The sequence below is a fragment of the Bufo bufo genome, chromosome 4 (assembly GCF_905171765.1).
Source record: "Bufo bufo chromosome 4, aBufBuf1.1, whole genome shotgun sequence".
NCBI classification, from domain to species: domain Eukaryota; kingdom Metazoa; phylum Chordata; class Amphibia; order Anura; family Bufonidae; genus Bufo; species Bufo bufo.
In genome coordinates this window covers 573,718,036-573,790,124 of record NC_053392.1, presented here as the reverse complement: position 1 = coordinate 573,790,124, position 72,089 = coordinate 573,718,036, and positions in this window count along the sequence as shown.

Sequence of the window (72,089 nt, the reverse complement as noted above, 5' to 3'; positions counted from 1 at the left end):
ACTCTTCATGCAATCGCATCTGTAAGTAGACATCTGTCTTGGTTTTCGATCACCCGATCCCTTGATTACAACTATTGGTTTTCTTCTATTAGCCACCATGATATGTTCCCTTCATTACTTGTAGCGCTGCTGCGCTTTCCCCGGGTGGTACATTGGTTCCTCTGCTCACCAGCTGACTGGCGATGTCAGAGTTGTGTCTCCCGCCGGGTTGGCTGGGTGAGCGGAGGCACACCCCTGGGGCGGGGTGTCAGCCCTTTAAATCTCGGCACATAGGAGGCCGCTTCGCGGCCGTCATAATGCCGGGGCTCACATCAGAGCCCTTTGTTAGAGGAGCGCGGCTTTAGGCAGGCGATTTAATGTGTGTTTAAGAAGTTTGCTCCTGAGGAAGTGCGCAAATGGGACGCATAGAAACGCGCCGAGCATTTTATCACTCTTGCCAGCTATCACTGATGTTTGGCTGTATATGAGCCATAACAGTGTGTCACCATACTGGTTTTGAGTGAAGCACTAATCACTGGGAGTCCTCGGTTGCTGGCTAAGTGCACGGCCAGCACCTGAGTGACTCTCTTGTATCCATTTGCAACACTGTGGCTCTGACCGAGCCTGTTGTGGATATTTTCGCTGCTGGCACATTGATCTTATTGACTGATAGCTACCAACTGATGCGCAGTGCTAGTCTATGTGACATCTACATAGTCCACTGTGTGCATGGACAGTATCAGTCAATATTTCCAGCAGTGATCTGTGTGTCTGTTTGGGCTTGCAAATAGACACCCAGCAGTTCACGTGACTCACACACATGCCTATGGTGTGCAGTGTTTAACAGAGACACACCTGTGTCCACTTGGCCTATAACACATAACGATTTATTTGGCCTATAACATATAACGATTTGGGTTTTATACCCCTCTTTTTAATGACAATAAACAAATAAACCTTTTTTTTGTTTTTGAGCTTTTAACGTCCTCTATGATATTTGTTTGAGGTACTAATTAAGTTGGACGTATACCTTCATATACCCCCTTCTATATTTGTATGCAATGTGGCCCCCAACCAGAAAACCTTGTGCACCCCTGCTCTATATTCTTTGCTTACACTTGAGCTAAAAAAAAACACTCCAAAAATGAATTGCAAAGATTTTCTCATCGGAGTAATAATATGCATTTTTCTGCAACAAATTAAAAATCTTTTGCCAATTTTCACAACTATTTGATAAGTCAATAAGCCAAAGCATCACAATAAATAAATCCCAAGCTGTCCCAGAGGACAAAACATGATTGGGTCCAGAAGTTTCCCATTGGCAGGACACAAGGCAGTGTTCTTGGAAATGTCATTTATTTCCCAATGAACTTGTTGAGCGTCTGCACAAATGAAAAGGGCGTGATGGGAACGGTTATCGATAAACATTTCCTGTTAAAACATGAAGTAATTACATTAGGATATAGGGTTATTATGGATCGGTTCTTCCAAATCACTCGTTTGTGAACTATGACATACATATTTTAAGCATAGCCATTCCAAAAATGCAGGATGATCTAATAAATGACCTTCTCTGTTATACTGAGATATTCCCATTTCTAGACTGTTTTCTTAGTTCTTTTATTACTAGAAAATTCCTTAAAGGAGTTGTCCAGGATTTTTTACAACTCTACCCTCAGCCATCGAGAAATCCATACTCACCTGGGTACTGCCACTAGTTTTAGGCACTCCTTTCTCTTTTCATTGGACTTCCAGTCCTAGTCTGTCATCTTCCTGCACAGAACTGTAAGGTGTCCCCAAGCATCTCGTCACACAGCACTTGGGGCCATGTCACCACCATGAAGTTGACAGACAGGGACTGAAAGAACAGTGTAGACAAACCGTGGGACAGGAAGCCAGAGCCCAGCTTCGGGAAGTTCGGGAACCAGGTGAGTACTGATTTCTCCCGGGTTGGACTGACCCTTAAAAGTAGGAGGATTCGCCGTTGGAACCAGGCTCAGATACCAAAGGTCCAGCAGAAAGAAAATGTGACTGCCTTTGGAGCTAATCACTTGCTACTTGGGTCTATTTCTTCAATTTAAAACCTATGAGACTTTACTGATGATACAAGGGTTGGGCTTCAAGAATAATTTCCTCTGGTGGGCCCAAGGAATCCCAGTCCAACACTAGATTTCTCCACAGGTCCTGGTGGCTGGGGGGCAAACTAAAAAAAAAAAAAAATCTGGGCATCTCGTTTAAAGGGACTCTCTTGGTAAAATTTAACACTGTTATACCTAGGCAGGGCCGGCCTTAGGTGTCCAGGCGCCCTGTGCGAGCTAACCTTGTGGCGCCCCGCCCCCCCCCAAAAAAAAAAAAAACACTGCTTGTTGCTGGCATCATGGCATAGGCTGGCTGACTATCCAACCAAGTAGTTACCAGCCCACACATCCCAAAGGCCGGTGTAATGTTATACTTCCCTACTTTGTGAGATTTCCCTACCCTCGTCACTTCCGGTCGCACCGGACATGACGTGAGGAGGTGTGCAGCGCATAACGTCAGGTTAGGGAAGTTTCACAGCAGAGTGCGCATGCGCCAGGAGTCTCGCCGGCGGTTAGGGTAGGGAAAAACTATGGGCCAGTGCGCAGGCGCAGTGATCGGATGGATGTTCTCAGCTGAACACCGGCCGACACTGCGCATGCACCGGGAGCCTCACCAGCGGTTAGGGAAGGGAAAAATTACGTACGGGCCAGTGCTTTTTCCCTACCCTAACCGCTGGTGAGGCTCCCAGCGCATGCGCAGTGTCGGCCGGTGTCCTGCTGAGAACATCCATCCGATCACCGCACCTGCGCACTGGCCCATAATTTTTCCCTACCCTAACCGCCGGCGAGGCTCCCAGCGCATGCGCACTCTGCTGTGAAATTTCCCTAACCCATCGTTGTGCGCAGTGCGCCCCCCCAATATAATAAACATTGGTGGCACAGTGCGCCCCCCCCCCAACACCACAGTATAATAAACATTGGTGGCGCAGTGCGCCCCCCCAACACCCAGTATAATAAACATTGGTGGCGCAGTGCGCCCCCCCAACACCCCAGTATAATAAACATTGGTGGCGCAGTGCGCCCCCCCAACACCCCAGTATAATAAACATTGGTGGCGCAGTGCGCCCCCCCAACACCCCAGTATAATAAACATTGGTGGCGCAGTGCGCCCCCCCCAACACCCCAGTATAATAAACATTGGTGGCGCAGTGCGCCCCCCCAACACCCCAGTATAATAAACATTGGCGCAGTGCGCCCCCCCTCAATATAATAAACATTGGTGGCGCAGTGCGCCCCCCCTCAATATAATAAACATTGGTGGCGCAGTGCGCCCCCCCCTCAATATAATAAACATTGGTGGCGCAGTGCGCCCCTCCTCAATATAATAAACATTGGTGGCGCAGTGCGCCCCCCCCCTCAATATAATAAACATTGGTGGCGCAGTGCGCCCCCCCTCAATATAATAAACATTGGTGGCGCAGTGCGCCCCCCCTCAATATAATAAACATTGGTGGCGCAGTGGGCAGTGCCAATGAGGGTTAAAAAATAAAAAAATTATTAACTCACCTCCTCCAATTGATCGTCTTCTGTTCTTTCTTCATGACCTGTCAAAGGACCTGTGGTGACATCACTGTGCTCATCACATGATACATCACATGATCCATCACCATGGTAATGGGTCATGTGATGAGCTCAGTGACGTCACCACAGGTCCTGAAGAAAGACCGGCAGCTACGCGATCAACTGGAGGAGGTGAGTTAATTTTTTAAAATTATTTTTTAACCCTCATTGGCACTTCCCACTGAGCCACCAATGTTTCTTATACTGGGGGGGGGGGCGCACTGTGCCACCAACGTTTCTTATACAAATACAGGAGGCGGGTGCTGGAATCAAATAGCCGGCACCCGACCTCTATGACAGGGAGCTGCGATCAGCGGCAGTTAACCCCTCAGGTACCGTACCTGAAGGGTTAACTCAACTGCAGCTGATCGCAGCTCCCTGTCACAGACGTTGGGTGCCGGCTATTTGATTCCGGCACCCGCCTCCTGTATTTGTATTCAGGTCAGTTTTCTTCATTGGTGGCGCAGTGGCCACAGCCCCTCCCCTCCTCCTCCTCCTGTCTCTCTTCTTATTGGCAGCGGCAGGGGCAGCAGGCAGGTCAGACAGGGGAGGGGGAGATGGAGAACACAAGTACAGCCTCGCCTGCCGCAGATTACATTGCGAGCTGTCGGCCGCCCAGCGCCCCTGTTACTATGGCGCCCTGTGCGGCCGCACAGCCCGCACACCCCAAAGGCCGGCCCTGTACCTAGGGTAGGGCAGTAGGGGTTGAGCAGAACACAAGTATACAGAGAAAAGATCCTGGAGTCATGCTCCACCGCCAGTGCCCTGAACGAAGCATAACACAGTGTGCAAGTTTTGATTGCAGTGTTCCTTTAGGCCCAAGGAGCAAATAAATAAATCGAATTATATACTGTATAATTCCAAAGATTGTAAGTAAGGCTACTTTCACACTTGAGCTTTCCCTTTCCGCTATTGAGATCCATCATAGGATCTCAATAGTGGGGGAAAACGCTTCCGTTTTGTCATTGTCAATGGGGACAAAACTGAACTGAACTAAACGGAGTGCGCCATCGCGGACAGAATAATGCAGCAGCAACATTTCTGAGTGCGTCCTGGGACTCACAATGTAAGTTAATGTGGACGGATCTGTTTTCTCGAACACAATAGAAAACGGAACCGTCCCCCAGTGACTTTCAGTGGTGTTCATGACGGATCCGTCTTTGCTATTTTAAAGATAATACAACCGGATCCGTTCATAAGGGATACAGACGGTTGTATTATTATGACGGAAGTGTTTTTGCCGAACCCTGCCAGATCCAGCAAAAATTCTGGTGCTAAAGTAGCCTAATAAAACGAGTGATAATATATCACGTATAGAGTTAAGTGGTCAGGAACACAGCTATAGTGGGCAGATGTATAAGTCATATTTGGACTCTGGTGCCTGAGGGGGTTCGAAAGTTCCTCTGCCACATAAAAGACACCAGTATTAAAATGGCACATGATAGATAGGAAGGGGCGTGTTACTAATTTTGGATTGGGGTCCAGGACTTTCATCTCTGTATGTAGTACTTACGTCACATTGGATAAGTGCAATATCAACAGAGTGAAAGCCACTGTTTGTGAGTAGTGTCTTATTCTGACCATAGAGAAGGGGCCCCTGCGTGCCATCGATAAACCATAATGTTGTCAGCGATCAGATGAAAAATGTGGAAAACCTTGTTTGGTGGCTGATCATATCTTTTCTCAGGGCCAAAAAATCATCGGCAGTATGTCTCCCAGTAAAATGCATGGGGCCCAAATGACAATGCTGGAAACTACGTAGGGTACCAAGCCTTCTGCTTTTGCTGATCTGGTGCCTGGTGTCGTCGTAACATCACCGGACTGATCAGCGGACTATTCTGAGGATAGATTATCAATATCTGTAGCCCAGAGAAACCCTCAAGTTGAAATATTTCTACAATTGTGAGTAGAGATGAGCGGAGCAAGCTTCAGATGTTATATCTGAAGTCGCTTCGTTCATAACTGTGGGGATCGGTCTTCGTACAGTATTACAATGTATGGCTCCAATGAGCCGAAGTTAGTTATTAGTGAAGTCATGCATGACTTCGTTAAATAACTTCAGTAATTGATTTTTAAAGTGCAAACTGCTTTAAAACTTGGAACCGAACTCGACTTCAGTTCCAAGGTTACCAGTCAAAACCGAAGCCAAGTTCAGTTTCAATTTTTTTAAGCGGTTTTCCACTTAAAAAAATCAATTACCGAAGTTATTCAATGAAGTCAGGTGCGACTTCGCGATTAACTAACTGTGGCCCATACATTCTAATACTGTACGGAGACGGATCTCCGTACAGTATTATTCCGAAGTTATGAACAAAGCTCCCTTCATTCATCACTAAGGGCTCATGCCCACGACCGTTGCCCCGCATACAGCGGGTCCGCAATACATGGGGCACCGGCCATGTGCATTCCGCATAACGGATGCGGACCCATTCACTTAAATGTGTCTGCAAATCCAGAGATGCGGTGCAGAACGGAAGCACTACGGAGTGCTTCCGCAGGGTACCGTTCCGAGGTTCCGTTCCAAAAAAAAGTAGTGCATGCACTACTTGTTTGCTGTGCGGACCGTCGGATGCGGATTGCAGACCCCATACTAGTGAATGGGTCCACGATCCGCATGCGGCTGCCCCGCGGTCTGCAGCACGGGCACTAAGCGCTTACGCTCGTGGGCAAGAGCCCTAATTGTGAGTACACCAGCTCCATTGGCATGCTAAGAAAACAATATGGAGTCAACTGTCTGTAGTGTTCCTGGAAATCGCCATAAAATAGATGCATTCTGACTACAGAAGGAATGAATGCTGCTTGGTATTTTCAAGACTGAAGGCTGAACTTGCCAAAGGCCATTGTAACACGAACACAGTACAGAGATTTTTTTTTCTAGCTTTGGGTCAGCATGTCAGTCATTTGACCTCTATGACTGCAAGTCCTTTTGATGTAAGGCTTAATTGTCATTTAATGCTGTGTCACGCCATCCAGTGCCATCGCTTTCCAGTCTCCTCAAGAGCGCCCTACTCTCCCAGATAGACAACACCATCTCAAAACATCTCAGTATAACGGCTCATACACACGACCGTATGTATTTTGCTGTCTGCAAAAAAACGGATCCGCAATAAATACGGATGACATCCGTGTGCATTCTGTATTTTGGGGAACGGAACAGCTGGCCCTTCAGAGAAGAGTACTATCCTTGTCCAAAATGCGGACAATAATAGGACATGTTCTATTTTTTGGCGGAACGGAAATACGGACATACAGAAACGGAATGCACACGGGGTAACTTCCGTTTTTTTGGCGGACCCATTTAAGTGAATGGTTCCGCATACGGTCCGCAAAAAAAAAACGGAGCGCACACGGAAAGAAAATACGTTCATGTGCATGTGGCCTAAGTCACATAAAGGGAAGTATGCTCCAGACTGAAAAGTACATATTACAAGACTACATTCACATTGACTAATAATTAAAAGGAGTCCGTCACTAGAAAATTCCCTGTTATACCAGGCACAATGTCTGGTAGGGCTAGGTTAGCTGAATGTGATGATACCTTTAACTTAGTGATCCATTGATTTATTCTGGAAGAAAAGTACTTTTAATCTGTATGCAAATGAGCAGTTAAGGGCACTGAAGGCGGGCCCAAGCCCCTCTGTGCACTCTTGCTCCTCCTCCTTTCTTTGCCAGCCCTTTCTTCTCCTTCTTTCTAGCTATGTAAAAGCCTGGCCCTGTAAATCAAGAAGGAGATGGAAGGGCTGGTAGAGGAAGCAGGAGGAGCAAGTTTGCACAGAGTGGCTTGGGCCCACCCAGGGGTGGATTGGCCATAGTCCTTACAGGGAAATTTCCCGGTGGGCCGATGCCCCAGGGGGTCGCCCAAGTCCTCCTCTCTGCTGCTGGCCAGGTACATAATGAGCTCTCAGCGGTAATTAACTCAAGTACTCGGCCAGCGACTTCAAATGCCCTCCTGATTTCAACTGCTGTGGCTGCATCTCACCTCCTAAGCCCCCTAATCAGGGACAAATGGGGGAGGAGGACAGAAAATGGAATCCAGCAATGGCCACCACAGAAGGACAGCTTTTAGGGCAATGTGCTGCACTGTAGTATATCGTTCTGCAGGCACTATGATATTTCTGACCCAGCCTACTTTTGTTGCCCCGCCTTCTGTCAATTTGGACCCCCTTAAAACATGGGGCCACTTTAAGTTCTCACTCATAGTGCCCTCAACTGCTCATTTGCATATGGGTTAAAAGGACTTCTCCAAAATGAAGTAGCGGATCACTAAGGGTAATTTCACACTACCGTTATTCTTTTCCGGTATTGAAATCTGGTAAAGGGTGTCAATAATGAAAAAAAAAACGCATCAGTTTTGTCCCAATGCATTCTGAATGGAAAGCAATCCATTCAGTATGCATCAGGATGTCTTCCGTCCCTTGTACTGTATTTGATCGGACAAAATACCGCAGCATGCTGTATGGCACAGCTATGGCACAGAGATGGTTTATAATACTGCAGATGCGGCTATTATGGGTGGTCTTATCAGTGGAGTATAGCTGCACCTTCCCTCAAAAGAGGAGTGTTAAGGGGGTTGTCTTAGAAAACAATCTTTTTCACATTGCCTATTAGGGCATCATATTGGAAGGTCCACTGCTTGGGATTCCATCTGTGAGCTAAGATGGACACAGGCCATTCATGTATTACATTGGCAGCCATTTAATAGACTGACCCTCCATGTATATTTCCCCAGGGCAAATGAATGGTTGATGTAACATTGCCCAGTCATACCAGCTGATTGTTGGAAGTTTCATAAGTTGGACTCATGTTGATTAGCTAGCTGCTTGCTTAAAGTGGTCTTCCAACATCTTAAAGCTAAAGGGGGAAATGCCAGAAAATAACAAAATAACCAATACTTACCTCAAATCCCCCATTGTTCTTGTTTACCCTGTAGCAACAATGGTGGTTGTAGTTGTTACTCACCCTGACACTCCCCTGGGCCTAGCAGTGATGGGAAGGGCAGACCTTTCTTCCCTTATGGCCACACCCTGGTTCTGGAGTTTCTCCTGCCTGGTGGTGTTTCCGGCTGCCCTAGATGGTGATGAGTTGTGAGGTGCAAGGCAGGGTCCCTGGTAACAGATGGATGCTGATGGTGTCAGTGCAAACAAGGATGACACTAGGTTAACAGTTGAATACTTCTTTATTGATAAATAAAGTTCTGATACAGCAGTCCAGCTCTCAGACTTTACATGGACAGGCAAATCTTCCACAACTTTGAAATGTCACGGCACTTATGGGTTTCAAGGCTGCTGAGGTAGTTTATAGGCCTGGTTCTTTCTCAAAAGAATTTTCCTCACACTGCACTTTTTCTTCCCACACGTAAGCATCCAGAAATAGGGACACAATATTTCCCTCACTCCCTACATGCAATGCAACCTTGGGGTACCACCCTCTATATGACAAACTAAGTTCTGCTCCTTATTGCAGGTTGCTGTCCTCACAATAAATGGTTCCACAATGTCCTCAGCTGGAAGTGGGCCATTAGAAAACTTCCACAATCAGCCATTAAAGTATGTCCAGGTACCATAAAACTTAAAGTTCACTGGGGAGCCTCTAAGTCTCTTTTTAGACAAGTTATCTCCACAGAGCTTCTGTAAGCACCTCCTGGTAACACTGGAATGCTCATCAAATGTATATTTTTCCTTTTTCCTCTCTCAGAAGGTTTTTTTAAGCTTTTTCTAGTGCTGTTCCTGTAATCCAGGGCTGTTCTCAGTTGTCTCTCTCCTCATCATTGTCTGGACACTGACTCCGCTACACGAGTTCTAACTACTCCAAATGGGGAAGGTGGAAACAGCCCACCTAGTGACAGTATCTAAGGCCTATAAGCCCCTTACAGAGGTTACATACATAAAGTGCACGTCACATATAAAAGCACATTTTAACCCTTTGCAGTAAAGACCTGACGTGCCGTGGTACACGCAATAAAAAAAACTCCTCTAACCATATGAGCAATGAAAGTGGCAAAAGCCTTTTTAATTTTTACGACAATGTCATCTGTTCCAGTGGACTAACTAGAAATGACTGGGCCACGCAGCAAATTTTTGAACGGGACCAGGAACTTCTCTGCAACCCCCCTCCTCCTGTGCAAACCCCAGTCCTTTGGCTAGTCAAAATCGCTCTCTCAGACGAGGCCCAACAGCCGCTGTCTGTCTGTTTCCTCAGTGCCTTTGTATATAATGTCATTCTATAATACTGTTGAGGGGGCCCTGACAATACAATCTTTGAGTTCGGGCCCCAAAGTGGCCGCTTTCCCTGCTTCCCCTATAGCTACGCCCCTGATCTATTCCCTATATATAACACTAGTAAGCATATATACGACATGTAACATATTACTACTAATAATATACTGGACAAATTAGGCTACTGTCACGGTGGGGAGTGGGGGAAACCCCCCACCATGCGGTGTCAAAGGGTAAAGGGGATCAGCCTGGCCAAAAAGGAGTAATAAGGGAGCAGGTCACCTCCTACCGCGTCCCTAATCCTCTCTCTGACTCCTCACCATATGAGCGGACCCCGATGGTGGGACGGCTCATACACTGGATACCTAATATCCTGAGTCGCCCTGGAAATCCCTCATTTAGGAGCAGGGCAGAGACTACCTGTTCATCCACAACACGGAGGAACAGGAGTCTCTAACTAAGGCCAGGCTGCAAGGAGGGGAAACACATACAGCTAAAGGAGATGGCAGGTAAGTGAAACCAGTAACACACTTACCTGCCACAGACACACTGACTGGAACCCGTGCACAAGTGCTAGTGTCCACACCAACATTAAAGGACACAGCGCACACCACAAACCACACAGGAACCCAGGATACCATAGCTGCAATAACTTGAGACAGGGGAATGTCTAGTAAACATGACACCAAACACAACCAGACATGTAACACCAAACTAGACATTCAAACACCCTGCACATAACCCACTCCATACAAATAGGGACAGGAAGTGAAGGAGACACCGGGATAACATTGAGTGTGGCAACAGTGTCACAGCGCAAAACAAAGGCCGTGACAGCTACTTTCACACTGGCATTACTCCTTCCGACAGGCTGTGCTGGACAGATCTGTAAATACAGTGTACATCCGTGAGCTGCCTGAAGTCCGTCTGGCCCCATTCACTATAATGCGGAGCGGCGTAGATCTGGCCGCAGCACAGCAAATATTCCAAGAGGCGACCAGACAAAAAAACGCAGGCTGTTCCCCTGCCGGGACGAATAAACGCCAGTGTGAAACAGGCCTTATACAGTCAAGTCACTTGCTTGTGTTCGATATATATCACACTTTGCTTAATTGTTGCAAATATCGCAATTATAGAAAACATTTTTGGCGCTTTCCCGCTTCAATGAGACTCTGCATAACAAAAGTTATGTTATTCTTTGTTGGCCAAGACCACAATGCATGCCATTGTCTATGAGTAGCTTGTGCTGACAAAGAATATGGCCAGTGGCTATGCAGTCCATCTGTCAGAGATCATAGGAACAATTTTGGGTTTGTAAGAGAACCAAACAATGCTGTACTGGAAATGAACCCAGCGAGGGGACATTCATATTGATTTTCAATGCATGGAGGCTAGATGAGGATGAATCATAATAAGCACAAGCCTCAGTAGTCAAGTGTTTACGATAAAAGGTGTCCTTTGGCCGGAATGACTAGTCAAATGATGATTTTGGAAGGATGAACGTATTGCAAGAGTATGACAAGGCAACAGACTATGCAAACACTGGGATAAGAAGCAAAGTTTATTCACACAATGTACTTGAAAGAGGAATAACTGCAGTTCGGATACAAAAAACTGAATTCGCAATACAATTAGACACTGTATATGACAAACTATTAGGTATTTGTTTAGCTTTTATATACTTTTAGACCTTTAAAGCATCAGAAATCTTGTTTTTGGCCAGGGGATCCACTGTAGATCTGGGACTTGTTCCTCTGTCCATGGCATCTAGGATTGCTCCAAACAACATTTCATTGTATTGTACATTGTATTACATTGTATTGTACAGTGACAATAAAGGCATCTTATCTTATCTTACTTTGGTCTAGACCTGATGGCGTTATTCTTGTGATTCCCTGGTATTCTCACTTTAACCCCTATATAGGGCTTTGGTCTTCAATACAGGGGAGCCACCAGGCAGCTACTTCTTGGAATAGTCCCGGTGTGGTTGTCTGCTGACCAACAGGGATGAGAGAAACCGACACTTAGCACCGAAAAAACGGGCAAATTTTTATTCAGGAAATAGGCAGAGGTCAGGACTGGTAGTATTTATTGTGAATCCATGGAACAGTCCAAAGGTCAGGGCATGCAGCACTGGAAACATGTCGGGGGACAGAGTTTGAGCACATTGCATTTTAATACTGTGTATTAGAGATATGTACTAGGAAACAATAGATCAAAGATAATATCAGCTAAATTGTAGTAGCAGCGCCAGTGGCGGCGCGCAGCCACCGACACTGCAGCAAGTGGAGTGTCACCACATTTTATTGTTAGAGGCTAGATAAAAATAGCGATATCTTCAGATAGTCATCAACTACCTGCACCTCTACTGAGACTTTTAAAATGTATGCTCACCACCTCTATATTATTTTAAGGCAATAAATAAAGTAAAGTTTTAACTTCTGCAGTGACACAGGTGCTAATAGTGCGTATATAGTCTTCTTGTGAATTCAGTATGGTTAACAGGCACAGGTCGGGACAGGCAGCAGATAATAGGGATACCAGGCAGAGGTCGGTACCCAGACAGAAAAATGGATTATAGCTCTTTATAGGCTCCAGCCTGATAGAGAGACCTAGCAAGATCTGTAGAGACCTATTTGCACAGGCAAGGAAGTGTGGTCAGCAGCACAACATATGGAAGGGCTGATGAGCTCTGGAGCTGTGGCAGAAAAAAGAGAAACGCATCATGGGTTTGGTTAGATACTGCAACAGGAAGTGATACAGTTTTTTTTTGCCTTCCTCTGCATCAAATTGCAGGATAACAGGCCAAATTCAATGGACAAATGTATTTTTTCAGCCTTATATACTATGTTACTATGTTTCTATGTTACATACAAGAGTGATTGGTTTACATGGTGAAAACAGGACAGAAGATTCCAAATTGGAAAAAAAATGCATGGGGAACATGCAGTTGAGGAAAGCAACTACATGGGCCTATCTGTTAAAAACCATAGTAATCCTGGGAAATCCCTTTAAGGCCTATTTGCACAAAAATCAGAGGCTTTTTGCACTTTCAGTGCTCTTGACACTTTCCTAAAAAAATAGATGGGGGTTAATGGGAGAAGAAGGGACAATCTGCAGCCCATACACTTATTATTATTTACAGCAGCAATTGCTGTAAACCATAGCAGAAATATTGCTCATGGACAGCCCAAAGATGCATCAAATGTTTAAGAGGCATGCACATAAATTAGGCACATCTTACTCCAGTGGCTTCACATTAAGACCTGATTATGAAGTGTCAATCTTAGTAAATCCCTCCTATGTGTATTCGTCATTCTATACACATAACGCACAGATATAATAGCCAAAGTAAGTAATAATTTATAGTGTGCTCAGAACAAACTGGCATCATCCTGCATTGGGCTACCCTCTTCCAAACTCTACAATATTAACAATAAAGAAGGATAGGAAACCAGTCAAGGGTCTTGCTATTCATGGGACAGATGGGCAGCACCAACACCATGAGGTGGCCCATTTTGATTTTTATCACCTGGTGACTTTTCTCTATGTACATGTTGGATAGCACACTTGTTGACTTGCTTCCCCTTGTAAATTTATAGCTGTGCTTGCAAAACTTCAAACTGCTATAAAAAACATTCACATTTTTCATAACCTAATTCACATTTCTATGCTCATTTCCTTAATGTGGTCCCATTGTGAATACAGAGAGGTCACTGGGTCATGCAATGACCTCTATGATTCTCAACACAACTCATTGACCTCTATATTTAACTGAGGACATGCTCTCAATCAAGAAATCTCACCCCCGCATGTATTAGCGGACCAAGCAGAAGGAGGGTGGGGGTGACAGGAAACAGAGACATGACCTTTGTCAAAATAGTACAAGAGCCACTCTGTTGGGTAACCTCATCACAAATAAGACTACTTGTGTGCGCTCACAACAGGCGTATCTAACAATGGCTGCAATAGAAAAATCTTACAATGCGTAAAAATCCAAATTATCAACACCTCAGCAATCAGAGTATAATTTAGACTTCAAAATCACAGACCCTGAACTGTCTTGAAGACAAGAAGTGAAAGTTTTAAATTAAGAAGTCATTTTGGAAGTTAGATACGGTAAGTTGGGATGACGTACATTCTACGTAAAGTCTTACAAGACAATGTCTGGCATTGATGAAATGCTCCTTTATTGGGATAAGAAGGAGGCCCTCTGATTCCCAAATATGATCAATATAAAGTACAGTAACCTGATCCAGGTATGTTATAAATGAACAATATTTGTGGTAATTATGGACCAGAATGTGTAGAAAGCTAACTTCACCTTCTATAGGGGGAGTTTAGGTAGATTTCCACCATTTATGACATTCAAAGAGGAGTCGGATATGCTTTTCCAGGTCTTCATCTGTTATGGAAACTATTTGGAAGTCTAGTACATGAGGTGGCCATAGACAGTAGGTGAATGCTAACCAGGAACAGGAGTCTCTAACTAAGGCCAGGCTGCAAGGAGGGGAAACACATACAGCTAAAGGAGATGGCAGGTAAGTGAAACCAGTAACACACTTACCTGCCACAGACACACTGACTGGAACCTGTGCACAAGTGCTAGTGTCCACACCAACATTAAAGGACACAGCGCACACCACAAACCACACAGGAACCCAGGACACCATAGCTGCAATAACTTGAGACAGGGGAATGTCTAGTAAACATGACACCAAACACAACCAGACATGTAACACCAAACTAGACATTCAAACACCCTGCACATAACCCACTCCATACAAATAGGGACAGGAAGTGAAGGAGACACCGGGATAACATTGAACAACTATGACCACAAGGGTGTCCCTCACTGGACAGATGGAATATGAAGACCAGGAGCATAGCTCCAGCACACACCATGGCTGGAGTACCACAGCTACAGGCTTCCAGCAGAGACTAAATAGCCCAAGCAGCCACACACACACACACACACACATAAACCCAGTGTTCACAAAACACTAGGAAGGGAGTTAACCCTTCCAACACCAGACAGAGAAAGGAAGCCACATAAAGGAGACGTGCACACACAAGCAAACTAAGCCACACGTTACCACCGGCAACAGCATGCGTGGCAACCATGTCACGGCAATAACCCAGAAGGCCGAGACACTGCCACTGCATGCTCTCACAACAACACGTTGCCGCGGGCAACCGCAAGTGTGGCAACAGTGTCACAGCGCAAAACAAAGGCCGTGACAGCTACTTTGACACTGGCATTACTCCTTCCGACAGGCTGTGCTGGACAGATCTGTAAATACAGTGTACATCCGTGAGCTGCCTGAAGTCCGTCTGGCCCCATTCACTATAATGCGGAGCGGCGTATATCTGGCCGCAGCACAGCAAATATGCCAAGAGGCGACCAGACAAAAAAACGCAGGCTGTTCCCCTGCCGGGACGAATAAACGCCAGTGTGAAACAGGCCTTATACAGTCAAGTCACTTGCTTGTGTTCGATATATATCACACTTTGCTTAATTGTTGCAAATATCGCAATTATAGAAAACATTTTTGGCGCATGTATTAGCGGACCAAGCAGAAGGAGGGTGGGGGTGACAGGAAACAGAGACATGACCTTTGTCAAAATAGTACAAGAGCCACTCTGTTGGGTAACCTCATCACAAATAAGACTACTTGTGTGCGCTCACAACAGGCGTATCTAACAATGGCTGCAATAGAAAAATCTTACAATGTGTAAAAATCCAAATTATCAACACCTCAGCAGCCAGAGTATAATTTAGACTTCAAAATCACAGACCCTGAACTGTCTTGAAGACAAGAAGTGAAAGTTTAAATTAAGAAGTCATTTTGGAAGTTAGATACGGTAAGTTGGGATGACGTACATTCTACGTAAAGTCTTACAAGACAATGTCTGGCATTGATGAAATGCTCCTTTATTGGGATAAGAAGGAGGCCCTCTGATTCCCAAATATGATCAATATAAAGTACAGTAACCTGATCCAGGTATGTTATAAATGAACAATATTTGTGGTAATTATGGACCAGAATGTGTAGAAAGCTAACTTCACCTTCTATAGGGGGAGTTTAGGTAGATTTCCACCATTTATGACATTCAAAGAGGAGTCTGATATGCTTTTCGAGGTCTTCATCTGTTATGGAAACTATTTGGAAGTCTAGTACATGAGGTGGCCATAGACAGTAGGTGAATGCTAACCAAACTCACCTAGAGAGGTGAAGGGAAAAGAGGTTCGGACTTTTAACTTGCCTGATCCTTTTGTTCTTAGGGAAGATAAACAACACTCTGTGGCCTACTCCCCTCATAATCCCCTAAATAGCTATATAAAGTATATAGCAAGCTTTAGGAGCTGGCTATCTTCACATTCTATAGAGAGAATTTTGGTAGTTTTCCACCATTTATGAGATTCAAAGAGGAGACTAATTTTCTGTTCCGGCTCTTCTTCTGACATGGGAAACCATTTGAAAGTCAAGCACATGAGCTGGCCATAGACATAAGGTGAAGGTCAGCCAAACCCACCTACAGAGGTGGAGGGAAAAGAGGGTCAGGCTTTCAACTGACCCGATCCTTTTGTTCTTAAGGAAGATAAACAATCCCCTGTGACATACTCCCCTCATAATCCCCTGAACAGCAGTACAACCTCAATTCCCCAAAAAATTGGGAGCCTGTATAAAATGTAAATAAATGTAATTAAAAGCAGAATGCAATGATTTGCAAATCTGAATGACCCATATTTTATTCACAATAGATCATATATCAGATATTGAAAGTGAGACATTTTACTATTTCATGAACAAAATGTTATTTAGAACTTGATAGTAGCAACGCATCTCAAAAAAGGACAGGGACAGGGCCATGTCTACCATTGTGTAGCATTCTCTATTATTTTAACAACAGTCTGTAAATGTCTGGGAAGTGAGGAGACCAATTGCTGGAGATTTGGGAGAGGAATGTTGTTTCCTTCTTGTCTGGTGCAGGATTCCGGCTGCTTGACAGTCCTGGTATCACATCTGATATGGCAGGTAACAGACGTGCGGCACAGAGAGGAGGGAAGGAGGGTACCCTTTCACTAGGGAGAGGGAGGAGTGGTGACCCCTAACTCACCTAGCACTGGCACCTAGCTGCCCTGACGTCCCTAGATGGGCTGCTCACCCGTACACCGATCACGTGCCTCGTCCCTGGCTTACCCTCAAAGAAACCCTAGGTAGTGAGTAGGGTGATGGGAGCACTAGTCCTCACCACTGCCACCTAGGATAACAACAGGGAAAGGACAAACAACACTAACACCACATACAATCCCAGAAGGGAGACAACAAACATGAGATAACCGAGATCCGACAGCACCAGTTCCAACTGTTACAACAGCTCCACAGCAACTCCAACTCCACCAGAGGTCAGCATAAAAAATCTGGAAAGAAGGTCTATATCTGGCAACTAGGGAAGTAGAAAGGGAGAATATATAGTAGCTGGGAGTGGCTGACAGAGAACAGCTAAAAGGAAAATCTACCGATTCCTAAATGGGACAAAAAGGAAACCTAAGCAGGAAAACCTGGACCGGAATACATTCCCACAACTAGGTCATGGAGCGATCCCTTGAAACCGCTGCGACCTTCTAACTCCAGGCACAACAGGGTCAGCGATAGGTCGTGACACCCTCATGACACCTGGGTCTTCTTTGCCGTATTTTTCGCTTCATGATGTGCCAAATGTTTTCTTTTGGTGAACCATCTGGACTATAGACGGCCAATTCAGCACCCAGACTCTTCACCTGTGAAGCCATGCTGTTGTAATGGAAGCAGTATGTTTAGCATTGTCTAGTATGCAAGGGCTTCCATGAAGGAGATGTTGTCTGGATGGGGGCATATGTTGTTCTAAAACATCTATATCAGTGGTGGCGAACCTATGGCACAGGTGCCAGAGGCGGCAATCAGAGCCCTCTCTGTGGGCAACTGAGCCCTGAAAAAAGTCTACCAATATGCCTTAGACCTTTCCTGCCATTCATCAGCGCAGGGCGCACTATGAACAGCACAGGCAGTGCACTGAATATAGTCAGGCTATTATACCTAAATGATAAAGTACGTGGAACAGGGCCATTTTTAACACGGGGCAAAAAAGCCATCTAGGCTGACATCTATAGCCCGGTACTGCCGTCATGCCCTGAAGTATTTGTGGGTGGAGGAATATCGGCTGTTCCACCTACTCTTTACATGACCTACCCTGAGATCATCTACATAGATCCTGATTCTCTGTCCCCTGATGATTATTGATGCAAATATGAAACCTGCATGTCGGGAATAGAGTAGAGAAATATAGGGCTTTGAGCTAGGGACAGGTTCCAGACAGGGTCGCCCTTATAAGGACGAGTGCCCTGTGGTGAGGCTGCTCTGATTATCTAGGCTAGGGCCACCACAGGGGCTCATATAGGGGCGAATAGGTGTTGTCTAACTACCCCGACCACGAATGGTTATTTTAGCCCATGGAAAGAAATGATCCGTCTTTAATTGGACCCGGGCTGCCATATCAAGGGACCTGTCACCAGAGTGGTAGGACCACGGTTTATTTATATCAGTGCCGCCGTGCACTGTGTGTTCCTATTTCACTGTGATTCTTTTTGAATTTATTTATATCTTGGTCTATCTAAGGGTAATTTATTTTAGATAATAGATTTTAATAACTACAATTGATCACTCCCTTAATATTAACCACTTGTTACTGGCACATGATTGGGGGCATCTATGGGGGCACTTGTTATTGGCACATGATTGGGGGGCATCTATGGGGTTACTTGTTACTGGCACATGATTGGGGGGCATCTATGGGGGTACTTGTTACTGGCACATGATTGATGGGCATCTATGGAGGTACTTGTTACTGGCACATGATTGGGGGTATCTATGGGGGCACTTGTTACTGGCAAATGATTGGGGGGCATCTATGGGGGCATTTGTTACTGGCACATGATTGGGGAGCATCTATGGGGGCACTTGTTACTCGCACATTATTGAGGGGCATCTATGGGGCACATCTTACTGACACATTATTGGGGGGCACTGTGGGGGCATCTATGGAGCCACTTCTTACTGGCACATTATTGGAGGCACTATGGGGCATCTACTGGGGCCACAAAGAAGGGGTATTTTATATGGGGGAAGGGGGGAGAGGAACACTATGCAGGCTTCTACTGAGGCCACAAAGTAGGGGTATTTTGTATGGGGGGCTCTGTATAGGGGTATTTTATATTGGGGCACATTATGGTGGGTACTATGGGGAAGGGGAGAGAGGAGTACTATGGGCTCATCTATGGGGGGCACTAAGAAGGGGTATTTTATACTTCCAAATTATGGGGGACACTGAGGGCATCTACTAGGGCACTATATATGGGACATTTTATACTGGTACATTATGGGGGGCACTAGGAAGAAGGGGGAGAGGAGCACTATGGGGAATTTACTGGGGGCACTATATAGGGGTATTTTATACTGGCACATTATAGGGGCATTAAAAGGGGTATTTTTTTTTAGCACTGACACAATATAAAGAGAATTAATACTACTAAGGGACATTATGATGGGCTTTATTACTACTGGGGGTCTATGGGGAACATGATTACTAGTATGGTCACTATGGGAGCATTATTACTTCTGGGGTACAGTGGGGACATCTTGGGGGCACTGTAGGAGCACTATTACTACCATGTGTGCTTTAGCAGAGAATTATTCCTATTGGTGAGACTTTTGGGAGCACTATTACTGTGGGGGCACCTTGGCACAGTATATATCAGCTTACCACAATTATTTTTGGGGGACGTTATGTTTACACTATTAGTGTCAGGGGCAGGGGCGGACATACCGCCTGTGCAGCCGGTTCAGCTGCACAGGGGCAAAGCGTGGGAGGGGGCCCTCCACAGGACGCACAGACAGCTGATTATTTTAATGGTGAAGCAGAGAGCCTCTCGCTCCCAGCTTCACCATTCATAACTCCATCCAGCATGTAGAAGGGGCCCCCCCTGGCAAACTGCGGCTCACTGTCTGGGCAGCCCGTCCTGAGCTGTATCTGTGATCGCCCTGCCTCCTGTGGCAGGCCTGTGCTGCTGAGCCACTTCACTGTGTCAGTAGCTCCGCCCCCGTCTAGTGATGGCGGTAGCCCGCCCCCGTCTAGTGATAGTGGTAGCTCCGCCCCCATGAAGTGATGGTGGTAGCCCCCATCGGTAGCTTCACCCACATCTGGTCCTCTCCTAGCTTTTCAGCACCTCAGAGTTGGTGCTTAATGTGTGAGGCCTGCAGCAAACCAGCAACTCAGGAGAAAGTGAGTAAGGACTGGAGGTGGCCCCTGTGCCCACTGTCCCTGCCAGACACTGAACTTGACACTTGGTATGTTATTTTTTTTACTCCACCCATCACCCCTGCCCCCCTCTGGCCCTCTTGTGACTGGCCCTGGCCCACACGCGGTCCGTGGATCGGCAAGATATGGATGTGGTCCATGTGCGATCCGCATATTTTTGCAGACCCATTGACTTAAATGGGTCTGCAGTCCGCATTTTGTAGAGAAGTATAGGACGTGTCACATTTTCTGTTTTGTGCAGAACGGACATACGGATATGGAAAGCACATAGAAGTAATTTGGTTTCTGCATCCGTATGTCTGTTCCCCAAAGGATAGAAAATGTGACATGTCCTATACTGGTCCCCAACATGCAGGCTAGTTAATGGATCTGCAAAAAAAAGGTAGATCGCACATGGACGTCATCCGTAATTTGCAGATCACAAAATGCATATGGTTTGTGTCGTGTAAATAGGTTAAAAGTGTTGCTCAGACACTCAGGGGGTCATTTATTAAGACCAGCGTTTTAGACCCCGATCTTAATAACCCCTATATCTGGCGGTGCTTCCGCTGAAGTTATGGAGAGGCGCCGGCCTCTCCATAACCCTTGGTGGATCCTCCGACAGTTTTACATGTTCTAGATGTCCCAGTTCTAGATGTAGATCATTTTCTACCCCTAAACCAGGCATAGAAAATGGTGAATGAGACGGACCTGTCGGCCCCTCCCCTTCCATGTCTACTCATTTAGACATGGCGTGAGCGGGGCAAAGTCGCAGATTGCGGCGACTGCACCTGAAATATAGGTGTATTTCGGGATAATAAATGACCCCCTCAGGTTCTTCTGATCAGACACGGATAAAGAGCAAAAACATTTCCGACACCCAACAATTCTCAAATCAGAAGGGTCCACGTACGATACTTGCTGAGCGTCGCATGGTTGCTTTGTCTGGTGTTGGCAAATGGCATGCACCGGTGTCTCTCCACGTGTGATGTCAGATTAAATCATCTTTCAATAGCGAATTTTGCTACTGGATGCAGCAAATGCATATCATCCAGACTGAATCCAGACCCATTCATTTCAATGGGTCTGTGTGAGGGGGCACATATCAGGGCATAGTACTGTGAGGGGCACATATCTGGCATAACTACTGTGACAGGGCACAATGTGGGTATTACTACTGTGTGCTGGCACAAATGGGCAATAATTACTGTGTGAGGGCATTAAGGGGGCATTAATATGGACCACAGGATCTGAACGGTCTCCACCATCTTTGATGCCCTTGATCACCCCTTCCTCCCCTGAAGGATCGGGAGGAGCTGACAATCTGGTGTGCCTTCTGCTGTCACACGTCACTATGTATTAATCTTTGCCTATGGCCTATGTTTATTTCTGTATGTGTGGTTGCGGGGGGGCTAGGGGAAGGGGGGGGCAGGCCCTAGTGGGCACATATCTAGATATAAGTACTGTGAGGGGCACATATCTGGGCATAGCTACTGTGAAGGGCACATATCTGGTATAACTACTGGGAGGGGCACATATCTGGTATAACTACTGTGTGGGGCACATATCTGGCATAGCTACTGTGAGGGGCACATATCTGGTATAACTACTGGGAGGGGCACATATCTGGTATAACTACTGTGAGGGGCACATATCTGGCATAGCTACTGTGAGGGGCACATATCTGGTATAACTACTGGGAGGGGCACATATCTGGCATAGCTACTGTGAGGGGCACATATCTGGCATAGCTACTGTGAGGGGCACATATCTGCCATAGCTACTGTGAAGGGGCACATATCGGGGCATAACTACTGTGAGGGGCACATATCTTGATATAACTACTGTGAAAGGGGGCACATATCTGGGCATAAGTGCTGTAAAGGGGGCATAGTGTGGGCGTTACTACTATGTGCTGGCCTTGGGAGGAGTTAGAGGCGTGACCTAGTATGAAAAAAATATATAAACATATTGACCCATATTATCAAGATTTATTTTTATTTTGCATGTATATATTTATATCTGTATGGTTTGTTTTTTTTGGGGGGGAGGGGGGCCCAGGTACATACTTTGCACAGGGGTCCTCTGCTGTCTGTGTCCGCCCCTGGTCAGGGGCATTATTTGCTGGGTGCAGTTATTTTAGGGCACTGTCTTCCAATAATTATTGAAGGGCACTATCTGCATGGTACTACTATTATCAGGGGGTTTATCTGTTTCTGCAGTATAGTATTGGGGAGCACAGCGGCACAGTATTGGGGGTGGTAGGATGATTTGTCCATAAGATGGGAGAATGATGGAAAAGTAGATTTTGTTTCTCAAACTGCAGAGACGATTAATGGCTGAAAAATGGTGGTCTGGTCTAAAGGTCTGAAAGAAGAAGATGAGGAAAGAGAACATCTACATCAAAGAGATGTCACTGGAGGTATGTGGCGCTGTATTACCCTGTATGTAGGGGTGGATGGAGGGGTTAGTAGTACAGTACTATCTGCACATTGTAAAAAAAAAAAGTAATCTGCAAAATACTATATATTTGTGTCAGAAGTTGTGCTTTTTTAATTTTTAGAATAATGATACAGTCATTTTATTTGATACGGTACTTTTGTGCTGATTCTTTTTTCCCCCTCTATATTAAGGGACACTATAGTCACCAGAACCACAACAGCTATACATAGTAGTTCTGGTGTCTATAGCATGTCTCTGCAAGCTTTTTAATGTAAACACTGCCTTTTCAGAAAAATAGGCAGTATTTACATTACTGCCAAGGAACACCTCTAGTGGCCACTCATCATTATCAAAGTTTACTACTCTACGAGGTGTGTGGATTTTTCTTTTGTGTGTGTGTGTTATGGTGGAGGGCGTGATTGCATGCTAGGGTGTGGGAAGGTGGGATCCAGGGGGCCCAAGTAAATTCTTGCCCAGGGTCCAATCAATATTAAAGACGGCCCTGACGTGGAAGATATACTATATTGGTATTCAGGTTAAATTGCCATGTTGGCACTTTGCAATAACCTCATATCATTAGAGTAACCTTGTGAACTGTGTTCTGATAAGCTGGATGGTCCCTCTCCTCTTGAGTCTGCAGAACACAATGTCTGTGGTTTCCAAAAAATAATTTCTGGAATGTGCTGACATATGGCTTCTTCTTTGCATGATGCAGCATTACCTTGCATTTGTGGATTGTGCTTCAAACTGTGTTCACAGTGTTCCTAAACCCATGCTGTATTTTCCAGTACAGAATCATACATTTTCTTAATGAAGTGCTGGCTGAGGGCTGTAGATCACAAGCATCCATATTCAGCATCGGTCTTGTCCCTGGCACACGTGGATTTCTCCAGATTCTCTGATTTGTTTGATGATATAATGCACTGTAGATGTGGGATTTTCAAAGTTTCAGCAATTTCACATTGTTCCACAATTTCCAGATGAAGTTTTTTGTGCAGATTGGTGAACCTCTGCCCATCTTTGACTCTGCCTCTATCATTTGACTTGGAAATTTCTGCCCCAGCTGTATTTTTTATTAGTACCACTTACTTTTTCAGCCTTTTTTTGCCCCTTTTTTACGATGCGTTGCTCCCGTCAAGTTTTAAATGAGTAAATTGTTTTGATGAAATGGTAAAATGTCTCACTTTCAACATCTGATATGTGTTCTATGATCTATTGTGAATAAAATATGGGTCTATGAAATTAGCAAATCATGGCATTTTGTTTTTATTCACCATTATTTACCTTTTACAAAGCGTCCCAACTTATTTAAAATTGGGGTTGTATATAGCCTGCTTTAAGGGCTCTATACTAATGGAAAGTGATTAAATAAAAAAGTTGAGCTCATGAGTGTCAAAACTGGATCCTTATTTGGCAAGATAATTCATTAAAACTGCTAGATCAAGAAACATCGAAAAGGCTTATCTTATCTTATTGCTTAGATCAAGTTCACTCTTAAGCTTTGTATTTTGAATATTTGTCCATTGGCATCAGTACTTGCTTAGCAATAGGAAAGGGTAACAACCAAGGGAAGAACGAGAAGATAGGGATCTAGAGGAGAACTTTTCCATTGGAGTCATGTTCCCTGATGAAGATGGTCAGATCCTTCAGCCACAACACAATGAGCCTCACCAAACATGCATCCTTTTTCTTCTGGCAAAGGGAAGGATCATTACAGCACTGCCCTTTCCTTTACTGTGTGGCCCAATTATTGGTTTCGGCCAGAAATATCTGGTTGTCTATGAGCAGATCACATGAGAACATGATTGCATGTAACAAGGACAATATTGATATATGGAAAGAAGAGGGATGGATACAAATGGTGGACCATTCAGATATTGGAATATTCCATCAGAAATGAGCATTGATGTGAGAATCCTTTCACATCTTATTTAGGATGAATGAATAAGGATAAGCAAATTTTACATAACATCTCTCACTATCTACATCCAGAATGTATGAAATAAATGTTACGATACTTATAACTTTCAGAAGATAAAACACATGTCTTGTGATTTAGTATTTCTATTTTTCTTTTGCTCATAAAAATCAGATATCTGCACAATCGTTGCTTTGTTGGTGCCAAGTAAAACACTGTAATCTAGTATATTTTAATGTGAACTTTCACTGCAACTTTTAGTAAACAAGAACCTAACTGTCTGCAAAAAGATCATAAGACAACTACACGCTGTCTAAAAGTAAATGTAGTGATTTCATTTATTGTTCAAAATCAGTAAGAAGACTGTGCACAAAGAAGGCTGACTAGGTACAGGATGTATTATTTGTTTGGTCTTGAAGGTTTGGTCTGTTATAGAATAAACCCTAAGCAATGCTCCCCTTAAAATAAGCTGATCATGGTTAACCTTTTGCTGGAACCCCCAGAGATCATCTATAATCTGCAGGAGAACCTGGCAGCGAGGGTGTAGCACCATGACAGGAGAAATAAAGCACTACATGATGCTCATTGAATCCAATGGTTTGTCCATATAATGCTAAGATTAATGTAAAAAATGAAAATCAGACACACTAAACTACTTGACAATCTGTTTTGAACCAGCCCTGTACCTCCAACTGATCCAGAGATCTCCCCATTTATTGCTCTAATTGGTCTTCTATATTTATTTCAGGGGGTGTGGTCTTCTTCAGAGGGCATGTCCTTTCTGTTGCAGCTCTTTCCCTGTAACTGTCACAGCTTTTAGCAGTAGATCTGGCTGGTGGCAGTTGAAGGATGGAACTGAGCATGTACGGCCAATTCACTGAGGTGGACAAAGATATAACGAAAAGAACAAACATTGGGTGGCAATATACGTAGTGCCCCAGAGGATGACTTCAAATTGTTAATTAGTCAAAAGGGTTAATTAGTTAAAAGGGTTAAGTTAGTGTTTCTGAGTTAAATATTGGGATTTGTTGTTAAAGCACTTATTTCTTTATCCACTTGCAGCGTACTCAAGTTGTGTGCAGTAGGTGTTTCTGGGTGATGTAGTGCAATATACACTAACCTGGTACAGCTGACTCTCTGCAAGGGCAGGTATAGGTAAAGATAGTTTGTGACGCCAGTGCCAAGTAAACGGTGGCACGCCGTTTGCGGATGCAGGAATAAATTGAGGAAACGTAGTATTAAAACAGCACTCCAACTTTAGTAGTTTTGCAAGCAGAGACAATATAGGAAATGCAGTTCCTTAGCATACAGTCGATTTTGCAATTCGGTCGATGCAGGCAATTCAGTTATAGCAGGGTAATTACAGAGTGTTGAACACAGGACTTGCAGCACAGGAGCTTGCACTCTAATTCTGTCTGATCCTGGAATACAGCAATTCTTCACCAAGGCCCATTAACCTAATTCTGGCTTTATATCCTTGGCTATGGCTTCTATAAGTACCTCCTCTGTCTTTCTGAGTACCTCTGGCTTTCCTGATCTTTGCCTCTGTCTCTCTCAGCTTCTGGACACTTCCTCAGGTTCTTGATCTAACATATTCCTGTTTCTGCATATGGGAATTCAGGAGGGAATCTTCTCCTGGACAGCAGGCTTCAGGCCTGGACTTGTCTCAGACATTGTCTAATCTCCAACTGTAGATTACAGACACTAGACTCCGTCTGCCTTGCACTTCCCTGTCTGGGCCTTATATAAACTAGGGCTCCCTAGCTCCCTCTAGCGACTAGAAGCTGGAATGACACCCCTGCAGGCCTGTACATGCAAGTTTCACAGTAACAGGGAAATACATAACATTACATTACATGACATTTTATAAAACTGACATTTAACAACTTTACCATAATTAGGAGGGACGACAGCACACCAAGTGACACTTTGGTAGTGACGGGTATTACAGTTCCCGTACACTACATACCCCACTGCTTTAAGCTGAGTACGACCTCGTACTCCATCATGGGTCGCCCAACTGGAATCTCTACCTGAAATAGAAAACAGAGACATGCAGGCATACATACATGTAATTCATCTGCATTTACATTTACATCAGGTCCAATTGGCAAAGGTGAAGGGTAGTGACAAGGGGCGTCGTTCTCTTCTCTCAGGATAATGAATGGAACGGGGGCGCTGACCTGGCACAGCGTAACATTATAACCAGGATAGTCCATGACAATGAATAGGTCCATGATAGAACAGTAGAAAACGGTATAAAAGTTCTTGGAGGCTCAAAGAACAAACATGAGTCCGTACCCAGGTTATTTCTTATTAAATCACAGAGGCTCTCATGCGGTGGAGTCCATCTCTGGGCACAATACTTTTAAAAGAATAAGAATCTCAGAGGCTCAGGTACTTTTGAGTCTGTCTCCGGGCACGGTTCCTTAGTATGAAGTTGCACAATAAAAGGACAGCAAAGACAAGTGCTGTAATACCCCTGATCAACCTGAAAAGGGGGTGAAGGGTAAAAGGTGCAACAAAGGAACAGGCCCAACTTGGCGTGGGGTAACAAAAGCAGGCAGGAGATCCTGGAAACAAACGTGGCCTTGCTGACTTTGTGATTTCAGTGGTCAACACCTACCACTGAGCCGTGGACAAACTGGCAGCCGCAACAAAGGACCAGAAACATAGGACTCCTGTCCTGGAAGGGTTAATACCCTCATTCATGGAGGAAATAAATCAAAGGCCTAGCAGGCTGATTACAGTGGCATATCATAACCACTTGGCTCCGCTGGCAGGTATCGTCTGTAGTATTCTTCTACAGGAGGGTGTGCCCACATAACTGTATTGGGGGGCAGCTGTAGGGTAAACGGGCCCCTAATAGGTATTGGCCCATTAGGCCTAGGGGTGAACCCTCTGGTGGACCGTGCCGGTCCTTGCATGATCACTGCAGGGTGTAATGTGCTTGGCACCGCCGCAGCAAGCGGTCCGGTGCTCTGGGTGCAGCAGTTTACGGCAATCGCGGGTCCGGTCTGGGGCACTGACGGAGCGGTGGCAACAGAAGGCGGTTTACGGGTGGTGACAGGCACCCTTACCTCATCCTTCCTCGGCGGTGTCTGGATCCTGGCGGTGTATGTCTTGCGCAACTCCCGCAACTTCTCCTCCAGCCGGACGATCTGCTCACCGATGCTCTCTGTGTCGGAGTCGCTGTCCTCTGCTGGCGCCGCCGGCGCAGGTACAGTCACCGATGACGCGGACTCGGCCTCTGCAGGTTCTGGCAATGCGTCTGGTCTCCGTCCCATCCGGATGTTCTGAAAGGTAGCACTAAGTCCTTTTAACTGCTCCAGCTCCGATATTGTCTTCTCCCGACGAGGCAGCTCGGGGGAAGGATAGGGGCTCACCCATTTCTCCAACACGGTTGGCTGCCAGAAGACATTAGGCCCAATGAAGGAGCTCCGCTCCTGAAAGGCGTGATGGGCCGGCTCTGGAGAGCGTTCCGGTTCCCGCTCGCAGCCAGAGTAGTCTTCTCCTTCTTCTGCCTCCCAGTCCTCAGGAGCTCGCTTGGGACGGGTCACGGCAGTTGCATAAGGGCCTCGTAGGCTCTCGGCAGGGGTGTACTCCACTTCCTCTCCCTCGCGGAGGCTGTGCTGGTACGAAGGGAGGTAGTCTCTTTTGACAGACCTTCGATTAACATAGAGGTCTCTGCCAGTTAGATAGTCCTGAATAAACCCGTAGCCGCGGGGTTTGTCAAATGACAGCACCACTCCCTTTCTCCTTTCCAGGCGGGGTTGGGTGTGCGTATGCTTCTCATGTATGGTCTTGGTTAGTTCCTCATAGATGATTTTGGTCTTTGTATTCCGCTTTATAGCGGCCTCTCGGATCTCCGCCATCAGGGAGGACCATTTAAAAGATGGTTGGAAAAAGTCCCTCCACAAGCCATAGCAGGGCTCGGGTTCTTTCTCCCTTGGGCGGCAGGCGGGTTGCTCCGGTCCCGGAGAGTAGGCTGGTGGAGCCTCTTCTGGCTCTACACCGATGTCAGTCATCTTTAGCTTTTTCAGGTGCGGACGCTGCAGTAACACCCTGCTCACTTTCCAACATGCTCGATCCTTCTGAGGAGAGCGATAGGGTCGCGTCAATCAGAGAAGCCAGCTCCTCCCACTGCACTGGGGAGCCGCCCCCCAGGTATTCCAGTATATGGAAGGCGGTGTCCATGCTGGCAGACATGCAAATGTCCAGATAAGCCGTGGCGCCTGCCCTTGACCTTCTTCCCGCTTTTTCCTCAGAAAGGCGCCAATTTTTCCCGCCTTTTCGGGATGAAGGTGACGCAGCAGTAAATTCAGCAAGCCCAGCAGCCATCCTTGGGTACAAACGCTGTCTATTCACTGACAGCAAGCAGGAATGCAAAAAGTCCACAAAACCACATTCCAATGCGGCGGTTTTCTTTCTCTGTGTAGCGCAATACTGCACAGCGCTTTTTAGAAGTTTTTGGTACACTTTGGGTATGATTTTCAGTCCACAAAGTCCACTTGAATAAAACAGGAAAATTGTCACTTTGGTCACAGGGCAACTGTATAAGGCACAAAGTTCACGCTTCTTGCACTGGAAAGCGTGCGTATCCTGTTCGTGACGCCAAAAGAGAAGTGCAGCGTACTCAAGTTGTGTGCAGTAGGTGTTTCTGGGTGATGTAGTGCAATATACACTAACCTGGTACAGCTGACTCTCTGCAAGGGCAGGTATAGGTAAAGATAGTTCGTGACGCCAGTGCCAAGTAAACGGTGGCACGCCGTTTGCGGATGCAGGAATAAATTGAGGAAACGTAGTCTTAAAACAGAACTCCAACTTTAGTAGTTTTGCAAGCAGAGACAATATAGGAAATGCAGTTCCTAAGCATACAGTCGATTTTGCAATTCGGTCGATGCAGGCAATTCAGTTATAGCAGGGTAATTACAGAGTGTTGAACACAGGACTTGCAGCACAGGAGCTTGCACTCTAATTCTGTCTGATCCTGGAATACAGCAATTCTTCACCAAGGCCCATTAACCTAATTCTGGCTTTATATCCTTGGCTATGGCTTCTATAAGTACCTCCTCTGTCTTTCTGAGTACCTTTGGCTTTCCTGATCTTTGCCTCTGTCTCTCTCAGCTTCTGGACACTTCCTCAGGTTCTTGATCTAGTATATTCCTGTTTCTGCATATGGGAATTCAGGAGGGAATCTTCTCCTGGACAGCAGGCTTCAGGCCTGGACTTGTCTCAGACATTGTCTAATCTCCAACTGTAGATTACAGACACTAGACTCCGTCTGCCTTGCACTTCCCTGTCTGGGCCTTATATAAACTAGGGCTCCCTAGCTCCCTCTAGCGACTAGAAGCTGGAATGACACCCCTGCAGGCCTGTACATGCAAGTTTCACAGTAACAGGGAAATACATAACATTACATTACATGACATTTTATAAAACTGACATTTAACAACTTCCCCATAATTAGGAGGGACGACAGCACACCAAGTGACACTTTGGTAGTGACGGGTATTACAGTTCCCGTACACTACACACTGTGTTTACTTAATAGCAATGTGTGGGTAATATATGGTTATATGGCAGACTGGTAACCAGGGTGGTGGACTTAGCCGAGCAGAGCTAGAGACGCATGTAGGCCCATGTACAAGCTCCTGCAGACTAGGCCCAAGTCCAGGGAACCTTTCTCCCCTTGACCATAGTTGCCAAACAAGCAATGTTGAAAGAAATAGACCAGCCATCTTAGAAGGCCCATAAACAATAAGGTCATGCAAGATAAAGACAAAAAGGTATTTGCTCATTTATGGCAAAATACTTTACTGCTGTGGAAAAGGTTCATTGCCTCTAGTACCTACCACACTGTGAGATGGACTAGCCATTCGGATCTAAATCTTGTAACCCACAGCCCGGGAACTGCAGAAAGGGTTAACTACTTAGTGACCACCAATATGCCTTTTTACTGACGTAAACAAAGGGGCCTTAGGCTAGACTGCTGGATTTAATTTATGATTATATGTACCTAAAATGGTGCATTAAAAACTACAGCTTGTCCTGCAAAAATTAAGCCCTCATAGAGATACATAGATGGAAAAACAAAAAAGTTATAGCTCTTGGAAAGTGGTGATGAAAAAATGTACGGGGTCACTAAGGGGTTAACAGGTTCAGAATAGCATACCTGTGATTATCCAGGAAAGTTGCAAAGTGTATATAGAGTGGGATTCATGGACTACTACTGCCATCATTGCCACTGAGCTCTGTGATATACTTCAGGACTGTACCAATTGCTGCTGCTTGCACTGCTACTCTCATCATCAATTCAGAAAATATACATTTTATTTATCGTAAACAACAGGCCGAAGATTGCCTTCACCCTTTGCCAGCCCCCACATCTGCCCTCCTGCCTTGCACTCTGCCAACTGTTCACCAGCAAAGGCACCCCAACTACCACCAGGCAGGAGACCCAGAAAGTAATTGTATGCCCCGAAAGAAGAAAGGGTGCCCCCTCCATTCACTGGGCATGGGCCAGGGAGAACCAGGGTAAAGATTGCAAACATGAACTGTGAGTACTGCTATTACCATTATAGACACTACCACTCTTCCCATCCTTACCTCCCCTCTGGGTCTCTGCATATACAGATTTTTTTAATAACTCAATGGCTATACCAAATTTTTAATTACATGAAATTGCAAAAACATTCAGTTTCAGGTGCTGGTTTGGAAAATGTAGAATATTTTTGTGGGACAACCCCTTTAATGGAGATCCTAAATGAGAAACAGAATAGACCATTATTTGCCTGGTATCATCTTTCAGACTACACAGACACCTGTATTGTTTGTCAGCCAGGAGGAATTATCCAAAATGGCTGTGCAGAGGTCATTGGATGGAACTGAGCATGTGTGACCACCTTAGCCAGGTTGACAGAGAAATAAAGAAAAGAATAAACAGTAGGTGGCGCTATACAGATACATTTTATTGAATAACTTAGTCGCTATACTATATTTTTAATGACTAGCAATTACAAAAGCAGTCAGATCCAGATGCTGGTTTGAAAAATGTCGACTATTTTTCCTGACAACTCCTTGAAGTCATCTTTTTTTAGCATAGACATAATAATTTCATGCCACAAAATCTAATATTTATTCAATATTAAAATATCCCTTAACCAGCCTCAGGGTCGAACCATCTAAGGACATTGAACACATAAAAAGAATGTTTTAAAACGAGGTCTCCACGCACTATTTTACCCAGAGGTCAATAAATTGCTCACAGTAATGGTTCTTGCTAGGAGAACAGCATGAGATGAATATGTGGTCAGCTTAACCCCAAACTCCATGTGTACTCATGTAGTGCAGCTAACCTGGTACATCAAAATTAGATTGAAATCTCTAACCCGAAAGCAATCGTTCATGGTGCTTACGTGCATGCATATTATTTTGCAAGCAACATGAATAACACAGATAAGTCATTGCTCCACTTTTCATTATAAATAAAACCACTTGCAAAGCGATTGCACAATATTCTAACTTTCTACAGTCAGCACAAATGTCACCATACAAGATATATAAAGTAATAGAAAAAGGACACAGCAGAAAGGTTCTTATTTTTAACAGGAAAATATACTAAAATGTTCTATTCTATTCTGCTAGAATAAATAATTGGCAGAAGATCAAATCTGTAGAATTTGCAACCTCCACCAATTGCTAAAAATATACTGTGTCCAACCTATTTGGTGCTGCTCAGAGATTTTCATCACTGAAAAATTCCTGACACAAAATGTTAAGGTTGCTCATTCACATTTACTTCTGATACCGCCATAATAAACAAGCGTGCTTGGCTCGGACAAGTGGGCATGTTTATTTCATTAGGAGGAGGGGAAAACCCAAGGCCAGGCATTTTATCTCTTGTGGGAAACAAAGGATCGGCAATGTTGACATACAATATGCTCAACCCTTTTCTCTTCTCTTCTGTCGGCGTGGGCGACTGTATTTTGTGCTGCACTGTGGTATATGGTGTCACGAACCAGCGGGTGGCAACCCACCATGCCGCACGTTCTACCTCCTCTAAGTGAATTGTGTAAGTTAACCCCTCGATCTTCATAGTACCCCTGATGGTGGGGATAGACTTTCCCAAGGGGAACACCAGGTCGTTACCTCTTGAAGAGGATAGGCACACGAGGCAGCTGGTCCAGGCGGACCAGGAGGTACCAGAGCAAGGTGCCAGAGGTACAGATGTAGTCAGAAGGCCGAGTGGTAACCAGGAGCAACAGTGCAGGACCAAAGGATGAGGCAGAGGCGAAGTCAAAAAAGCAATAGGTCAGGGCAGGCGGCACAGGTACAGGGTCGGCAACAGGAGAGTCAAGGCAAGCAGGCAGGGATCAAACAGGTAGCGGAGTCCAGAAACACAAGCACAGGTCAGGTAAACAGTAACACAAGCAGAGATAACAGCAACTTAGCAGGACACAAGGACCTTGACGCTGAGGCATCTGTGAAGGCGGCTGATCCCCTTATATATGTGCAGGAGGGCTAGGATTGGTCAGCAAGGTCACATGGTCTAACCCATAAAGCACAGGAAGTGACGCGAGCCGGCCATTAAGGAAGTGCTGCAGGGAACAAGCAGCAAGCATGCGGCCAGGGCTGAAAGAAAACTGTGGAGCGGTTCCCATAACAACAGTACCTACACAGACATAGCCCAGGACTGTAGCGGTGAATAGGGAAGCACTGGCAGCAGATCACCGCTGAACACAGCGTCTGGTACCGCGGCGGTAAGCAGGCTAACAGCGGTGCACAGTATCCGCTGTTACATTTGGTTCTGCTGGGGCAGTATTATGTGTTGCAATACAGAATTGCTGGCCCAGCCTAATTCTATTATGCTGGCTCTATCTGCTTGTGTTGACCAACCTTTTGTCTATTTGGACCCTCCTACAACATGGGGCCACTTTTAGGTTTATTTCCAATGCCACTGGGTTGATCTAACCATAATTGGTCAGCTCCAATGGCTTCTACCTTGCGTGAATGGTTATCTTAACACATTGCCATTCAAATCACGGGTGACAGATCCTCCTATTCAATTCCAGGGAACTCAAATTTCATCTGTTCTGTCATGATCACTTTTCATATGGTCGAAAGGACTGAAAAAATTCTGGAAACTGATGCACTCTGTAGCTACAGAAGATGGAAAAGTAGAAGTCTCATCAGGGACCTGGTCGATGGGGGCTCTGTTCCAGTTTAGATTGGTTGCAGTCCTAGAGCCTCTTCAGTCTGGAAACTGCTATCGACCTCAGCTCATAAAGCCAATCAATACGATCTTCTGACCCATTTCTTTGTCATGGCAGCAGATCATTTTTGGTTGGGTGACCCTTTAAATAAATAAAATGTATCTTATAACAACAGTCACTTCCCAAATAATTTCAGGGAAGAACAGAAAACAGGTAGACATGATTGCAGCAGTAGCCATGTCTACGTACATTTTATTTCCACACATTATTTTACTTGGTAGCCGACAGCTAGAGATAAGCGAATCGAAGTTGACGAAGTGGAATTCGATCCGAATTTCAGGAAAAATTTGATTTGCACCGATTCGCGATAACGAATCGCATTTTATCCCAAAATGGCTGCTGCACGTGTTAGGACATGGAGCAAGGAACTCTGGGAACGAGGGATCACCCACAATGCCATGCATGCAGCCAATCAGCAGCCAGCCAGCCCTGTGATGTCACAGCCCTATAAATAGCCTCAGCCATCTTGGATTCAGCCATTTTCCAGTGTACTTAGTGCAGGGAGAGACGTCAGCAGGCGCTAGGGACAGTGCTAGGAAAGACTTTAAAACTTTTATTTTGCTGTATAGAAGTTCAGGGAAAGTATAGGGAGGAATCATTCTACAGTATTGAAGCAGAACAGGGTTCAGTAGGGGAGTTTACAGCCTGGGTAATAGGAACAATCCTATTACACCTTGCTGCACTGAGTGCGGATCCAAATTGCCATTATACATCTCTGTAATTCCAGCAAACCGTTCTTGTTATTGGGGTGCAAGTGCTGTTTGATACAGCCATTTACAGGGTTTATTACAAGGGAATATTTCTACGTCTTATTTGCCCTTGTGCGGTGCAGTTATATGTTCTAAGCCCTTTTTGGCGTGTATTAGTGGGAAAAAAAGGGCTTATTAGACGTTGTGTGGTGAAGTGAGAAAATTACAGCCCTTTTTGGTCTGTATTAGAGGCAAAAAAATATATATTTGCAGTTCAGCGGTGCAGTTATATGTTGTAAAGCACTTTTTTGCGTGTATTATTGGCTAGTGTTGAGCGAACCTGAACTGTAAAGTTTGCGAGTTCGGGTACCCGGACCCGAACCCGAACTTTGCTGGAAAGATTTGGGTTCGAGTTCAGTGTTCGGGCATTTAATAAAGCTTTTGAAAGGCTGCAGGGCAGGCAATCAACAAGCTTTTAAGCTGTGGGCACTTAGAAGCCATCACAGCCATGCCTAGTAATGGCATGGCTGTGATTGGCTGGTGCATCATGTGACCCAGCCTCTATACAAGCTGGATCACGTGTAGCACCGCCCATGAGCTCTGAGTAGTGCAGGGACAGGAAGCAGGCAGCTGAAGCGAGGGAGAGTGTTAGGAATATGGCTATTTGTTTTGTGGGTGACCTATATTTTTTGTGGGTGCAATATACCAGCTTTGCACCCCTGACACAGAAATATAATAATAAATCTGGTTGTTAATTCTGTGGGTGACCTATAATGATTTTTTGTGGGTGCAATGCACCATCTTTGTACCCCTGATGCAGAAATATAATAATTAATCTGGCTGTTAATTCTGTGAGTGACCTATAGTGATTTTTTGTGAGTGCAATGCACCATTTTGTACCCCTGACACAAAAATATAATAGTTAATCCGTCTGTTACTTCAATGGGTGACCTATACCCATTTTCGGTTTGAGATACACATGCACTTTATACGTAACAGGGAAATTAATATTCTTTGCCCTATAAGACGCACCGTCCCATAAGACGCACCTAGGTTTTAGAGGAGGAAAATAAGAAAAAAATATTTTTCATTAGACCTCAGATCAGCAATCAGACCCCCAATGTTAATCAGACCTCAGCTCACAGCCACAATCAGATCACCAATGTTAATAAGATCTCAGATCAGACCCCAATGTGAATGACCCCCAATCAGACCTCAGATCAGAGGCCAATATAAAGAAGACCCCTAATCAGACCTCAGATGAGACCCCCATGCCTCATATCAGCCCCCACCATATGTGATCAGCCCCCAGTCATATAATTAGCCCCCAGTCATATAATCAGCCCCCACCTCTCCTGCTCCTGGACACCGCCGCTCCTCACATCGCGATCCTCCTCCGCCTGCTGTCGGCTTTGCTGTGAACTGGTGCGCACAGCGTGAGGTCTCAGAGCGCCCTCACGTTGTGCTGAGCCTTCACAGCTGACAGCCGAGGACCAGGAAGCGGTGAGAACAGAGCCTTCACCGCTTCCTGGTCCTCCGGTACTAATGAGCGCTTCCATAATAGAAGCGCTCATTAGTATTCGCCCCATAAGACGCAGGGGCATTTCCCTCCACTTTGGGGGGGGGGGGGGAGTGCGTCTTATGGGGCGAAAAATACGGTAGTTAATCTGACTGTTTAGTTTGGTGGGTGACATATCCCATTTTTGGTGTGAGGTACACCTGCACTGTATACGTGACAGGGAAATTAATATAGTTAATCCATCTGTTAGTTCGGTGGGTGACATATATAGTGATGAGCGGCAGGGGTCATGTTCGAATTTGTGATAGTTCACGAATATTTCGTTGAATATTCGTCATATATTTGCGAATTCGTATATTTGTTATATTCTACATTCTTTTTTTATAGGCGTGGGTCAAAAACGAATATATAGCACTATAGAATATAGTTCTATATATTAGTTTTTAGAATATTCGTCTTTTTTTCCTTCTGACCACATGATTCCTCCCTGCTTCTTGCTTGTGGGCCAATAAGTCATTGGCCCACAAGCAACTTTAGGTGGAAGGTGGAAAATTCACTGTTTGTCTTACGTATTTAATTAAACCTGACGAATTGGCCTATTCGGTATCGAAATGCATTGTTCTTACTTCGATAAACCTGCTTGATATGCTCCTTTTGAGAGGCTGATACAAGCAGCGCCACTGTACTTCCTTTATCCTCCCAAACCTACTCTGTGGTCTACTATAACATTTACTTTTCATTCTCAAGTCTTAATTTATTTCATCTCTCTTCTACTCCAGGTTCTGTTATCTGCTCATGTCCAAATCGGAATGCCTGCAGATGTACACATATCTGTATGCATTTTGTATACACCTATCATACTGTATATCATTGTGATTTAGAGCCACCTAAACATGGACAGAACGTATGCAAGAAGCTATTGCCAAGAGCACCTGACAGTAGTGCAGCCTCGAGCATCATGTTAGCTGTTGGCTGAATGTTCATCATACAACCAACAACTATTACTCCCAACCTCCCGCCCCCCACCTGACCCCAAGCTATTCCTCTCAGCCTTCTCAGTTCTGCAATCTGGCAGTGGCTTATGTTCACATATGCGCCCATAGTACCACAATCATCAGATTCGACACCGCTGGCAGATCCTAGTCACTCTAATGGGGTCCATCAGGTTTCCAGCATGAATACTGACATTCTGCCAGACTAAATACCACTGCATGCAGTAGCATTTCATCTTTTCTTATGATGGAATCTGCAACGGAGGATCCTGTCGCAACCTGCGCCACACATGTGAACCTAGCCTATTGAGAACACATGCATGCTTCCACATGTTCTCACCTTTACCTGGCGGCATTTCATCACAGCTTGCCCAAACATATCGTTGTGTTATCTATGACCAAGCAGATGACATTGCTTCATTGTTTTCATAATTTACAAACCTTCTCCAACTTTTTGTACAGATGTCAACGTCTCCTATTTAACCTCTTTTGCATTCTTACAATTTCTTTGACACCCGGTCTTTGTTTGTAATGTTATAACAAAAAGATAAGCGAAAAGAAAGACAACAGATTGGATTGGACGAGAACAAAAGAATCAGGCATGTTGATATCCAACAACTTGATCCTTATTTTCTCCGGGATGCGCCCTGCCACCAGGGGACAGTCGGGACAGACCTTTGGCCGGTTTCACCAAAATCGGCATGGTTGACCATCAATGTATGGCCAGCTGAACTTCAAGTGCCGACAACTTATAGCTCTAAGCTACTGAAATGTTTTTTTGTTTTTTTATATATATATATATATTATGTATTTATTTCTTCTAGAATATTTAATCCTCTTTTTGAAGTGAAAAAAGTGATTTGGTATCATTATGTGTATCTGTATCGACCAAATAGTATAAAGAACAACATCTTCCTACAACTTGATAGTGCCCCTCAAATGACCACCCCAAAAAATAAGAAACCATTTCAGCAAGTTTTGTGCCGATACGTACCTAGTCTTTCCTTTAAAGGGGCAAGATTTAATTTACTGCCCTCGCCCTGTAACAAAATGCCATTGGCAAGGCACAGCAGCTTGTTGGTGCCACCCCAATGGCATCCAGCAGCCAAGGGATATGCTTCAACACCTCCCATGGCCACATTTACGATCATTTCAATGAGGGGACTGGTACAGGCCCGAAATGCGTTGCAGAAATACTAATAAAGGATCACATCACCGGCACAACGTGCCAGCTGATGGCGGTAGCACCACTTTGAGATTCCCCGCTCTCTTATCCCTTTCTTTAAGGCCTCTTGCACATGAACGTATTTTGTTTCTGTGTCCGTTCCTTTATTTTGTGGAGAGGATGCGGACCCGTTCATTTCAATGGGACCGCAAAAAATGCGGACAGTATACCATGTGCTGTCCGCATCCGTATGTCCGTTCCGTAGCTCCGCAAAAGCATGTTCTATTCTTGTCCTTTTCGCGGACAATAGGCATTGTTACAATGGATCCGCGGAAAAAAATGGATGCAATATGGATGCCAAATGGACGCTGTCCGCGTTTTGTGGACCGAAAACACGGTCGTGTGAGTGTAGCCTAAACCAGAGATGGGGCAGACAATTGCTTCTTTTGGTTGCATGTCACCAATCCAAAGTACCAAATGCTATCAATGAAAAAAAACGGATACGCACCAAAGAACCATCCCATGAAAATACATGCAACTTGTATGTACAGTACACGCACTTGAACCCAACTGAGTCGTGGTCTGTTTGAGTGAAGGCGAAGGAATTTTTTTTACATTTCATGCCAATGGTCTAAATCCATGGTGTCGTGAAGCAAATAGAGCATATGAAACACAGCGACTTCAGCCAGGTTCTTGAGTACAGCACTGCCTGGTACAGCGAGCACGGCACGTGACGCAGGGCGTAGCAAGCCACATCATGAGACTCCCTTTTATTCATGTCATTTACATTATGGGTCATCTGTTTGGGAAATTGTAGCAGGCTCCGTGAGAATCATTGTCTTTCTCTTAATTAGACAGGGAGTGCTGCTCTATTTTCCAGGTCGGCCCTGCCCAATTAACATGTCTGCCAAATTAATTCATACAAGAAATTAATTCACAAAGGAGAAAGGGAAGACTGTGTCCAACACTGGAGCTGCAAGTAAATTGCAAATGTAATATTGTACGTTATTAGGGACGTTTCATTTATCGTTTATATGTCACCGGCGTATTTTGCAGCGCTGTACAGACATCGTTCTTGCTGACGTCAGTCCCCATTGGGGCTCACAATCTAAATTCCAAACCAACCTGCATGTGGGAGAAAATGTTGATATAATGCACGGTATGCACAAGATGGAGATCTATCAATACCTCAAAGGGGTTTTCCAAGACTCCTCCATTGATGGCCTATGTTCAAAATAGGTCATCAATATCTCATCAGTGGGGGTCCGACACCAGACACCCCTGCAATGAGCTGTTTGAAGAGGCTGCGGCACTCTGGCGAGCGCTGCGGCCTCCTCACAGCAAACCAATTACAGCGCCGTACATTGTATAGTCGCTGTGCTTGGTATTGCAGCCCAGGTTGATTCTCTAGGCCACGTGAGCCGTGAATGCAACATCACACGGCCATAGGTAATCAATATATGAATCCTAGAAAACGCCTTTAAAAAGTCGCCAATATGTAGCACTCCATATTTGCACTGTAAAGCGCGAGTTTTAGGGTCGTTGTGACAGCTGTCGCGGCTAGGATCACAGAGTAGCGGTTATCAAATAGAAAGGAATGGGATCACCGGGCCAGTCGCAAGAAATCCAGCACTGTGCTGCGATACTATTCATTTCTATGGGATCACCGCCACTTTGCGATCCTGGCCGCGTCGATGTGTAGCCGGACCCTAAAAGTCGCAAATTACAGTGCAAACATGGCGTGCTCCATAATTTGCGTCTATTTAACTCCACAAAAGTGGCATTAAAGGGGTTTTCTAGGATTCATATATTGATGACCTATGCTCAGAATATCAATATCTGATCAGTGGGGTCTGACTCGTACCCTTAGCAGGAGCTTGCGGAGTTTAGCAGGAGGGGTGGAGCCTTCTGTTGCGGAACCTTTTACTTCAATGGGGCTGCAAAAAAACGAAAATTACTCTGTGTGCATCCTTGTACATATGTCCGCATGGCTGTTCCGCAAAACAATAGAGCATGTCCTATTATTGTCTGTCTGCATTACAGACAAGGATTGGACTGTCCTACAAGGGGGCCGGCCGTTCCGCAAAATGCAGAATGCAGGCGGACAGTATCCATATTTTGCTGATCCGCAATTTGCACAACCCCTAAGTTATAGCTCAAGTCTATGCCAGCCCCTAGCTGGAGTAGATTTCAGTTCCTGATGCATGGAGGGCCAGAGACGCGAATAATTTATTGCGAGGCATGTGCGTTTTCATTTTTCAAAAGCACTATAACCTGGGCTGTGATTGGCTGCTACTGGCAACAAATAGTTTTTCATTTAGACAGTTTCATGAATCTCCCCCGTTATGTCCATTGCTCAGAACGCAAAAGGATGAAAATAGGCAAAAGCAAAAAGGGATAGAAACAAATAGGACGAATATAAGTAATTTTGCCTTATAGTCACACAGATTGCAATTACTAAATAGTAGAGACACATACCGGTAAATATATTATAGTCTATAGGCAGAGAGCCAGATTGTAAATACATAACTATACGATAACCAGACATAATTACAGTAATCAAGACTTAAAGGCCATAAAAACTAGTGAACATATCAGAATGTCCCAGCTATTATCTCATCTGGGCACTTAAAGCCTCGTCATGTTTGCTCCGACCAACTAGAAATGTCTAACTATCCTGGGTAGAAGCAAGTTTGGCTCTTTGAGGCCTTGTTTCTTTATGCATCATGGCAGCAACATAAGATTTTACGCCCTTGACTGAACAAAACTTCCCCATAGGTGTATGGAGGCCTCATTGGCCATACAGCAAAACCCCTTTAAGACTAGCCTGCATTGAAAAGTGATCTTCTAAGAGGTGGTCTTCTCAAAGGAAATGGCCAGTATGCGTAATATATGGTGGAACAGAAAGAGGTGGAATTTTAGAGAGCTTTCGCTCTCTAATGGAGGTGAAAAAAAAGAATGTTTTGGAGGTATCACAACAACCATGCTCCACAATTCCAACCATCCCTCAATAAGGTTCAATTATCCTCAATAATCATACCAAACTCCACATACTATCACCATAGCAATTGACTTCCTCTCTGCTGTCCTACATAGTACTTCTGCTCAGCCTCCTGTGTCCCCATCTGCTCTCACTTAAGATGGCCATACTCCTTTAATATTGTCCAACCAACAGCTATTCCTCCGGCCTGCCCCATACATGTCTGGATTGGCTGCATGCAGATGTTCTCATTTGGGAGAGAGGAATACTTCATTGCCAGACATCTCTCTCTGGTGGTGACTTATTAGGACAAAGAATCAGGCATGTTAAATTTCATCATGCAGGGGAGATACACATAAGATAATATGTCCGATCTTGCGAAATCGACCGGTTTGCCCAACTTTACTCTTATGTGTGTGACACCTCTGTAGTAAAAATAGGAAATTGGCTACCAGTAGATACCAGTTGTGGAGCTTGAAGCAGTTTTCCACAAAAGAACCTCTATGTCATATCCACTACATATATATTATAATTATCAGATCAATGGAGTTTCAACCTCTGGAATCTCCACCTATGAAAAAAAATTCACACAGCGTCTAGGATCCCACCAATCGCAAGTAAGTCCACTCAACCTATGGTACCCCACCAATCCTAAGTAAGTCCACTCAGTCTCCGGGACCCCACCAATCCTAAGTGAGTCCATTCAGTCTCCGGGACCCCACCAATCTCAAGTAAGTTCACTCAGTATCTAAGATCCGACCAATCTTGAGTGAGTCCACTCAGCCTCTGGGACCCCACAAATGCCAAGTGACTTCCCTCAGCGTCTAGGTCCACACTGATTACAACTGAGTCCATTGAGCCTGTATCAATCCTAAGTAAGTCCACTCAGCCTGTGGGACCCCACCAATCCCAAGCGAGTCCATTCAGCCTTGGGTTCCCCATCAATTCCAAGTGAGTCCACCCAACCTATGGGATACTACCAATGTCAAATAAGCCAATTCATCTGGTATCTCAGGTCTCAGTGGGGTTTTCAAGAATTTGGACACCCACCTGTCCAACTTTGCTGGAAAAGCTCTTTAAGACTAGACGCAGGAGATTGACTTTGGTAACCACCAACAAAGGGAATTCACTACCAAGTCTGCATTGAAATTAGCTTTAGCTATGCTTCGGAAACTTGTGCCCATCGCCTGCTCTGTGACACTGACGCCATCTGTATATGAAAATATGGTACCATCTACTATAAATACCATGGATTAATGAAATCTCGGGTCATGGTACTTACATACACAATCTTTGTTTAAAAGCCCAGCATTACCTAAACCCCCTCAGAGAGTTATACAGCAAACTCTCCAGGCATGACATCATGACATCATTGAATTACATCATCGTACATGTTGACATAGAAACAGATACATTCTGTAACTGGAATGTAAACACTGGATACATTTATTGAACATCCAACGCCGGGAAATGTTTCTCTCTTGCATTTCCATTTGGTGATCAAACGTCGAAACGCTCAATTGGAAACAATAAAACCGACAACTGACAAATCTGTGAATAAATTATCGTAATAAAACCCACAGGAGCAGGCGACCCAGCAGGATTTGTAATGGAGAAATCACCACAATATTACACGTCCTCTTAATTAAATGATTCATGTTGAGCAGCCACCCAACAACGTAACCTCACCATCATCCTGACACTCCCAGAATGCACTGGAGAAATGACAGCAGACTTATCTGTCTGGCTGAGCTGTGCATCATGTGTGTGTATTAATCCGCATTGGCAGCAACCAGTGATAGGAAAATACAGGATGTGACTGAGGACAGGCAGAGGAGGTCAGGTTAATGGTTTGGATCATGTTCTTTATCCCCTTCTGCAGAGGAACGACAGAACAACCATATGCTGCTACAATGGAGACGTCAAGTATAAGGAACGTCATGTCCATCTTTCAACACCATTTTACAGTTTATATATAGTATGAATCTTCATAAAAAATAAATAACTTTACATTTTCACTCAATTACTCGTCCTATACAGATCCTGAGTTGCAGCCTGCGTTATCGTCATGAGCTGCATTTACAATTCTGCAGGCTTCAGCGCTTAAAGAGGACCTTTCACCTCTCCTGACATCCCTGTTTTAATAGCTCCATGCATTCCCCATGTAATAACAATTCTGGAGCATCTATTCTTATGGCTGTATGTTGTGCCATTCCTTTATTATTTCTACTAGAAGTTATGAATGAGTTGCTAGCAGTCTGCAGTAAGGGTACAGAGGGGAGGTAACCAGTTGGGGGCGTGTACCTGCACAGACTCACGCTATCCAATCAGTGCTGCCATTTTCAGCCTGTGCAGGAACACACTCCCAGCTTGTTAGCACCCCTCTGTACCATTAGGGTTATTGCACACGAACGTGTGCGCTCCGTGGCAGTATGTGCGGATCCGCAATACACGGGCACTGTTCGCAGCACGGCAACGGGGTGCACACGTTCGTGTTCAAGAGGCCTTACTGCAGACTGCTAGCAATTCATTCATAACTTCGAGTAGAAATAATAGAGGAATGACACAGCATACAGCCATAAGAATAGATGCTCCAGAATTGTTATTACATGGGGAATGCATGGAGCTATTAAAACAGACATGTCAGGAGCGGTAAAAGGTCCACTTTAAATCTCCTTACTGGCTAATTGTCCACACAGGTTTAAATATCCTAATAGTGGGCTGCAGGGCCAGAGAGAAGTACGCTAGTTGAGCCACCTACTGGAATACTGAAGAGGTAGCGTATTATAAAGGTTTTGTGTCACAAAACATATTCTACATTTTACAACCCAGCACCTGGATCTGAATACTTTTATAATTGCATGTAATAAAAAATGTAGTACAGCCAGAGAGCTATTCAATAAAATGTATTTGTATAGCGCCACCTGCTGTTTGTTCTTTTCCTTATTTCTTGTCTGTCTCTCTGAGCTGGTCGAACTTGCTCAGTTTAAATCTTCAACTGCCACCAGCTGTATCCACTGTTAGAAGCTGTGACGGTTACAGGGAGAGAGCTGTAGCAGGAAGGACACGTCCCCAGGTTGAAGCTAATTTAGCAGAGCGATTTGGGGCAGTGAATGTGAGATCTCTGGACCCATGTGCAGTACAGGGCTCGTTCTAGCTTTGTTTTTTACTATATGGTGTCTCATTTTAATTTTTTACATCAATCATGGCCTTTTAAAGAGAACCTCTAACCTCTCCTGACAAGTCTGTTTTAGTAATTACTTACATTCTTCGTGTAATAACAATTCTTGAGCATCTGCTCTTATGACTCTATAATGCATCTTTTCCTGCTAGAAGTTATGAATTAATTACTAGCAATTGTCAATGAGGGGGCTGTCCCTGCACAATCTGACACTGGCAGCACTGATTGGATAGTGTCCCACTGTACAGGGACACACCCACAACTGGTAACATCCATCTGGACCTTCATGAAAAATTGCTTGTAATGAATTCTTATCTTCTACCAGGAATAATAAAGGAACGGCATAACATAGAGTCAAAAGGAGATGCTCGAGAATTAAAAAATGGAATAAAAAGTCATATGTACCCCCAGAATTGTTCTAATGAAAACAATAGCTGGTCCCACAAACAATAAGCCATCACACAACTCGGTCAATGGACAAATTAAAAATGTATGCAGACACAAAAACTCATTATTTTGTATAAAAGAAAAAGAGGTTTTCATTGTGCATAAGCGGAAAAACATAAAAACCTTATAAAAATGTGGTATCGCTGTAATCGTACTGACCCACAGAATAAGGCTACATGCACACGGCCATATGTGTTTTGTGGTGTGCAAATTGCGGATCCGCAAAAAAATAGTCCTATACTGATTCATTTTACAGACATGGATAGGACTGTTCTCTAGCTGGCAGGACGTTCCGTAAAAATGCAGAATGATCACAGCCAGTATCCGTGTGTTGCGCATCCGCAATTTGTGGACCACAAAACCAGCAACAGCCGTGTGCATGAGCCCTTATGCCTTATTCACACGTCATCAGTGATTGTGAGGCAAAACCAGGATTGGAGCAACACAGAGATTAAGTATAAGGGAAAGACCTCCACCTGTTCTGTGTTTAGAGCCGCACCTGCTTTTGGATCACAATCACAGATGGAAATCACTGACCGAACACTGACGTGTGAATGAGGCATTCATTTCGGAGTCAGTGGCTGCTCCAAACAGTTGACTGGCAGGAGTGTTGGGTGTCGAACCCCAAAAGATCAGATCGTTATGACTAGGGATGAGCGAACCCAAACCTCACCGGGTTTGGGTTGGCGTAGTGAAGGGATTCCATTATGGATTTCGATGAAACAGAATATAACGGAATTCGTAGACGGAATGCAAAATAGAAGCCTTTAAGGGGCATTCCGTTTTGATCGGTCATAATAGAAGTCTATGGCCAAGCAGAATGGATCCGTCTGGTTTCCGTTATGCAGGACGGAAAACAGTCCCGACAGATCCATTATGTTTGCCCATAGACTTCTATTATGACCGATCAAAACGGAATGCCCCTTAAAGGCTTCCATTTTGCATTCCGTCTACGAATTCCATTATATTTTGTTATAATGGAATCCATCATGGAATTTCTTCACCGGGTTCAGGTTCGCTCACCCCTAGTTATGATCTATCCTGAGAACAGGTTATCATTATCAGGAGCCCAGAAAAGCCCTTTAATAAAATATAGTCAAAAAGTTATATGCACCCCAAAATGGCGCCGCTTAAAAATATAAATCATCCCGCAAAAAACATATCCTCAAAGTTATGGTTTGAAGAATGTGACAATGAAAAAAAATAAAGAAATCATCCTTAAATCTGAAATAGGGTGACAATAAGCAGAAAGAATCGGAAAATGAGTTGTTGTTAATCACAGATCAGCTCGGCACTGCACAGAATTAGAGAAGGGTAGAGTAGAGAAGAGTAACACCCATTATTTTCTGGCCCGTTAAATTTAATGTAAGGAGTCACAAGACCCAGCAGCCGATTCCCAACATAACTGCAATTCTGTCCCCGGAAGAAACAATTTGCCTTAGGTACCTCACACCTAGCTTGGCCGAGCAATAGGACAATTAAGGACATAATTAAAGTGCCTCTGCAAGAGGAAATCTGGCCTTTTGACCCGGGAACCGAGTGGCCGGATCCTTGACCAATTTGGTCAGACACTTGTGAGGCCAAATTAGACTGATCCAGCTGTTCAAGCCAAGACCCAATTAGTGGTGCCACTTATAGTACTGGGGTCCTTTATGGCCTCTGGGCCCCCATCAAGCACCAGGGCACCGTATATAAATAATATAATTCAGTATTCTTGGATATTGCACCACTTCTGGTTCACATTCGACAGATCAGGATAATTCGGAGAATTATGACTGATGATTCTTTAGTCTTAAGTGATATAACTGATTAGGAGAATAGTAAAGCAAATGTATTCCCCATGGGCTTATTATAGTCATTCCTTACCCACCAGTTTAGTCACTCTTCATCAATGCAGTTCAATTGTCCAAAATCGAGGTGGACTGGCAATAGACCTGACAGGGAATTTTCCCGGTGGGCCAAAGTCCTTGGAGCCACCGAGCCACTGCCACTGGCCAAACTTTAGAGGTCATTATTAGAGGAAGTCAAGGCAGCATGCTGAAGGTAGGGCTGGCTTAGTGTTGTGGCCCACATCTCACCTCCTAAACTCCCTTATCCATATTAGACACAATTGGATGAGGAGGACATACCATGGCAGCTATTGATGGCCACCACAGAGGGACAGCCTCTAAGGAGGTATTTTGTGCTGCAATGTGGTATTTTGTTCTGTGGGATGGTAATCTGGTCTGCACTATGGTATTACCAGGGGCGGACTGTGTACTTAAAGCGGCCCCGGGAAAAAAAACTTAAAGCGGCCCCATGTTGGTAGACGGGAAACCAGTCTAAACATTTGATATGCCTGTGTCCTTTTTGATCTTGTGAGTATAATAAAAGCTGATTTTAAAATATCTACTGCGGTGCTTCACTATCCTTTGCTCCTTTGATTTGGCCATGTATAGGAGAGACAATTAAGTGTGCGGTGTAAAGTGCTATAGAAACAGTGATTGGTGCATTTTGAATATTGACATATACTGAAGTGGTTGGATTGGCACCTGTTGGAGAGCAGCGCGGTTTTAAATTTTGAAAAGCTTCTGAGGAGGTATTTTGTGCTGCAATGTGGTATTTTGATCTGTGGGATGGTAATTTGGGCTGCACTATGGTATTACAAGGGGCGGACTGGGTACTTAAAGGGGTTATCCGAGTTATTTTTTTGTTCTTTCTATGTTCCTAACTAAGCAAATGTAACAGCTTTCCAATTCACTCACTTTATCTCCAGTGGCTGGTTTCTCAGATTTCACTGAGGGTCACATGACCTGTGATGTCAGCTTCTCTCCCTGCTCTGATAAACTTAGTTTACAAGCCTGTAAACGAGACGTCACTGTGCTGCCCACGCCCCCCTTCACTGCCATCTGCCTCTCTCCTAAGATTCTTAACCCCTTCAGCTGCACAGCTCTGCAGACAGTGAGGAGACAATGCTGGGCACTGGAGCTGATATACTAGAGAGAGCATTGCACAAGAAGGTAGGGGGAAGATCCTGTGTGTATTAGCAGTGTCATTATACAGGTGGGACATGTAGTTCTACACTTACAAGCTGCTGTTGATTCTCCCAGCACTCCGGCAGCTCTTGTATCCACTCACTTAGCAGTGTCATTATACAGCTGGGACTTGTAGTCCTACACATACAACATGCTGCAGAGTCTCCCAGCAGGCAGACATGTCACTCAGGGAAGCTCTTGTATCCACTCCCTTAGCAGAGCAGGGGAAGGGGCAGACATGTCACTCAGGGCAGCTCTTGTATCCACTCCCTTAGCAAAACAGGGGGAGGGCAGAGATTGTTTTTATTGCATGTAAACAAAGGGCCAGAAAAGAACCAGGGAAATGAGAAGAAATATATTTTTTTTTTTGCATAAAACTTGCTTAGCTCAGTTATATATCAGATTTTCAGTGCTATATTATTTTTTTTCATAACTCGGACAACCCCTTTAAAGCAGCCCTGGGGAAAAAAAACCTTAAAGTGGCTCCATGTTGTGGAGTGGTCCAAATTGACAGAGGCCGTGGCAACACAAGTAGGCAGAGCCAGAAGTACTATAGCACAAAATACTGTCCCAGCAGAATCATATACCACAGTGCAGCATAATATATTGCCGTATAAGATGTCCCTTTGTGGTGGCCATCGATAGCTGATATTTTCTTTCTTCCTTCTCCAGTTGTCTCTGATTAAGATATGGAGAGGGGGCTTAGGAGATGAGATGTGGGTCACAGCAGTTGAATTCAGGAGGACATGTGCGGCCACTGGCCACGTACATGAGTACCTGATTCTTACACCATTAATTACCGCTGAGAGCTCTTTGTGTACCTGGCCAGCGGCATAGAAGAAGGCTTGGGCAGTCCCCTGGGCATCGGCCCACCAGGAAATTTCTCTGTACAGTCTATGGCCAATCCGCCTCTAGGTAGTACTGACCCTGCCGACTTGTATTGGCCCCATCTACTTGTGCTGTCCCACCTTTTGTCAATTTGGACCCACCTACAACAGTTCTCTTGCTATGAGCTACCATTGATACTGTTGCAATGGCAATGCCACCTAAGTTGAACTGTCATGTGACTGCTGCTCAGAACACGTGAGCACACGAGTGTGCCATGTAATCAGTGGAATGTTTGATGTGCGATGCAATATGTCAAGTACTGTGCCTTTAAGCTGCCGTAAGATGCCAGCAAGATAACCAGATATTATGGGCACCAATGTTAATGAAAGACCTGTGAGTAATGGACATGTTAGAGGGTGTATTTGTGACACCACAGCTAGCTTATGGTGGCGTACCAACACTTTGGAGGTCTTATACCTTAGGCAGGATGTTAATGGGCATTGCAATTGAAATGTATAGTTTAGGTGGTGAACTGCACTGTGGGGTCTGTGCCATGCCATGTATATGGAAGCCACATTGGAGAGGACTACTACCTAGAACACAGTAAAAGGTTCAGAGTCACTTTCCCCAGAGACAATATATAACAGTGCAGGTAGACCTTATGGTAAGAGCGAGCTGGGAAGCCTTGCAGATTCCTGCGTGTAGCTAGCTGGCAGTAGAGGTTAGTGGCACTAACCATAAACATGCACCACCTCACCAGGGCAAAAATGCAGCTGAATACTGCAAAGAGGGTGAAGCTAGAGCTAGAGGTAGTCTGAAGCCGTCTATAACCTGCATCCTGATAGCAGCCTGGGCCTGCATACAAGTGGGGGCCTATCACCATAAAAAAACATCCACTGCTGGTTACACCATGCAGTGGCCCCTGTATCATATATTGCCCTGATTTTAAAAAAAACTTTGTTGCAAGAGAGAAGAGATAAAGCCTGTCTTGTTCTGTACATATTGTGTGGAACCACACCATGTGGAGTCAAAGCCGCGATGTAATAGCTAACATCTTTATTGCTGCCAACCCGAGAGGGCTCTTGCCATTGTCGGCACCATGCGGTAGGAGTTGGGTGCAACAAGAACCAAGAGAATGAGCATGGTATCACATTACTAAGCCTGTGCCCTCTTTAAGAGACTGTAACCATACCCTTGTTTCATATGACTGTAACCATAAAGCCTGTTGTCTCTAGTAAGAACTTAGTAACTGCAAAACTTGTGGCCTCTAGTCTGAACAGTAAAAGCCGTTGCTCCTGATAAATCTGTGTCGGCCTGTTTCCTAATGCCATCCTAAAATGTGCCCAAAAGTACCTTTCTGTAAGGTCTGACACTGATGTTTTGGAGCAGTGGCCTCCAACCTGCGGCTCTGTAACTGGTCCAAGACTAGTACTCCCACCATACAACTGTCAAAAATCCTAGGGTCTTAGGTGGAGTTGCAACCTATACAATCCCTATTGTCACGTCCATAGATTACCTGTTAAGTTTTATTATACTGTAAGACAATAAAGTAAATTTTTACTTAAGGGCTATGGAAGATGTCGTCTTGTATCTTTAATTAACAGTCCCACAGAAGATGTCCACAAACACAGAGGTGCGCATAGTAATCATAGATGTACAATGCTAACAGTCAGCAATGTTTGTGATACACAGGAATATATGTACAGTATGTAGTATTGTTTATATAGAATACGGTATATAGAATATATAAAACATTTATCTGATAGAGATGGATAGACAGATAGACAGGAGATAGATAGAGAAATAGATAGATAGATATGAGATAGATATAGAAATAGATAGATAGATAGATAGATAGATAGATAGATAGATAGATAGATAGATAGATAGATATGAGATAGATAGATAGATAGTATATAGGAATGACATACAGATGGACAGACAGACGGACAGATAGAGAGATAGATGGAACATTCAGGTCTCTATCCTCTATTTCTGGCATAGACTTAAAGGGTCTTTTGTTCCGTATATGAGAAGCTTCATACAATAATGTTCATCATTGATAGCATGTGAAGACTGCTCTGAGGACACTGCTGAAGACGCCACTTGTGAGGGGAACTGTAGACGTCCTCATTCATTTATGACATTAATATAACATTTTATATACTAAACTGGACTTTGTCTCCTTATCAATAGACTTCCTGAGCAGTGAGGAGAGCCCTCCGGGAGACAGAAGGGCGCTCTATTGATGCCAGCCTGGAACTGCTTCAGGGAATGTATGGAGTTACGCTTTTAATATTCAAGGCAAATAATCCCAAACCATTTCATGCTCACTGTACATGTATGAAATTCATTTTATATGCCAGAATTAAGATGTTCTAAACTCACAGTTGTTCTTCTACATATGTCACAACCCAAGACCCAAGCAGCAGCCTAATTAACTCTAGTAACGCATTGCAGGCATATTTGTATGCAGGTCCCATTACTCGGGATCAGACCATGTCTGTAAGGATGTCTGCCTTTACATTATTTCATTTCTCTGATCAAATAACAGTGCCATATGGTGCCACCACCCATATGCACAGGAATATTAGTATGCTGTACACATACTTGCCAACACTCCCATAAAAAAAAGGGAGACCTCCTGGACTGGCAAATCTCCCGGGATGAGCATGGAGGGCTTCTTACTCCCCGACAGCACACGTACCTGAATTACTGACGTGTGAAAGAGGCCTTAAAGGGGTGGTGCACCCCCCAGTCCCCCATACACTTGGCCAGGTCTGTAAAGGAAAGATATAATATAAATCCACGGCACACTCATATAGCATATAGTAGAATAGAATTTATTGTGTTGTAAACACCAACTTAGTATTTGTGTAACAGAAAAGTAGGGCCTACGTTTCGGTCCAACCTGGACCTTGATCACGGCCTGTAGGCAAAAAATATATATATATACTTTTATTATTTTACAACAGTCTAATGTTGGTTAACATAAGATATACAAATTATATAATTTATAATTTGTATATCTTATGTTAACCAACATTAGACTGTTGTAAAATAATAAAAGTATATATATATATTTTTTGTCTACAGGCCGTGATCAAGGTCCAGGTTGGACCGAAACGTAGGCCCTACTTTTCTGTTACACAAATACTAAGTTGGTGTTTACAACACAATAAATTCTATTCTACTATATGCTATATGAGTGTGCCGTGGATTTATATTATATTGATATAGTGACGTGACTGTCCCTCCATTGAGCACCTCCATTTGGGGTTATTACATTCCCCTTCAAATAACAGAGTGCCTTCCAAAAATTTTTCAATTACATTTTTCAATGTAAAGGAAAGATGACTTACCTACCTCACAGCGCTGGCTCCCCGCTCCTTCTTCTCTCTGCCTGCGATGCTCCGCTGTCCTCCCTCGCTGTAAACATCTGGCTTGACGCCGCCTGCAGCCAATCACTGACCATGGCGGTTACCGGCTCCATTTGTCATGACTAGAGATGAGCGAATTTATTCAACATTCAATTTGGCCGCTTCAACAAATTTTACAAAAAAATTTGCTTAGTGACCAATTACTTGGCCACAAAGCGCTTTTTTTTTTGTAAGTAGTGGGTGCAATGACAGGGAGCTGCTCCCCATCTATGTACCCCTCATATTCAGCTTTCGTACATGATTGCAGCCTCTGAGAGTAAAAACTGTGTAAAAGTAACTGAAAAAAAAGAATTAAATCATACTTACCTCCTCCATTTGCTCCCAACGGGCTGGCCACCGCCATCTTGCTTCAAGATATGGCACGGGCCAAGATGACGTCGTCACGCCGGCCGGCGTGGTGACGTCATACGTCACAGAGCACAGGATTTCAGCCAAGATTTTCAATCAAAATGCTGGCGGCCGGCCCATCAGGAGCAAATGGAGGAGGTAAGTATGATTTCTTTTTGTTTTTTACACTATTTCAAGTTAAATCGATTTATCACTTTGTTGGATTCTATTCGGTCAACTCTAGTCATAACGTAAGGGGATCTAGTCAACACATCAAACCGGATTTTTACAGTTTTATCGCAGGCCAGGAGGGGAAGGAGCGGGGAGCCAGCATCGGGAAGAAGGTAAGTAATTTTCCATTTACAAGCCCCCCCCCCTATTTTTGCACAGCCTCTTGAATCTCGACTATATGCAAATTTGCTTCCTGTTTTATATCAAATGCATTAAACCAATGAAAAAACGGGTTGCAAAAACCTACACTGTTATATCCAATCTATACATTTTTAAAGTGGAAAGGGAATCTGACACATCCAGATGGAGACAGATGACACCACTTGCAAGGGAGGGAAAACTGGGGCATGTTCATCGTCTTAATTAATCTCCCATGTCATCCTCTACTTCATATCAATGATCTGAATGCAGGAATCTGTCTCCCCGTCCATGGCTCTGTCAAGCACAGAATGGAGGGGAGATGGATATGAAGATGACTGTGCGCTCATAACCTATCTGTGATGAATCATTACCACTTGAAACATGCAGCAAATCTTTCATTGGTTGTAATTTAAGGAAGAGACAGCTGGATGCAATCATTATAAATAGTTTTCAGCCTCCATAACCTACAGGGCTGGAGACAGAAATACTTGCTCTCATCCATTTACACGCCTTGTTGCAGCAACCTCCTCCTTGGTGTAGCCTTGGAATTACTCCTTCGCCAGTTTTTCTTGGCATGTATCCATTTTTGCACTTACAAAAAAGGGCAACCATCGTATCCAACGATGTCAAAAAATGGTTGCTTACTTTGGAAAGTTCAACTAGAGGGAATTTTTATATATATATATATATATGTATATATATATATATATATATATATATAAAAATATATTTCTTTTTGGTTAAAGAAGCATAAAATCCAGAACATGTCCATAAAATGAAGCCTTCTTTTTTTTTGGGGGGGGGGGGGGGGGGGGTTGGGGGAGTAATTTGTGTTATATTGGAATTGGCCTTAACATACATTTTTTATGCATGTAGTAGACATTTAAGCTATTAAAACCGGTTTATAATAAATCAATGGTGGCAGCTCAAGCCAACAAAACACAGCCTAATAAATATAAAAGAGACCTTTCTATCCACTGTGCCTGCGAGGGCATGTCAGTGGATGTCAGTGAGCTCCACATTCCGCTCATTGGATCTCTGGGTTTTTCACAGATAATGTTCCTCCCCCCCCCCTCCCCTTTCCTCGCTTGTTAAAAGCCTTTTGAAAAAGATCTTTTATATGGCTATTAAATGGCTGACGAGAGAATTATAATCGTGGACGTTTATTGCTGTGCCAGACCCACAGTGACATTCAGCACATAGACATTGCAAATTTAATGTGAACCCGGAGCCGAGCTTCAGAATCTGTGGCTCTTCCACTGCTGCAGTTATGAACATGCAAATGGTCTCCAAAGTCCATTGTCCAGACCATTATTCAGGTTCTTTGTGTAAAGCTGTCCCAAAAACCAAGCGAAATGATCGTTTTCTGATTTGGACAGGAATGGATGGTCCAAACCGGACCGATCTTAAGGTTGAATAAGTACTAGTGGGGGATAGCTGCACTAATACAAGTCAACGTGGTCACCTTGCACTTTATCCTGGACCATTGCATAGTGTAATTAGAAAAGTAGAGCCTCCAACCCCAGTTTTCATTTTTGATCAGTGAATTTTAATTACTGCAATCTACAAAGTCTGGAAATCAAATCTTTGCCTGGATGGGTCCTCAATCCAGTTGAGACAGGGGAGATCTTCCTAAAGTTGGCCAAAAACTTTGGATAGATGTTGGCCAATCCCAACCCTTTCATTTATGCTTGTGTTCTCAATGGGGACACCTTTGGCAGCAGCTTATCAACCTTAAAGAGCACGTGTCAGCAAAATAAACCCTACTAAATTAGAGATACTGACTGGTAGGAATAATCCTGCTGATGAAAATGATACCTCTCTTGTGAAAATCGGTTGTGGCATTCCAGAAAAAAACTGACTTTAATTCTTAATGCAAATGTGGGCTTCAGTGCACCGAGGGGTGTGGCCTAGCCACTCAGTGCACCTCACCTTCCTAGTATTGGCCACACCTCTCGATGCACCAAAGCCCTCAGCTACATAAAGAATAAAAGTATTTTTTCCTCTGGAAAGCCACAACCGATTTTCACAAGACAAGTATCATTTTAATCAGCAGAATCACCCCTTACAGGCAGTATGCCTGGTTTAATAGAGTTGATCCTGCTAAAAGATGCTCCTTAAGAACAAATGGATTAGGCATTGAAATTCAACAGGTCCCTTTCTCCTGGGATCTTCCATTGGGCGGAGATGGCATACCTCCATACACATGGGGTCCTGCCTAAATTGGTGGACTCAGCCGACTTTACCATTTTGTATGGGGACACCATAAGGTGATCCAACTTACTCATTGTGTACTCTGTTAATAATTGCTCTTTAATGAGTATGAGAGGCACCAGTAGGCATTATAAATATGTGGTGCTGGACTAGCTGCCAGGTAACAACATGTACGGGCATCTTATAACTTTTTCTCCTGAATCTGGAAAATGGTTTATCTCTCGATATGCATGTAGTGATCAGTCTGCCTTCATGACACATAATGTTTGACAGTCTCAGCACCAAAGTATGGAAAAATGTTGAGATTGCAAGTATTGCACAAGGTAGTAGTATTTTTACTACATTGCTCAGCTGTGCAGCATCTGTTTTGCATCGATTACAATGATAATGTCTACATATGTAACACATCACAATGTCACCATTGTTAAGTTAACACTCAAAAGAAAAGTGTGAATCCACCAGAGTATATTGAATAATAATGATGTCTTGATTCATTAAAATTTCACAATCGACAAGGTAACAAGCTCAGGCTATGAGCAATATGACTACAAACATTGCATAAGGAGCCATTTAAATGAATTATACATTTCTCACTCCTCTGGTCAGTCAGCCATGTAGAAGGCAGTAGAAACATCTCAGTCTCTAAGTAGACGATCAAATTAGATTTAACAAAAAGCAGATCCCACTTAAAACAAAAAGAAGAAAAGCTGTGGGGGTCCCTTAATTACACAGTTAATAAATTAGAAGGGCAAATCTAGTGGATTATGAGCCAGGCAACCATCTCCTGGTGAGTCTACTGCAGGTCAAAGGCCTCCAGAAGAGTGTTTAATAAGAGATGCCTTCAGTTAAGGAATGCCTAATACACAACAGATCCCAAACATGGACATGAACAACATTATACTTATGATATTATCACGTTTAATGAAAAATAATGAGTGCCAGACCATGTGGTGCCTCCATGAGGCTATATTCTTCCATAGAAACAGTGCATCAACATTGATATCTAAGAGATTTATTTTCCATTGGAATGTATGGTTAAGTAGTCTTCACCAATATATTCTATGTTGAGTGGGGACAAAAGAAACCTCTTTTTATGGCCTAAAGTAATTTTTATTTTCCATCTTAAGTTCCTTGAGCCCTCCATCTGTAAAGAACATGTTCATGTGTCTAGACCTTGCAACATGACTAAGGACATTAACCAACCCAAGATGAGTCTCCTTTTTATTTTGGACAATGCCCTTGGTTTGGCAAATATCTTTAGTCGTATTGCAAGTTCCTTTAAAGGGTCATGATCTACTTTTCGGCTCCAGAGAGCTCGAAGACCAAAGTGAAACTACAACCTCTGCATGCCCTATAGTGTCTTCATTAAAGCTGCAGTCTTTTTGTCACAGTTACAGTGCCTCCATTACATTTTTACTGGACTCAGGGGTGGACTGGGAGCATAAAGTGGCCCTGGAAGAAAAACAAAACGTGGCTCCATGTTGTAGGCAGGTTCAAATTGACTAAAGGTGGACTAACACAAGTAGGCAGGGATAACAGGAGTATAAGTGGCAGAAATACCATGGTTCAGCACAAGATTCTGCCCCTGGAGAACCAAACACCACAGGAGGGCACCTGTGGCTGCTGGCCAAGTGCATAAGTACCTAATGGTCCTAGCCTTAATTATTCCTGAGGGCATCAGATCATTATGTACCTGGCTGGTGGCCGTGATTAAGGCTTGGGCGCCCCCCTGGGCATCAGCCCACCGGGAAATTTCCCTGTCGGGTCTATGGCCAGGCTGCCCTTGACTGGACTAAAGTTATTGTTTGTCAGGTAATAGTGCTCTATGACTGACCACTGTTGCTAGTAGATGGTCAGCCTTGCTGAAGCTTTGGTCGCTCCACCGGAGTCAGGTCTACATTAGTTTCAGTAGACTGTAGAAGAACAGACGCATAGAATATGTGATGTTCCAGCATATCATAGTATATTATGAATCATGATAATACTGATCTGCATCATTATTAGTCATGTATACTCTACTTATTACTGACAAGGCCTGTTTTTTTAGAGAATATGTTTGGTAAGACAGCACATGCCTAAATTAGTGTCTTAATAATGACATGGCTTCCAAGTTCTGACTAGGCCGTAATTACTGATATGTTGTAAAGGCTTTTAATAAAGTACTAGGCCTTATGTTTACTGTGTCTGGAATGACTTATGTCAGCATTATGGCAACTGAACAATTTTCATCTTTCACAAGGAACTGCTGTAAGGCAAATCCAAGATGGGAATGGGATTTTTTTTTTAAATATTATAGACTTGAAAAAAATCAAGCCACAATATGTCATTGGCTATGTTTGCCTTTATCACATGTAATTATGAGCATAGAGATTCCAACATATGATGTGACATACGCTGGCACCGTCTGACCTTTGATTTGTGGATAGATGAGCAATTGTTAAATCTAGGGATGAGAGGAGACATGTTTACTGAATACCTGAGTGTGTAACACTTGAAAATCCATGCGACCCCCCCCCCCCCCATGAATGATTCTTATGAAATGACTTTTGAAAGAAATATAAGCAGCTTTGGGGAAAAAAAAGGTCTTAAAGGGGTTGTCTCACTTCAGCTAATGCCATTTATCATGTACAGAACGTTAATACAAGGTACTTACTAATACTCACAATATCCATATTGCTTCCTTTTCTGGCTTGATTCTATTTTCCATAACAATATACACTTCTCGTTTCCAGGGGTTATGGCAGATACGATGGGCTGCGGCGCATATCTGCCTATGTGCACTCCCATGGTCTCAGCCACTAGAGAGGCCAGTGCCTTTTCCTACAATGTGCAAGCACAACCACCACTGCAGGATTGCAGGGTAGTCGTAACACCTGGATACAAGCAGTGTATAATATGATGGAAAGGAGACAATATGGACACTCACAATACATTAGTAAGTGCCTTGTATTAACTTTGTCTACATTATAAATGCCATTTGCTGAAGTGAAACAACTCCTTCAAGGAACTTTAATGGGTTGCTCAGCCTTGTAAACATTGTTTACCGATCTGCCATCACTCCTGTTTCCGATGCTTCCTGGTCTTCCACTGATCTGTGTACTTCGGACTCCTGCACTGACTTTCCAACACAGTACCACAGAAAATCACTAGTCGCAGTGGTACAGTAACCTTTCAACACAACTGAGACCATTGCTGTGGTCAGTAACTGACTACTGCAGCCACATGTGTCAGGACATCATTACTGGAGCAGAAAGTACAGAGATTGGTGGGGGACCAGAAAGCATAGGAAAGGACGCGGTCAACGGTTAGATGAGTATAACTTCTTTTATCATTTTCCAATATTCAAAGTTGTTTAAAAATATGTCTGAATAACCCCTTTACAGAGGATTAGAACAGAAAAACTTAGCTCTTGCAAATATATGAATGTGAATTATATGAAGCACTCATTACTACACTGCAAACCTCCATGATAGTGAGGCATCAATATAAAGATATTGGACAGTATTATGGGGTCCCTTCCTCCAAAAAGGTATATTTATATGATCAATCTTCAACACAGAGAGGAAGCTAGAGAGATGCTGGCGGAGCATGTGCCCCGGTGCTTGTTGCAAGGTGCCACCAAGTCATTCTGCCTTGGCGAGGATTTTCAGAAACAGGCCTAGGACACCACACTGAGTATTTGTCCCAAGAGATGGAAAGACTAGCTTGAGCCATTACTGTTGACGGGTTCCAAATTCAAAATTGTATAAGACACAATTTATCTAATGAGGTTGACATCTCAACTTTCATCATTAAAAAATTAGGATTCACTTAAAATAAAAATAAAAGTCAACAACTAATCATGTGAGTGGAAGAACCTATTTTAAAGCAAATCTTTCAGATCAGTAGCTCAGGCAAAATGGCTGTCCAAGGTGAGACTGGTCTACTAGAAGATCCTCTAAAGGGTCCAAGCCCCAACATAATAATGGGCACCAAAGGTCCTGCAGAAGACAACCAAATATGGAGGTGACTTTAAAGGGAACCTGTCATCAACTTTATGCTGCCCATACTAATGGCAGAATAAAGTAGAGACAGGTGAGTTGATTTCAGCGGTCTGTCATTTATAAGTTAAAAGTAAGTTGTTGCCGAGAACCAACATCACAATCATTGCAGACTAGGCCTGGAAAAGATTCACGGCCACCTGAGAAGAATTCATAAATTCCTGCTCTCCCTGCCCACCTGCTGATGACTGACAGTCTCCTACCGAGTTTTCTCCCTTTCTCTCTAGGAGAGAACTGCCAATCATCAGCAGATAGGGAGAGAGCAGGAGATTATGTATAACCAGGACTCTTCTCAGGTAGATTTGACTCTATTCAAGGCCTGGGCTGCAATGATTATGATGCTGGTTCTCAGCAACCACTTACTTTTAACTCATGAGTGACACACCGCTGAAATCAGCATTTCTGTCACTAATTTATGCTGCCCTCAGTGAGGTCAGCTAAAGGTTGATGACAGGTTCCCTTTAAAGCCAATCACTTGCCTGTAGGGTCTGTTTCTTGTGGGTGATTCTCAAATAATTTATCAGACCTTATAATATGTCCCGTGTGTGTAATGATAACAACAAACATTCCAAATGCAATTAAAAGTGGACGTGTAGACATTCTTTATAGATGGAGGGTAGACCATCCTCTGGTGGTCCAAGTAACCCACTATGTTTTCTCCCAAGGGCATGATTATTTGGTCATTATAAAAGGTGGCCCACGAAAAAGTAGTCGGCCTCCAACCATAGTATGACAAGATGAATGAGCAATTGGATTGTTTTTTTCCACAAAAGATGCTGAAAGTGGTCCCCGTTCACGTCTATGCATCTTTGGGCAGGTCGGATTATGTTGGCTGATACTGCTTGCAGCTCTTCAAGAGCCTGTCCTCAAAGACAAAAAAATGGAAGCGGTCATTAGCATTTGGACTATAAGACATACCCCCATTTCCCACCCATTTTTGGGGAAAAAAGTGCGTCTTATAGTCCGAAAAATACAGTAGTTATTACATGGATGTGTCCTTTGCTCTGACTCAGCATATGAATGTCATGTAACACTGTTGCTTATTGAATGTCATGGGTTATATAATGTGTAGGGTGTCACGTGCCATGTTTCAGTTAGACCATAGATACATTACACAGGACTGACACATGAGCTATTCCATTCTACTGTATATAGGGATCAACCGCCGGATGTAAGAAAACTATGTATGCAGAATTTTAAATACATATATATTAGAAAATGCTATGATTTTGGAAAGTGGATCTTTATCAGCATTGTCCCAAAGGAGTCATCAAATGCAAGAAAAAAGTATCTGATGACTCCTTTGTGACTTTCCTGTCTGAATAATCATTTGGCACCGGTTCCTGCAATGTCTTCCGGGCAAGATTTGCAACTAAAGTCCAGTATAATTATCTCTGACAAGCACTGACAAGTGTTGCGCCTTCTTGCAAAACACCAGGTGAGTGCTTCAGATTTTACTGCATTTTCTGTACGGCACAAGCAATCCTGCCTATGAAGCACTTTTTTGACACTCCATGGATGTGGTGGTAGAATGCCTGTATTTTGTTTTCAGCTAACCATCTGAGGGCATTTCACCTGGAGATACCTATGTTTTTGGTATGAGATGTGAACATCCTGTTTTTACAGATGTTCTTGCTTTTATAGCTAAGCACATCCCGCAGTGACATTGTAGCGTTGAGGAACAGGAAGCTACAGCTCATCACCTGTGATACACTGATAGTATTTCTCTCCTCGAGAAAGAAAAAAGTCTAATGTCATATGATTGTCTATGTGTCAGGAATAAAGGACCCTTTGCACGGGCCGACCAAACAGGCTATTACGGTTAATTCCCGGTAACTGCCTGCTCATTGGAGGAGGTGAAAGCTGCATTTACGTGCACTTTGCTGTATGATGACCGGCAGGGGCAGACTGGGAACTTAAAGTGGCCCTGGAAAAAATACTTAAAAAGCATTTTTTTCCCTTGGCATTTTTTTTCGAATCACAGCATGCTTTGGGTATGTAATTTTTTTTACAGGTGTTTTTTACCATGGATTTCTCTATAGGGAAAAAAAGTCTGGAAAAAAATTGGATAACTAAAAAAGACCACCCAAAAAAAATACTTGCAAAAAACAGATATATATTTTACAAGCCAAAAACCCCCTTTTTTTTTTTACACAGCCCTACAGAGATGAGACTAGAGATGAGCGAATTTCTAAAAAATTTGATTCGGACGGTTCACCGAATTTTCAGAAAATATTAAATTCGATCCAAATTTATTTGTGGCAAATCGCGTTAAAAAAACAGCTATTTCCTGGCTGCAGAGAGCCTGTATACAGGGAGTGCAGAATTATTAGGCAAGTTGTATTTTTGAGGATTAATTTTATTATTGAACAACAGCCATGTTCTCAATGAACCCAAAAAACTCATTAATATCAAAGCTGAATATTTTTGGAAGTAGTTTTTAGTTTGTTTTTAGTTTTAGCTATTTTAGGGGGATATCTGTGTGTGCAGGTGACTATTACTGTGCATAATTATTAGGCAACTTAACAAAAAACAAATATATACCCATTTCAATTATTTATTTTTACCAGTGAAACCAATATAACATCTCAACATTCACAAATATACATTTCTGACATTCAAAAACAAAACAAAAACAAATCAGTGACCAATATAGCCACCTTTCTTTGCAAGGACACTCAAAAGCCTGCCATCCATGGATTCTGTCAGTGTTTTGATCTGTTCACCATCAACATTGCGTGCAGCAGCAACCACAGCCTCCCAGACACTGTTCAGAGAGGTGTACTGTTTTCCCTCCTTGTAAATCTCACATTTGATGATGGACCACAGGTTCTCAATGGGGTTCAGATCAGGTGAACAAGGAGGCCATGTCATTAGATTTTCTTCTTTTATACCCTTTCTTGCCAGCCACGCTGTGGAGTACTTGGACGCGTGTGATGGAGCATTGTCCTGCATGAAAATCATGTTTTTCTTGAAGGATGCAGACTTCTTCCTGTACCACTGCTTGAAGAAGGTGTCTTCCAGAAACTGGCAGTAGGACTGGGAGTTGAGCTTGACTCCATCCTCAACCCGAAAAGGCCCCACAAGCTCATCTTTGATGATACCAGCCCAAACCAGTACTCCACCTCCACCTTGCTGGCGTCTGAGTCGGACTGGAGCTCTCTGCCTTTTACCAATCCAGCCACGGGCCCATCCATCTGGCCCATCAAGACTCACTCTCATTTCATCAGTCCATAAAACCTTAGAAAAATCAGTCTTGAGATATTTCTTGGCCCAGTCTTGACGTTTCAGCTTGTGTGTCTTGTTCAGTGGTGGTCGTCTTTCAGCCTTTCTTACCTTGGCCATGTCTCTGAGTATTGCACACCTTGTGCTTTTGGGCACTCCAGTGATGTTGCAGCTCTGAAATATGGCCAAACTGGTGGCAAGTGGCATCTTGGCAGCTGCACGCTTGACTTTTCTCAGTTCATGGGCAGTTATTTTGCGCCTTGGTTTTTCCACACGCTTCTTGCGACCCTGTTGACTATTTTGAATGAAACGCTTGATTGTTCGATGATCACGCTTCAGAAGCTTTGCAATTTTAAGAGTGCTGCATCCCTCTGCAAGATATCTCACTATTTTTGACTTTTCTGAGCCTGTCAAGTCCGTCTTTTGACCCATTTTGCCAAAGGAAAGGAAGTTGCCTAATAATTATGCACACCTGATATAGGGTGTTGATGTCATTAGACCACACCCCTTCTCATTACAGAGATGCACATCACCTAATATGCTTAATTGGTAGTAGGCTTTTGAGCCTATACAGCTTGGAGTAAGACAACATGCATAAAGAGGATGATGTGGTCAAAATACTCATTTGCCTAATAATTCTGCACGCAGTGTAGTGGTATAGAACACTGAGCCTTGCAGTAACACGCATAGGGAGTCTGCTGTAATAGTGAAACAATACTGTGACTCAGTATGACACGCACATAACAGGCGTCGCTCTTAGAATCACTGCACACTTCACTTATTTGGGCAGTTACGGGGCCAAAACTGACCAAATAACTCACAGGTCGATGTTAGTGCCAGGTATAAAGAACCATGCAGAAGCCCAAGATCCTACTATAGCGTGAAAGAGCGCACTGCTTTTACACCGTCGTCAGCTGATTCCAAATAGATGTCTATTAAACGCTTATACAAGTCAAGCCCCCCATGACAGAGAAGAGAGGGTGTCAGCAGTAAGTTAGTGTTGACGCTTTCTCTGATCTATCAGAATAATAACCCCCCAAAAACGAATCCTGTCTATTGAGCATCCACCTTCACTCGGTCAGCATTTGGTCAGTAATCCATCAGTATTGCTAAAGCAAAAAAAAAAAACAGGAGTGGATTCAAAACAGAGATGACACGTGAATGGAATATTTGCATGTCTTCTGTGTTTTGTACCACTCCTGCTTTTGGCGACCAAATCATAAGCCAATTCTGATGGGACCATACAGGCCTTACAGCTGCTACACAGACAGGATCTGTTGTGCGTCAAATTTTTCCTTCCTTCTGACAGATCAGAAGAAGGGTCAAATAAATGATGATGTCAACCTGGCCAAAAAGGCAAAATAGTGGCCCAGCTATGGAGTGGGGAGGGTGGGAGAACAGCTTGAGAAGTCCACAGAGTGTCCCAATGACATAGTATTGAGGTATTAGCAGCATGAGGAAACCATTTAGTGGCCCAGTGACATAGTGTGGAGGTGGCAGCAGCAACAACATGAGCAGACCACAGAGTAGCCCATTAACATAGTGTTGAGGTGGCAGCAGCATGAGGAAGCCACAGAGTAGCCCAGTGACATAGTTAAGTTTGCAGCAGCATGAGGAGGCCACAGAGTGGCAAGGTGACATAGCGTGGAGGTGGCAGCAGCATGAGGGGGCCACAGAGTGGTCCAGTGACATAGTGTTGATTTAGCAGCAGCATGAGGAGGCCACAGACTGGCAAGGTGACATAGTGTGGAGTTAGCAGCAGCATAAGGAGGCCACAGACTGGCAAGGTGACATAGTGTGGAGGTGGCAGCAGCAGCATGAGAAGGGCACAGAGTGGCAAGGTGACATAGTGTGGAGGTGGCAGCAGCAGCATGAGCAGGCCACAGACTGGCAAGGTGACATAGTGTGGAGGTGACAGCAGCAGCAGCATGAGGAGGCCACAGACTGGCAAGGTGACATAGTGTTGAGTTAGCAGCAGCATAAAGAGGCCACAGACTGGCAAGGTGACATAGTGTGGAGGTGGCAGCAGCAGCATGAGGAGGTCACAGAGTGGCAAGGTGACATAGTGTGGAGGTGGCAGCAGCATGAGGAGACTTAAGTGGTGAGGTAACAACAGCATCAGGAGACCACAGAATGACCCGGTGACAATGGAGGGGAGGTGGGTGGCAATTACAGTACCCACTGACGATGGAGGGTGTAAGCAGGAGCACTTGGCATCAGATGTGTGGCATCAGGCGGGTGGCAACATCAGAATAGTAGCTGAGGCAGGTAGCCACAAGAAACCGGTCTCTTTTTTCAAGGTTTGGGTGAGTCAGCATGGATGATCTAATCTGATGCATAAGGCATTGGTGGGTGGAAATCCTGGCTGATCCACACCTGATTCATTTTTCCAAAGGTCAGTCTCTCCACATTTTAGGTGAACAGGCTCCTATGTAGAGCCGAAACGTCGCATCTGCCTTATGGGTAAATAAAGTTATTTTTATTTTTATCCGCTGGAGTGCTGCCCGTTTTTATATTTTGTATTCATCTGGATTGGCTTATATCCACATTGGGCTTGTGCACCCTTTTTTCATTTTTTCTATTTGTGACGGTGCTGCCATTTTTTCGTTTTTTTTTCTTTTTTCTTTTTTTCTTTTTTTTTATATATATATATAATTAATATTCTCCCTTTACATATATATATATACAGGGAGCGCAGAATTATTAGGCAAGTTGTATTTTTGAGGATTAATTTTATTATTGAACAACAACCATGTTCTCAATGAACCCAAAAAACTCATTAATATCAAAGCTGAATATTTTTGGAAGTAGTTTTTAGTTTGTTTTTAGTTTTAGCTATTTTAGGGGGATATCTGTGTGTGCAGGTGACTATTACTGTGCATAATTATTAGGCAACTTAACAAAAAACAAATATATACCCATTTCAATTATATTTTTTTACCAGTGAAACCAATATAACATCTCAACATTCACAAATATACATTTCTGACATTCAAAAACAAAACAAAAACAAATCAGTGACCAATATAGCCACCTTTCTTTGCAAGGACACTCAAAAGCCTGCCATCCATGGATTCTGTCAGTGTTTTGATCTGTTCACCATCAACATTGCGTGCAGCAGCAACCACAGCCTCCCAGACACTGTTCAGAGAGGTGTACTGTTTTCCCTCCTTGTAAATCTCACATTTGATGATGGACCACAGGTTCTCAATGGGGTTCAGATCAGGTGAACAAGGAGGCCATGTCATTAGATTTTCTTCTTTTATACCCTTTCTTGCCAGCCACGCTGTGGAGTACTTGGACGCGTGTGATGGAGCATTGTCCTGCATGAAAATCATGTTTTTCTTGAAGGATGCAGACTTCTTCCTGTACCACTGCTTGAAGAAGGTGTCTTCAAGAAACTGGCAGTAGGACTGGGAGTTGAGCTTGACTCCATCCTCAACCCGAAAAGGCCCCACAAGCTCATCTTTGATGATACCAGCCCAAACCAGTACTCTACCTCCACCTTGCTGGCGTCTGAGTCGGACTGGAGCTCTCTGCCCTTTACCAATCCAGCCACGGGCCCATCCATCTGGCCCATCAAGACTCACTCTCATTTCATCAGTCCATAAAACCTTTGAAAAATCAGTCTTGAGATATTTCTTGGCCCAGTCTTGACGTTTCAGCTTGTGTGTCTTGTTCAGTGGTGGTCGTCTTTCAGCCTTTCTTACCTTGGCCATGTCTCTGAGTATTGCACACCTTGTGCTTTTGGGCACTCCAGTGATGTTGCAGCTCTGAAATATGGCCAAACTGGTGGCAAGTGGCATCTTGGCAGCTGCACGCTTGACTTTTCTCAGTTCATGGGCAGTTATTTTGCGCCTTGGTTTTTCCACACGCTTCTTGCGACCCTGTTGACTATTTTGAATGAAACGCTTGATTGTTCGATGATCACGCTTCAGAAGCTTTGCAATTTTAAGAGTGCTGCATCCCTCTGCAAGATATCTCACTATTTTTGACTTTTCTGAGCCTGTCAAGTCCTTCTTTTGACCCATTTTGCCAAAGGAAAGGAAGTTGCCTAATAATTATGCACACCTGATATACGGTGTTGATGTCATTAGACCACACCCCTTCTCATTACAGAGATGCACATCACCTAATATGCTTAATTGGTAGTAGGCTTTCGAGCCTATACAGCTTGGAGTAATACAACATGCATAAAGAGGATGATGTGGTCAAAATACTCATTTGCCTAATAATTCTGCACGCAGTGTATATATATATATATATATGTATATATGTAAAGGGAGAATATTAATTATCAATATTTATGCAAATAACAATAATTAATAATAACACAATACTTTCACTATACTTTGCCTTACGCTAATCACTAAACTAGCTGCATGCGCCTTACTGAACTAACTATCGCTAATAACCACACGTTACACAGATAGTTACAAGTAAAACAAGATATTTATTAATACCTAGTACACTACGCACCCAATACACTAACAATACAGCACTATAAATACAATACTAAACTACACTACACGGTTCCCAAATTCCACCCACAAAGCTATCTATACAATACATTTACACAAATATTAGCAGCCCACCCCACCTGGTTCCATTCCTGTCCCTAAGGTAACGACGAGGGTTAACGGTGGCCCTGCAGGGGTGAATGCAGGCCACAGACACAGATTAGGGAGCAGGGATGCTCCTGTAGGGTAAGGATAGGGATTCAGCAATGCAAGGGTTAATACCCTGCAAGTGACAAGGGTATTATAGGGGTAGATAGTGGGGGTTAGGATCAGGGAGAGGGATGGTTGGGATGGTGGTGAGGGTTGGGCAAGGGTTAATACCCTACAAGTAGGGAGTATAGGAATCGTTGGTGGGACTGGGTAGGTAAGGGTTAATCAGGAATCAGGGTAAATCGTTGGTGGGATAGTGGTAGGGGTTAATCAGGAATCAGGGGAAATCGTTGGTGGGGTAGCGGTAGATCAGGGGTGTAGGGGTTAATCAGGGGAAAATACTCAGCGCTTTGTTGCTCGTTCGTCTAGGGGGTGCTCATTGTCCCGGGGGATCCTCTTTAGGGGGGGGGGGCGGCTCGGCTTCATCTCCCCTGAGTGCAGGGGCCGCAGGATATTTATGTCCGGCGGCCCGCACTGCCGCACCGCCCACACGGTGGCGCGCCACCTTCAGGGACACGTGGGCCGGCGCAGTGAGATGACGTCACTGCGCCGGCCCGCACGTCCCCGAACGAGCACATCGGGGCCGCGCCATTTGCTAACAGGCGGGAGAAGCTTTTGATCTCCCGCCTGTAGCACTTTGCATTCCGGGCAGTGCGACGGTAATCGCGCTGCCGGAATGCGCATAATAGAAGGAGGGGAGATTTCTCCCTCCCTTCTATCATGCATAATTATCTCCAGCAGCGCTGGAGATAATTAGAACAAAGGACTCAGATTCTGTTGAACCTGAGTTCTTTGTAGCCATCAGGATGACCGGACCCTTGTCCGGTCATTCTGATGCAATCAGCCAGATTGCCTCAGTGTGAATGCTTGGAGCACATTCACACTGATGCATCTGGTTTCAGGTAAAGGGGCCTATGGAGGGGGATATATGTATAATATACATGTATATGGATGCCTGGGGCACATCCATACACATGTATACACTGATATATGGGGGCACAGATTATATAAGGGGGCACAGATCAACCAGGGACCACATATTTCCCACAGGGGCCACAATGAGCCCCTGTGGGCCACCAAGGGCAGATGTGAGCAGATGCTGGGCACATCTGCGCACATCATCCTATGATGTGGCAGTCAATGCATGCATATATATCATACATGCATGCACGTGTTTGCATGCATATATGGATATATATGCATACGTCTCAACCCTTCCTCAACAATATATATATGCTCTCAGTGTACCAAAATGTAGATAAAGTGCTACAATATAAGACATACAGTCCTGATCAAAAGTTTAAGACTCCATAGGCATGAACTCCACCTGGTCTCCCTGGTAGAGGCTATGCCTCGCCTGACCGTCGGTTGACGAAGTACTCAGTTCCAGTCTCGTCATACTGAATAAATCCAGAGGCGCGCTCCACAGAGAACCAGACCATGGTTCCCACTCTTCTCTCCAGTTTGGGGTCGTTCGGTCGGGGTCGCTCTAGCAGTCCTACGACCCAGTCATCCATGGCCTTTCTGTAATCCGCACAGGGTCGCACAGGCCGTAACACCTTGGGGCACCATGGGGTTAAGGCTGTCCCAGGCCACACCCTTGCTGAGCGACGGAGTGGTTACTCCAGCCGCCTCTGCCGTGGAAGACGGCGCGGGGAATGCTCCGGGCCCCGGACTTACTTTCCGGATCAGTTGGGACATTCAGATCTCCGGAGCTCTTTGTAGCGACTCAGGTGTTTTGTCGCCACAGCACATTTCTGCCCAGTTCGGTTGGCGAGGATGCGACTTTTGTCTTCGCTGGTGCGAGCACAGACAGGAAATGAAGGTGGGACTGCAGAGGCAGAGTTTATCCTTTCCATACTGTAAAGTGGTTCCCTGTAGGCAGAGCTAAGTTTTCGATCTTCCAGAGGGGGCGTTTCTTCAGTTTCGTGCCTCTGGGCATGAAGAAGATGATGCGCCATAGAATGCAAAAATGGCGAAATAACTCTTTGGGAGACGGCGCGCATCGTTTTGTGCCAGGCGCTTTGTAGAAAAGTCAACCAAACCCTTTGTAGATGGTACCCAGGGTAGGATTGCCAGGGTGGTGTAGAGTGGCCTACAATGTCTCTGTAGATGTTGTATACACGTGTCATGGTGCTCCTAACTGGATATCCTTGGATCCCAAAGAAGAAGTAGTCCGAAGCAGTGCAAAAAGGGTAGTTGAATTTGGATGATGAAGGAATAATTGAGTCCAGACTTAGTAACGTTGAACACAGCTTTACTTGGCATAAAACGGTAAACCAAACAGTTTCTAAACTTTATCTTGGTCATCAGCAGGTATTGGCTTAAATGGCAGGCAAACGCTTCTCTGCAACAATCTCAGCTCTGCTATGCTAGCTGGAGTAAATAGGTCTGTAGTCTGACTCTTACTTTAATCCTAGGAACTTCTTCCTGGCTTTGAGTACCTCAAGCTCTAGCTTCAGCTTGGATGAAGGCAATGCAAGCCCAGGAGGGGACAAGCAACCATGAAGACTTCAGAGGCAGGGCCTCTGGGCACAGCAGAGCACGGATTACAGGCACACTACATATAAACAGTAGTTTAACCCCTTAAGGACACGGCCATATTTCACCTTAAGGACCAGGCCATTTTTTGTAAGTCTGACCAGTGTCACTTTATGTGGTGATAACTTTCAAACGCTTTGACTTATCCAGGCCATTGTGAGATAGTTTTTTCGTCACATATTGTACTTCATGACACTGTTAAAATGGAGTAAAAAAAAAATCATTTTTATTTATAAAAAAATACAAAATTTGCCCAAAAATTTGAAAAATTAGCAAATTTTCAAGTTTCAATTTCTCTACTTCTATAATACATAATAATACCTACATAAATAGTTATTACTTTACATTCCCTATATGTCTACTTCATGTTTGGATCATTTTGGGAATGACATTTTATTTTTTGGGGATGTTATAAGGCTTAGAAGTTTAGAAGCAAATCTGGAAATTTTGCAGAAATTTTCAAAAACCCACTTTTGAAGGACCAGTTCAGGTCTGAAGTCACTTTGTGAGGCTTACATAATAGAAACCACCCAAAAATGTTCCACAAGAATTAATGGAAAATAGAGATACAATTTCAAAATTTCACTTTTTTGGCAGATTTTCCGTTTTAATAATTTTTTTCCAGTTACAAAGCAAGGGTTAAAAGCCAAACAAAACTCAATATTTATGTCTGATTCTGTAGTTTATAGAAACACCCCATATGTGGTCGTAAAACACTGTACGGGCACAAGGCAGGGCGCAGAAGGAAAGGAATGCTATACAGTTTTTGGAAGGCAGATTTTGCTGGACTGGTTTTTTGACACCATGTCCCATTTGAAGCCCCCCTTATGCACCTCTAGAGTAGAAACTCCAAAAAAGTGACCCCATTTTAGAAACTACACCCCTCAAGGTAGTCAAAACTGATTTTATAAACTTTGTTAACCCTTTAGGTGTTCCACAAGAATTAGGCCTCATGCACATGACTGTGCTATTTTTTGCAGTCCGCAAACCGCGGATCAGCAAAAAAAATTGCGGAACAGAACGGGCGGCCCATTGTAGAAATGCCTAGTCTTGTCCGCAAAACGAACAAGAATAGGACATGTTCTATTTTTTTTGCAGGGCCACGGAAAGGAGCAATGGATGCAGACAGCACACGGAGTGCTGTCCACATCTTTTGCTGCCCCATTGAAGTTACGGCGGCTCGGATGCGGACCCAAACAACGGTCGTGTGCATGAGGCCTAAATGGAAAATAGAGATACAATTTAAAAATTTCACATTTTTGGCAGATTTTCCATTTTAATTTTTTTTTTCCAGTTACAGAGCTGCACCCCTAGAGTAGAAACTCCAAAAAAGTGACCCTATTTTAGAAACTGGATAGGGTGGCAGTTTTGTTGGTACTATTTTAGGGTACATATGATTTTTGGTTGCTCTATATTACACTTTTTGTGAGGCAAGGTAACAAGAAATAGCTGTTTTGACACCATTTTTATTTTTTGTTATTTACAACATTCATCTGACAGGTTAGATCATGTGGTATTTTTATAGACCAAGTTGTCACGGACGCGGCGATACCTAATATGTATACCATTTTTTTATTTATGTAAGTTTTACACAATGATTTCATTTTTGGAACAAAAAAAATCATGTTTTAGTGTCTCCATAGTCTGAGAGCCATAGTTTTTTCAGTTTTTGGGCGATTATCTTGAGTAGGGTATGATTTTTGTCTTTTTTTACACCATTTTTTTTTTTTATGGTGTTCACCTGAGGGGTTAGGTCATGTGATATTTTTATAGAGCAGGTTATTACGGACGCAGAGATACCTAATATGTATACTTTTTTTAATTTACTTAACTTTTACACAATAACAGCTTTTAAAAAAAAAAATTATGTTTTAGTGTCTCCATATTCTGAGCCATAGTTTTTTTCTTTTTTGGGCTATTGTCGGGGCTCATTTTTTGCGAGATGAGGTGGCGGTTAGATTGGTACTATTTTGGTGGGCATACGCCTTTTTGATCGCTTGCTGTTGTACTTTTTGTGATGTAAGGTGACAAAAAATGGTTTATTTAGCACATTTTTTTAATTTATTTTTTACAGTGTTCATCTGAGGGGTTAGGTCATGTCATATGTTTATAGAGCCGGTCGATACGGACGCAGCGATACCTAATATGTCTATATATTTTTATATCAAATTTTTTTCCTAATTTTTACCTATTTTTTTAACTTTATTTGGGGAAAATTACGTTTTTGTTTATTTTTACTTAAAACTTAAAAATTTTTGGGGGGAAAACTTAATTTTTTCAACTTTTTTCTTCACTTTATTTTTTGTCCCACTTTGGGACTTCAACTTTTGGGGGTCTAATCCCCTTTACAATGCATTCCAATACTTCTGTATTGGAATGCATTAGCTGTATGAGTAATACAGTGGTATTACTTATACAGCTTCCGGCCTTTGAGATCCAGGGGGCTGGATCTCACAGGCTCGTCACAGGAAGGCAGCGCCGATGCCTCGGGAAGGCATTGCGCTGCCTTCCATGCCATCAGGTCCCTCCTACAGCCCCATAGGGACCCGATGGCACCGCCGCCCGCCTCAACCTGTAAAAGCTGCAAACCGCAGGTCTGAATTGACCTGCGGTTTGTGGCGATCGCCGCCATGGGGGGGT